The sequence below is a fragment of the Sarcophilus harrisii genome, chromosome 3 (genome assembly GCF_902635505.1).
Source record: "Sarcophilus harrisii chromosome 3, mSarHar1.11, whole genome shotgun sequence".
Lineage (NCBI taxonomy): Eukaryota > Metazoa > Chordata > Mammalia > Dasyuromorphia > Dasyuridae > Sarcophilus > Sarcophilus harrisii.
In genome coordinates, this window is record NC_045428.1 from 220,686,837 (window position 1) to 220,758,925 (window position 72,089).

The window sequence follows — 72,089 nt, forward strand, 5'->3', positions numbered from 1 at the left end:
TGGAAAAGGCATATGATTTATTCTGTATGCCTCTTGAGGGACAGTAGTAAAAGTAGTGCTGCAGAGAGTCAAGAGTAGGTTCAAAATAAGGAGAAAAAAACCAACACCCCATAATTGGAGTTGTTCAGAAGTGAAATGAGTTACCTTGGAGGATAATTCCTTTCTTTTGAGATTTTTACAATAAACCTTTTGAGAATTGCTACAATAAGTTTATAGAAAGCAACCATTCAACCCTTTTGCTCATGACTTTTGTTTTCTTGATAAGAGTTTTTAAAAAGACAATTTAAACTTGCATTGTCCTTCAAATAGCAAATAAATCAAGTGTTGACTAAATCAGTTTTTAGGCTCCTAATGGTAACTTATTTAGATCAGTTAAATTTCTGTATAATTGTAATTAATGTTTCTTTTTTCTTCAATTTTCATTTCTCATTATCTATAGCTAATTGTATTAGGTCACATTGGAGTAGTTTATATTGGATGATGCATTTTTGCTCTCATTTTTATTTCCTGGTCTAATTTCATATTAATTTTTATTTTTGCCTTAGCAAATGAGTGGACTATCAATACCCAAACATCTTATTTAGGAATAATTCTCACAATAGTGATGAATTGTTTCTCTCTTAAAGCAGAATAATTTTCATTGTTTATTTAATTTTCAGTGCCTTCCATTTTGGGGAAAATATTTATAAGTATCTTCACTGCTTTTAAACAATATATGAAAGAAACAGATTCCTTTGGCGAAAATTATGCAAATGACTAAAACTACATTAGTTTTGTGAATGGACTATATGGATCATTTTTCTGAAATGGGACTGTTCAAGCAATTTACTTCTTCCTCTGTTAGTCTGGGAAGTCTGCATTTTTGGAGGTAGTCATCCATTTCACTTAGGTTATCAAATTTATTGGCATAAAGTTGAGCAAAATAACTCCTTATTATTTCTCTAATTTCCTCTTCATTGGTGGAAAGTTCTCCCTTTTCATTTTTAAGACTACTAATTTCATTTTCCTCCCTCCTTTTTCTAATCAGATTTACCAAAGGCTTATCTATTTTATTGGCTTTTTCATAGAACCAACTCTTAGTTTTATTAATTAGTTCAATAGTTTTTTTACTTTCAATATTTTTAATTTCTCCTTTTAATTTTAGAATTTCCAATTTAGTATTTGATTGGGGGTTTTTAATTTGGTCTTTTTTTAGTTTTTTTAGTTGCAAGCCCAATTCATTAATCTTTTCTTTCTCTGTTTTATTCAAGTAAGCCTCTAAGGATATAAAATTCCCTCTTATTACCGCTTTGGCTGCATCCCACAAATTTTGGTATGATGTCTCTATATGGATCATTTAATTGTATCTTTTTGGTTTTTTTTTTTTATCATTTCAAACCTATTTGACAAGAGAGCCAAATAAGATGAGAATTTCTCTTTCAGCATATGAGAACCATCATGTGGTGGCCTTAAACAAAATTTTAAATGCTGTGACTGGTTAGAAATTCCAGCAGATTATAAGGTACTTATTGAAAACATGGGTCTTTATTTTGTTCTGGATGTTTCTTCTTTTATTGGATTCTAGAAATCCACCATCTATTATGTAGTACCTCAAATAGCACAGCATAGAATCCATGAAATAAATCAGGAACCAAGATTTTCTAACAGAAAACCATTTGCCATTGTTATGTGCATGGAAAAAGAAGTAAAGTGCTATCCAATAACTTATGCTTCAACTTGTAAAATGTAATACTAATTGAAATTTTAGCTCAAACTTAAAGAATTTTGATGGACCATTAATTTAATGCTAGTTTTAAATGTATTTACAAAACTAGAATTGGAAAAAAAAATTCAATATGGAAGACCAGGAGAATTCGAATATTTGTTTTATGTGGGTTTTCATTCACTTTTGAAATATCCAACTGAAGGTTATCTCTCAAGCATTTTTTAGCTTGTTTGTGAAACAAAATTACAGAATCTTAGATTTAGAGTTGGAAAGTTACATACAGGCCTAGTATAACTTTCATTTTATAGATGGAAAAAATGAAGATTAAATTACTTCCCCAAAATCATATAAGTATTAAAAATAGTAGAGTTATGGTCAAGTTTAATGTTGTGATCTGTTTGAAAATAAATGCATACTGACATAATTAAGTATTCTAATCAGAAATTCTTACACCATTATCTACTAGAATTTTTGAGGCTGCCACTTTGAACAAGGAAACATAAATCTATAGAAATTGAATGAATGCATATTTAAAATGGGATTTTAGTTCAAGATTTCTTCAAATGGGATAATGTATATTTTAAATGCCTATTATAGCTAATTCAATATTACATTTCCTACTTTTAAAAGCTTCTCATATGATTGATGCAAAAGATGCCAGTGTGTATAAAATTTAATATCTTAAATTTTGTAGGTAATGAGTAGGAAGGAAGATTCTAATATTTAAAAACAAAAACACAAGACTGAAACATGATTAAATAAGATATTGTTAGTATTAAATATTTACAAGAATCTTATTTAATTATTCTCTAGGAAGATTTTCAAATATATAGTATTTGAAATATACATGTTATATTCCCCTCTGGTACAGTGAATAGACCCCCCCAGGCCTAGAGATCTGAGTTCAAATTCGGCCTCAGACATTTAATAGTCGTATGACCCTGGGCACATCACTTAAACTCTATTTACCTTAGTTTCCTCATCTGTAAAATGGGAGTAATAGTAGCATCAACATTCTAGGGTTGTTGTGATGATTAAATGAGATAATATAGTAAAATACTTAGCATAGTACCAGGTACATAATAAGAATTATATAAATGTTAGCTGATGTGACGGGGATAATAAATATTTATTGTTGGTATTTGCCACACTTTTCAAAAAAATCATATTACCACTTCCTACTATCACCTCCAACTAAAATTTCACAAACCAAATCATTTTCTGCCCTTTGCTCTACTATCTTTGACTTGACAGTCTCTAGCATCTCATATATTCAGTATATGCTTTTAAATTTTCCTTCAAAATGTCTCAAAATATCCTTTTACATTCCATCTCATAACTTTTGTTATCGTTCAGTCATCAAACATTTCAATGTTTGATTCTTTGTGACCTCATTAGAGGTGTTCTTAGCAAAGATACTGGAGTGGTTTGCCATTATTTTCTTCAGCTTTGACACATAAAGAAGCTGAGGCAAACAGAGTTAACTTTCTTGCCCAGGTTCACTAATAAGTATCTGAGGCCAGTTTTGAACTCAGGAAGCTGTCTTCTAGACTCCAAGTCCAGTTTCCTATCCATTGTGTCACCTATTTCCCTTAGTAATTGTATAATTATGCAAAAAATGCTTGTATGAGTTCATCTTAATATGCATATTTTTATATTTAATAATTAGGAAAGAATTACCTAATATTAAAAAGAAACCAAGACTGAGACATGATCATTGAATGAATATAAAATAATATTTATTTGTATTTTTCAGCAATTCCTAATGACTTAAATAATTTCAACTGCCAATTCATCAAGCTGTTTTTATTTTTATTTTTTGCTGAGGCAATTGGAGATAAGTGACTTGCCCAGGATCACACATCTAGGATGTGTTAAGTATCTGAGAACAGATTTGAACTCAGGTCCTCCTGACTTCAGGGTTGGTGCATCAAGCTATTTTTATAACTTTCTTAAATATCTTCTAGTTATTCCTAGCTCTTAAAGATTTACATGGAATTTTTTTTATTTTGAAACTCCAAAACATTCAAGGTTTCATTGGTTTGAGTCATTTCTCCACTGCCTGGTGCAGACTCGATATTTTTATTCTTTCGATGAACTTCATGAATTGCCATAGCTAAACAAATTACCTGGAGTCAAACTTTCTGGTGATGATCCTTTCCAAATTGAGCGGGGTTTCTGTCCCTCAGCTCTTATAGTTGAAGCTTTTTTTAGTTTGGTGTGCCACTTTTTACTTTGTGTGTCCTTGGTACAAACTTCAAGAACCAATGAAGCATCAGAATTGAACTTTTCTTAAGCATTAGAGGAAAAAAATTTTCTTAAGCAATTAGGGGAATAAGAAATATAGGACTTTTAAGTATGCAAAATGCTTTATTGTTTGTAAAGCTCATTTTGATGAGGTTCTGGGTCATTAGGTGGGGTTGGCAGAAAAAGCCTGAAATACTGACAAAAATGACTCCATGAGTCAAATACTCATGGGAATCAGCTCAACCTTACTGAAAAGAAAGCTAAGTTATGTCAAATCCCTGAATTTAAATTTCCTCTATAAATCTGTCCCTGGTCCACACCATCTTTGCTGAATGTCTTTTGGGTTAGTGGCTCAAGAGTTCTCCTTGCTCCATCTCCCCCTTCCCTTGTACTTCAGATGTTTAACTCTATACCCTCCCAACTCTATTCCATATTTATCGTTCCTGATGTCTATTGTAGCTCTTCATTTCATCTGTAATCTCATAAAATTCAAATAATTCTCATAAAAGCCTGCCGTTTGTAAATTTTTCACGACTGAACCTAACCATTTGCTGCCAAACCCGCATATTTAGAGACAATTGATCTCCTAAAACATCAATTTCAGCCTCATAACAAACCCTCTAAATTAGCTACTATAGATATGCTTATTCCTATTTTACAGAAGATTAGACTTAAGTCCAGTGATAGGAGAAGCCCCCAGCAAGAGACATCAGAGAGGCAATTGCCCTGGGGAAAGAAGAGAATTTCTTTCTTTTTTTTCTCCTTTCCAATTTATGAACGTGAAAATTAATGGGAAGATAGTGACATCTCAGGAACAATAGTGAATGATGGAAATGTCTGTATCAGGAGCTGAGAGACACCTTAGGGTTAAACCAGACACAATGAGGAAGAAGCATGTTTGGGGCAATTGCACCTACCCAAACTGACTACTCAGGAGTCGTTCCAAATGATGCACAGAGAGAATTTATTAGAATCTTGAGAAGCGGACTGTCCTGGCCTGTGGGCCCGAAAGGACAGCAAGGATACCCACATGGAATGCAGTCCAGGTCTCATCTAAAATCATGTGACTGGGGCCTATAGGCCTGATCTACTTTAGTTAACCAGTTCTGATCAATATGTGCTTAATTTGTAAGTTCTTCACCTTTCCACACAAGCATACTTTCTGAAGAAAAATATAGATTACCAATGCTACAAAGGCATCCATCCACCCTTGAAGCCCCTCAGAGAGCCTTAACTAAGGGGAAACTTCATGAGGACTCCATGAAGAGAGAAAAGACTTTTCAGTAATCAGGGTAAGCATTTTCCCTTTACAGAGACATGCTAGAGCCGGCTCATTTGAGCACATGAGGTTCAATTGTTAAATCATCATTGTAAATATTTACATCCCAGAAATAAGCATATACTACAAATTAGGACTTGTTTTATTATTTTGTAGATTGTTTTTACTTACAATGATAGAGAAAATGTTGATAATGTGGATTAAACTTAAAAATGTGCAGTATTTGTGTCCCCACCCCAGCTAGTTATTAATATTTACTAGCTCATTTTTGCCCCTTTGTTACATTTCTATACATCTTTAAACTTATACAGTGCTTTACAAATATCCTAATTTGTCTTCACAACAATTCTAGAGTTCTATTATCTCTAGTTTATAGTGTGGGAACAAAGAGAGAATTTTAAGTTATTTTAAGTGAATATTAAGTAGGATCATACATCTAATAAGGGTTTGTGGTAGGGTCTGAATCCAGATCTTCTTGAATCCAAGCCCAGTACTCCATTTACTTTGTGATTGCATATGTGCCCTGCTGTCTTTGTGTTTTATATTTTGGACCTACCTCTCCAGAGACTTTTTGTGTGCAAAGGGCGAGTGTTCCTTCAGGTTGGAAAAGGGGAAATTGTTTCTATAACTGTTCTTGCGATATGTGCTTAGCAAATGTCTTTTAAAATTGCCCTAATTAAGTTTGGTTAATAATGAACAAGAAGTTCTTGAGAACTCATAAATATCAGAAAAACTCAGAACCTCAAGGTTACTTACTATTACTACTAAAACAATGACTTGTAGAAGTGAGGTGCCTTCTGTTGACCTGGCAAGTGAGATTTAGGCAAGGAATCCCAGAAAGTATAGTACACTCACTGTGAAGTTAAAGGACTGGATTTCAACTCACATCTTCCTGATTCCAAGTTTGCTACTAGATCCATTATACCATAATCTAAAGCTTTTTGGTTTAAAGGATGTGCAATAATGGATTTCTAAAACAACTGATCATGTTTATTAGCTTAATTTAATTTAGCAAACTATGTAAAGTAAGATTATTGTAATGTTAAAAACCTGCCATGCAATCTCCTTTTCTGTTGGTTCATTCAATTTTAAGTTGGTGATTTTCATTGTCTTTCTTTTTTCTCTTACTCATCTGTTGGGGAAAAAAAAATGAGGGAGATATATTTTAATTTTAAGCAATTTTAAATTCTTAAATTCTTTCACAAGATGTTAGTAAATATATGCCTGAAACAATGTGTAAAAAAATAGAAAATGAACATACATTATTAATATGTTCTTAATACCATAGAGTAAGGACAGTTTGAATTTCAATACAAGAAACATTGCACTACTATGAATTCAGTGCTGGTGCTATAAAGACAAAAATGAACCTATTAAGTTAAGGAACTTAAATTTGCCAAAAATAAAAAGTTTGAGGCAGAGAACTACACAAAAATATATTTCTAAATACTATATGTGTCATGGTATAACAGCAGTAACTGCAAGAATTTCTACCATATAAGCTTATTTTTTCCCTTGAAAACAGGGAAACTTAATTTTGAGACTTTATTGGTCCAGAGGTCTATGACAAATCCAATCACCTAGAATACATAAAAAGACCAGACTATGGGAAATTAGGGTTCCTTAGACTTGATGGATGTCTTGGTGAGAAAATTATCTGTGACCAGAATTATTATAGCCACAGGATGGTGTTTCTAACTATCAATTCTCAGAATTAACATTTTCTCATTTCAATTATGAGGTCAGTCATGAAGTCATTTTAATCTAATCCTGACACCTTTCAATGATGTAATCATTGTAGTTCATAGGCACATGCAAAATTAATTGACCTTCATTATTTGGCATCCATGTAACCAATCACTCACTTGTAATTCATAATTTTATAGTGTCCCCTGTAAACACCAGTCTTTTTATTAAATGTTCATGTTCACTTTTAAGACTTAGGAGGTAATAAAACTTTTGAGCCAAATGATCATATATATATAATCATATATAAGATTAAGGTGTTCAGCTGAATTTGGTTCACCTAAAGTAAAACTGGTTTGAACAGCCAAATTCATGAACAAAGTAGAGGAACTTTTGTCATATTTGACAAGTCTGGGGCAAAAAATACCCCAAAATATCTGAGGTGAAAATATTCTTCTGTGTCTTTCCTTTATTTCCCGCCCCCTCCAAAGTAATGAAGGTAGTATACCAGAAGCAGCTTTGACTGGAAAATAAAAATCTCCACTTCAGTGATCCAGGACTTCCCTATAGCTATTCCAAAACTAATCTCTGAAGAGAGAGGGGAAAAAGGGAGATAATCTGCAACCTATGGCCAAGTACATGAGTAACTAGCCTAAACAGAATTGAAAGCATCCCCAGTTAACACTATAATTGCTTAAAATGACTTTACAAGCTCTCCCTAAATGATTGAGATAATTGAGTGTTGTATTCTTCAGTATAATGTAGGGGTTTTGAGGAAAAAGGCTATTTCTTATTTTGTCTTTGTATTTGCAGTGCTCTGAAGAGTGCTTACATGTAGTTGGTGCTTAATAAGTGCTTGTTAATTGATTGAATATTTGGTGCCACTGTTTTCTATTACTAGGGTAGATAATTGAGACTTTAATGGAAAAGTAACTAATTCCCCTAAAAGGTCAATGATGACAGAAAGAAATTGGTTGTGAATGAGACATACTCAAAAGACATCTAATTTACTATTTGCCCTGATAAAACCCAAGGTAAAAGTTTGTAATAAAAGTAAGCTTCTCACTGCTGGGTTTTTTTTTTTTTTTTTTTTTTTTTTTAGCAACTTTGAAGAAAAAATTACATTTCTTTACAGAAATTTACATTTTGTGATCTAAGAAAAAAAATGCAGTATAATATCTGTCAGAATGATAGTATTTTCTTAGAATCCCCTTTCACTTCATAATATTAAGGTATTTGAATAACAACTAGCATTTACCTAGCATTTAATAACTAGTGATATCTAATTTTGCTGCTTCTTTTTAGTGCCTGGAGGATACATTGATCCATATCATAATTTTTAAAATTTCATTTCTACCTTTCTTACTGTCTTCATTATTAAGGGCTTCTTGATCTTCTCTCGCTTTATTTTCTTTAGTAGCTTTTCCTTCATTAGTAAGAGGAACATTTTCACTAGCTGAAATAGAATGACAGAAGAAGTGAATATAAAACAATATTATGCCACTTTTTCTACAACAAATTTCAGGATTTTAATGGATTTGTGAGAAGTCTAAAATTGTTTCTACAACTTTAATAATCTGGGCATAGTAAATACCTTCAGATGTTTGGGGTTCTGTTGGTAGTGGTACTTCATAAAGAGGTGGTATGTAGAAGGTTAATGGAGTAATGTTTTTAGCTTTCCACCGTGGATCAAGAGGTTTTGCAATTTCTTCGTCCTCTCCTTCTCCCACTTCTCCCTATTTTAATATAAAATATAGGCATAATTTTAACTATCAAAGTTTAAGTTTGGAAAAGACAATAATTCTCATTCTTTCCCCTCACCCAATAACACCAATAAATCATTATAAAAAAGTCAGCTTGTAGTTTATAAGTGAAATAAAACTAGTAATTTTAGGTGACTTATTTCATGACATTATTGAGTTATAAGGCGACAGAGTTTATATAATTCTGAGAAAAGAGGTGGAAAAAAAGGGAGAAATGTTACAAAGGAATTTTTTAAAAATCTTTTATAAACGCTTCTATTTTTATTTCTATAAAGTTCCACTTATCATGACACAAAATAATTTATTTTATGAAAGTAAAGTGGCATATGCTTTTTTTTGTTCTTTATTCTTTCCTTCAACATTATCCTCTATAAATTAGTGGAGAACTTGGAACATATTTCAAAAGGCAAAGGACCTAGGCTTACAACCAAGAATAACCTACCCAGCAAAATGGAGTTTAATCCTATAGAGGGAAAAATGGATATTTAATAAAAATAGAAGATGTCCAAAGATTTCTTATGAAAAGACCAAAACTGAGTAGAAATTTGACATACAAACTCAGGAGTCAAGTGAAGCAAAAAAAAAAAAAAAAATGATAATAATAAGATTGAGGAGCCATACCATAAGGGACTAAAGAAAAAGGTTAAAACACTTATATTCTTATATGAAGAGATGATACATGTAGTCCTTCAAAACTCTTATTATCATTTAGGGTTATAAAAAGAGACCGATTAGATGGAAGGCTTTTTAAAAATAAAGGCAGAGGGTTTATTTTATGTTTTGATGATTTCAAAAGAAGAGTGGAAAAGGTGAAGAAGAGGAAGCCATTGGGAGAGGGTGGAATGGTGAGGAATAACGAGGAGAATTATTTTACAAATGTGCAATGCTCAAGGAGAAATTTATACAATATAGAAGGAATACCAGGGAGAAGAAGGTGATACAAACTTGATTCTCATCTGAACTGGTCAAAGGAGGGAAAAATACACAGATGAACAAAGTTAGGTACAGAAATGCATTTTATTTAACAGGGAAATAGAGAAAGCAGTTAAAAGAAAGAGGCAGGGTAGAATAAGGAAGGTAGCAAGGAAAAAGAGAAGGAAAAATGAATAGCCAAATCAATTAGACACTAGAATCCAACAAAATGTTCTTTAAAGAAACATATTTGAAATAGAAAGATACATACAACTAGAGCAGAACCTAGAGCAGAACTGGAGCAGAACTAAAGCAAAAATACTTTAAGTGAAGTAAAAAAAAAGTAAAGATAGCATTCATGATCTCAGACAAAGCAAAAATCAGACATAATTGAAAATAATAAATAAGGAAAATACATTTTGCTAAAAGACAACACAGATAATAAATATCAATATTAAATGTATATGCCCAAATAACATAGTATCTAAATTATTAAAGGAAAAACTAAATGAGATAGAGGAGAAAAATTCAGTAAAGATATATCAGTGGGGGACCTCAGTTAACCCATTTTAGGCCTAGTTAAATCTGACCACAGAATTTCTCAACTATACAAGAAAACACAAAAATCGACCACAATTAGGGGATAAAACCTCACAAACAAATGCAAAAAACCAAAATTATTGAAAGTACATTCTATTTATCTTAATATAATAAAAATATATACCATAAAGTACCTCTGAAGTAGAGATTTTTAAAAATTAGGAAACAAAATAATGTAACTCCCAAAAAATGGGTCAAAGGGAAAATTATAGAAAAAAATATTATTTCATTAAAGAAGACATCAATGAGACAACATATCAAAATTTTTGAGATGCAAACAATGCAGAACTTAGGGGAAAATTTATATCTTTTGGGCATACAGCTAAAAATTATTAGAAAATCACACATTAGAAACCTCTAATTACACATCAGAATAGAAATCCTGAAAAATCAAAGGAGAGATGAACAAAATTAACAGTTAAAAAAGTTGAATTAATAAAAATAAATAGAAAAAAGATTTTTGAAAAAAAGATAAACCATTAGAAAATTTGATTTAAAATATATCAAATTACTAATATCAAAATTAAAAATGTAAATTTACAAACAATAAAGAAGAAATAAAAATAATTATTCTAAATTATTTCACCCAACAATATACCAATAAAACTGACAATTTAAATGAAATGGATGAATATTGACAAAAGTATAAATTGCCTAGATCAAAAGAAAAGGGAATGAATACTTCAGTAATTCTATCTTAGAGAAATTGAACAGGCCATAAATAAATTCCCAAACAAAAAACTCCCAGAACCAGATGGATTTACAAGTGAATTCTACCAGACATTAAAAAAAAAAAAACACAAATTCCATGACTACATAAACTGTTTGTAAAAAGAGGAAGAGGTCCTACCAAATTCCTTCTATGACATAAACATCTAAATATGACATCTAATCAGAAAGAGTCAAAAGAGAGAAAGAAAACTATAAATCAATATCCCTAATGAATGTTGATATAAAATATTAAATATCAGCAAAGGGACTACAGCAATACATCACGAAGATCATATGCTATGACTAGACTGGATTTATATAAAAAATGCAGGGCTGGTTTAACATTAGGAAAATTGCAAACAAAAGTGATCATAGTAATAACAAAAGAAAAATATTATTTTAACAGATACAGTTATTTTAAATTTCTTGCTGCTGGACTTTGTTGGTAACATAGAAATGTGGATGATTTATGTGAGTTTATTTTAGATCCTGCAACTTTGATAAAGTTGTTAATTTTTCTAGTTGTTTTTTAGTTGATTCTCTAAATATACCTTCATATCATCTGCAAAGAGTGATAGCTTTGTTTCATTGTTACCTATTCTAATTTAAATTTTTTTCTTTATTGCTAAAGCTAAATTTTTTAGTACAATATTGAATAATAGTAGTGATAATGGGCAATCTTGTTTCATTCGATCTTATTGGGAATGCTTCTAGCTTATCCCCCATTTTATGCACTTTAAAAACATGATTACAAGTTGTGGTATATGAATGTTATGGAATATTATTGTTCTATAAGAAACAATCAGCAGGATGATTTTAGAGACATCTGGAGAGACTTATATGAACTGATACTCAGTGAAATGAGAAGAACCAGAAGATCATTGTACACGGCAACAGCAAGATTATACCATGATCAATTCTGATGGACATGACTCTCTTCAACAATGTAGTGCTTCAGGGTAATTCCAATAGATTTGGGATGCAGAGAGCTATCTGTACCCAGACCCAGAGGACTGTGGGGACTGAATGTGTATCACAACATAGTATTTTTAGCTTTTTTGTTGTTGTTTGCTTTTTTTCTTTCTCATGTTTTCCCCTTTTTCATCTGATTTTTCTTATGCAGTATGATAAATGTGGAAATATGTATAGAAGAATTGCACATGTTTATCATATATTGGATTACTTGCTGTCCAGGGAACGGATTGGAGGGAAGAGAGGGAGAAAGATTTGGAACATTTTTAAGGGTGAATGTTGAAAACTATCTTTTCATATATTTTGAAAATAAAAAGCTATTTTTTTTTAAAAAAGGTTCCAGTGAGGGAGAACCTATTCCCTTCTTATAATCCCTTATAATTCCCATATTATATTATATTATATTATTTATTATAAATTTATATTATATTTGTATATATATTATATATAATATATATTTATATATAATTATTACATTATTATTATATTATATATTACATTATATGTATATTTATTATTATATATAATAATAAATACTATAATACTTATAGTACTATTAATAATACTATATAATTATACTTATATATTAATTAACTATATATAATATATTATATATAATCATAATATATAATATTATATTATATATAAATATATATTTATTATATTATAAATTATGTTATTTATGAATTATAAATATTAATTTTTATTTATTATTTATAATAAAAATTATAAATATAAATATATAATATTACATTATATATTTATTATTATATATTATATTATATATAATGTATTATATATATTATATTATATTATATATATTAATTAATTATATTATATATATAGTATAGTACTATATATAGTAACATAATAATTAATTAATATAATTAAATATATTATTATATATTATATATAATAAATACATAATGATATATATTTATATATTAATTATATATGATAATAATATATAATTATATAATAAAAATATAATAACAAATACAATAATATAATAATAAATAATTATAATATATAAATAATGTATATTATAATATATAATTATATATTATATATAATTAATAAATAAATATAAATATTATTTATAATAATAAATTAAATAAATTAATAAAATATAATTGTTAAATTATTAAATGAGCTTATATAAAAATAAGCTTATAATAATATAATATTATAAAAGCTTTCAAAAAGCTCCATAATGCTCTCCCCCCAAAAAGTTAAAAACCCCTTAACTATAAAACTTCTAGGTCTTCCTCAATGGTCACTTTATTGAGATTTTCATAGTAATCTTTATGAAAAAAGATATCCAAAACAAGGTAAAGACCACACAACAAAATCTGCAAAGCCATTGAAATAACAATGGAACATTTTGATGAGTCCACAAAATGGACCAGAAAAGTAAACAGAAATAAGAAAAGACACTAACAAAACAATATAAAAATTAAAGCACTTAAGAAATAAACCAGCAAGTATAACTAAAGTATAACTAAAAAAACAGAAAACATGACAAAAAATACTAATTCTCTATATTATTTTGTTTTTTTAAAAAAGATATGAAGAAGTAAAGCTGGAGAATTGGAAATCAAAACCAGAACCATAATGTGATACCTCAAGAAATCACTTTTAACTTGCTCAGAAATATTAGAAGCACATGGCAAAGTTCAGGGTGAAATTCTTCAGATCACCAACAGAAAAAAAAGAAAAGTCAAACCCCAAATTTAATTGACCAAGAAACTACATAATCAAATTTCAGTTGTAAGATATCAAAGGACATATTGTGTAGGAAACAAAGAAAAGAAGCATTCAAATTCCAAGGCAAAATGATTGGAATAATACAGAATTATTTTATGGCTATAAGAAATCAAAAGAACAATTGGAATATGTTATCTGAATAAGAAATAGGATAATAGCTCCTAAATAGCCCCTAAAACTTAAAAAGTTGAGCATGAGAAAAGTGGGGTCCCAGAGTGGAGACCTGGCATGACTGGCAGCAATATCTTTGGGAGCTCTCAGCCTAGAGACAATAAAGAGAATTTGTAAAAAAGAGATTATAGGGACCCTTTTGCTGGCACTAGCTATAACTAGTTCTGATTGGCAACTCTATTACCCATACCACTCTGAGTAACTACCCTGCTTACAATACCAAAGCAAGAAGTGCTAGTGCTTTCAGCTGCAAGGGACCATGGGCCCTTTTTGGGTAAAAATAAGAATACAGAAGAACAATGACTGTACCTCTCCCAGGATCACATAACCTTGGAAACACCAAAAACTTGCAGACCCCCAGAACTAGCTCTTAAAACAATACAATGAAAAAGCCTGAAGCTTGGGACAGTGCCTCCCCACACTCAGGTGAATAGACCCCAACTTTGGCATAATGTTTAAAATTAAGAAATAGACTGGAAAAAATTGACTATAAAAAGCTACTAACTCCAGCCCTGAAGTCAGGAGGACCTGAGTTCAAATCTGGTCTTAGGCACTTAATATGTCCTAGTTGTATGACTTTGGGCAAGTCATTTAACCCCAATTGCCTCAGCAATAAACAAGCAAACAATTAAATAAACAAATAAATAAATGTACTAAAAAGCTACTAAAGTGGCAGAGACCACTGGCAGAGACCACTAACACATAAACTCAGAAGATATTGTGAAAATACAGTAAGCAAAGTCTTAAAGAAAATTGCTAATTGGATCCAAGACCAATAAGAATTTCTAGAAGAATTCAAAAAAGAAATAAAGAGTGATAGGGGAAAAAGTGGAAAAAGAAATGAGAATTATGCAAGAAAATTATGAAAAAGAATTAATAGCGTGGTAAAAAGAGGCACAAAAAATACTCAAGAAAATACCTTAAAAAACAGTATTGTCCAAATAGTTAAAGCATAAAAATTCACTGAAGAGAACTCCTTAAAAAACAGAATACATGAAAAAAAGAGGTACAAAAACTCAATGAAGAAAATAATTCCTTAAAAAATTAGAACTGACGAAGTAAAAGCTAATGACTCCATGAGACATCAAGAAACAAAACAAAGTAAAAAGAATAAAAAAACAGAAAAAAGTGAAATACCTCACTGGAAAAACAGATTGAGGAAGATAATTTAAGAACTATTGGATTACTTGAAAATCATGATCAAAGAAAGAGCTTAGATATCATATTTCAAAAAATTAACAAGGAAAATTATCTTGATACTTTAGATCCAAAGGGCAAAATAAAATTTTAATACATTTTTTTTATTAAAAGCTTTTTATTTTTCCAAACACATTCAAATATGTTTTTCAACATTCACCTTTGCAAAACCTTATGTTCCAAGTTTTTCTCCCTCTCCTCTTCTCCCTCCCCTACTCATATTAATCCAATATAGGTTAAATATGTGTAATTCTTCCAAACATATTTCCATATTCATTATGCTGTGCAAGAAAAATCAGATCAAAAGGGAAAAAAAACAAGAAAGAAAGAAAAAAAGCAAGCAAACAAATAACAACCAAAAAAAGATGAAAATACTATTCTTTAATTCACATTCAGTTTCCATAGTTCTCTCTCTGGAGGCAGATGGTTCTTTCCATCACAAGCCTATTGGAACTGTCTTGAGTCACCTCATTGTTGAAAAGAATCAAATCCATCACAGTTGATCATTACACAATCTTCTTGTTGTTGTATACAGGGTTCTCTTGGTTCTCCTTACTTTACTTAGCATCAGTTCATGTTAATCTTTCCAGGCACACAATAAAAATTTAAAGAATTCATCAATCACCTCCTGAAAGAGATCTCTAAATGAAAACTTCCAAAAATATTATAACCAAATTTCAGAGCTCTCAGGACAAAAATAATAATAATAATAATAATAATTTAAACAGCCAGAAAGAAATAATTCAAAAATTGTGCAGCCAGGATCATGTAATATTTAGTGGCTTCCACATTAAAGTAGAAGGTTTGGAATGTGATATTCTGGAAAGCAAAAGAGCCAGAAAAGAATAAGCTACAAAGCAAAACTGAGGTAATCTATCTTTTTTTTGGAGGGGAGGGAGAAATGGATATTTAATGAGAGGACTTGCAAGCATACCTGATGAAAAGACCAGGGCTGAATAGAACATTTGATATTCAAACACAAGACTCAGGAGAAGCATAAATAGGTAAACATGAAAGAATAATTATAAGAGACTCAATAAAATTAAACTGTTTATATTTCCAAATAAAAAATAATATATGTAACTCCTAAGAACTCCATCATTATTAAAGCAGTTAAAAGGAGTTTACCTCGACAGAAAGCCTGGGTGTGAGTCAAATATGTTGGAATGATGCTCTCGAAAATTTAGGAGTGAAAAAGAAGGATGCTCTGGGAAAAGGGGAAAGGAAGAAGTAGAATGGAGAAAATTTTCTCACATAGACGTACTTAAGAAAGAGCTTTTATAATGGAGGGTAAATGAGGGAAGAATGGTGGGTTATTATTTTTATTTAAACCTCACTCTCATAAGATTGGTTCAAAGAAGCAAGAATCACTATTGGTTAAAAAAATGAAAATTAAAACAACTCTGAAGTACTACCTCACACCTATCAGAAATGATAATTGCTGGAGGACATAAGGAAAAAATAGGTAGACTAATGAAGTACTGGTGGAGCAGTGAATAGGTCCAACCATTATGGAAAAAAACTTAGAACTATGTTCAAAGACCTATAAAAATTGTGTATATCTCTTAAGTCCAACACCATCACTAGATCTGTATCCCAAAAAGATCAAAGAAAAAGGAAAAAAAGGACCTATATGTTTAAAATATTTATGGCATATATTATATATGTGTTTATGAATATATATGTATATATATTTACATATGCACATATATATATATATATTTGCGGTAGAAAAGAGTTGGAAATCAAGGGGATGCTCATCAGAGAATGGCTGAACAAAGTGTGGCATATGAGATGAAGTACTATTGTACTTATAAGAAATGAAGAGAGGTCTGGATTCAGGAAAACACAGTAAGACCTACATGAACTGATGCAAAGTCTAAGGAGAAAAACTGGGAGATCATTGTGCACAGTAACAGCAATGTTGTAATGATAAACTCTGAAGACATGGCTATTCTGATCAATGCAATGATCAAAGATAATTCCAAAAAAATCATGATGAAAAGATGCTATCTACTATCCCAGAGAAAGAATTGATGATCTCTGAGTACAAAGAGAAGCATAATTTTCTCCCTTTATTTTTCTTGCTTCTTTTGGAATATGACTAATACGAAAAATAAATTTTGTATGATTTCACATGTACAGTTGGTATCATATTACTTGTCTTCTCAGTGGGTAGGAAGAAGGGGGAGAATTTGGTACTCAAAATTTAAAAAGAAAGGAATGTGAAAAATAAATTAATAAATTAAAATGTTAAATATTTAAAGATCTAAGGAATAAAAGTCTATAATGGAAAAAATTTTTAAAAATTAGTTTAAATTTTAGCTAAAATTTAAAATTTTAAAAATTAACTAAAATTTAAATTTTTAAAATTAAAAAAAAAATTAGTTAACTAAAAAGAAATAGTGGAAGTTAACTAATATTTTTGGGAGAAATTTCATGTCCCCATTAAAAAAATCAATATTATAAAGCCATTCTCCAATTGATAAATGGTCAAAGAATATGAATAGGTAGTTTTCAGATAAAGAACTCAAAGCTATCTATAGTCATATGAAAAATGCTCTAAATTTCTACTGATTAGAGAAATGCCAATTAAAACAAATGAAAATTAAAATAACTCACACTTTATCAGATTGGCTAAGATGGCAAAAAAATTAATACTGGAGGGGATATGGGAAAATCGGGACACTAATGCACTATTGAATTATGAATTGATCTAGCCATTACAGAGAGTAATTTGGAATTATTCCCAAAGGGCTATAAAACTGTATATAACCTTTGGGCCAACAATATCCCTGCTAGATTAAAAAAAAAAAAAAACAGGCAACAGGGCCTATTTGTACAAAAATATTTATAACATCTCTTTTTGTGGTAGCTAAAAATTGGAAATGGAAGGGCTATCTTTCATTTGGGGGATGCCTGAACAAGTTGTGCTATATGATCGTAATGGAATATTATTGAGCTATAATAAATGACAAGCAGGATGACTTCAGAAAAATCTGAAAAGATGTATTTGAAATGATACAAATTGAAGTAAGCAGAACCAGGGAACCATTGTATATAGTAACAGCAATATTGTATAATGAACTCTGAATGACTTGGCTATTCTCAGTAATACAATGATCCAAAAACTCGTGATTAAAAAAATGATGTTCTTCTCCAGAGAAAGAATTGATGTTGTCCTAATACACACTGAAACTTACTATTTTTCCCTCCCTCCCTCCTTCTTTGTTTTTCTTTCTTCCTCCCTCCGTCCCTTTTGTCCTTCCTTCCTTTTTTAAAGTTTTCTTGTACAAAATGATTAATATGGAAATGTTTTACATGATTGCATTTATGTAATCTAAATCAAATTGCTTACCGATTTGATTGGGGAGGGAAGGGAGCAAGAAATAAAATTCGAAACTCAAAATTTACCTGAAAAAGCATTAAGAATTCTTTTTTTTTAACATATAATTGGGGAGGAAATGAGATATTATTTTTAAAAAATCAATATTATATTGAGAGGAAGGCAATATAGAGAACACCTGCTTCTAAGATGGTGAGAGAAAGTCAAATAGGGGATGAGATAAAAATTGTTCAGAATGTGAAAGGAGAAGTGGACAAGAAGCTTTTCAGTTTCTTTCTCTGCTTCTGGGGTGGCAGAAAAGTGGGGAAAGAATATTAAGGGAGTAGAATACAGATGGAAGATTGAGAATAGGAATAATCAATAGAGGGGGAATAATCATTTAGCAATATAACATAAGTGCTTTAATAATACTATTTCATTTTTGTGTATTTTCTTTGTAAACCCAGAACTAACTAGTACACATTGGGTACATTTGTTGAGTAAATGAGTATTATCTCTCTCAACTAAACTATAAATTCCTTGAGGACAGGAACAGTATCTTGTTTATTTTAATATTTATCCTAGTACTTAGCAAAGTGTATTACCTGTCATCCAAAATTTTCATTGATGGAAGGAGCCCCAAATATTCACTCTCTCTCCTTTGATAAAAATCAAGAGTTTGGCTATAACATATATTCTTAGAATGATGGTTATTAGCCCAAGATCTGTGAAATTGTTTTTTGAATATTCTGTTCACTGTTTTTCAATATAATTTATTTTCTTTGTAATACTATGCATTTTATTTAATGCACTTAAAAATATTCTAAGAAGAAAGCTGTGGTCTTTACCAGACTGCCAAAGGGATCCATTTCACAGAAACAGTGAGGGACCCAAAGTCTTAAGTCCCACTCTAGCTGCAGTGGGAATAAATGACTTATTCTTGGTCACTCAATAAGTGTCAAAGATGATCTTGATCCAGGTCTTCCTGATGTTAAAGCTGAATATCTCTGTATTATATTAATTCTTTCTTGATGTATTATACTATTGGTTGTTTTATAAATGTTTGTTGAATGAATAGAATGGTTATCACTTCAAAAATCAAAAACCTCCAAAAAATATTAACCCAGAAATATTTATTAATTTTCTAATCTTTGACAGCCATGAACCAATTAGACATTAGATATAGTACACAAGTGACACATCACACACACACACATACACACACACACACACACATACATCATAGGGGAAATTTAATTCTGAATAGTATAACATTAGTTGAATAATTTAATGTTAATTATTAATAGTTAAATTTATATTTATTATACATTATAAAAATAAATAAATGCAATTAATAATAATTTAATTATAATAATTCAGTCTGGCTAAAATTTAATGTTATAAAAAATAAAAGAAAACATTTTTAACATGTCATCACCCACATCTTTGAAATGAATAGTATTAATTACAGGGTAATCATGAAGAGTAAAATTAAAAATTTCAATTGAATCTTCAAAGACAATATACAAAATTTTCTTGCTAAATACTAATTGCTTATTTTTGATGTGCAAGACAGTTTAGACTTTAACAATAAGCACTGTGATAGAATCGAATTTGCAAATCAATGTTTTAATTTTATAATTACAAAAATAAAACAAAAAAGACTTTCCCAGTTGTCTAAGTTTTTAAATAAAATATACTACTTCTAACTTTATAGTAGCAATAAAAGTAGTTAAGCCAAATTACTTACAAATATGCTAATTATACTCTCCTATATAACTTACCTTTGGTTTAAATTCATATTCACCATGCTGCTCACATCCAATATCAAAAATATACTTTCCAGGGCCCACTGGCTATGCATAAAGGAAACAAAACGTTACCTCAAAGTATGATGGTTCAACTTACAATACAGATGATGTGTGATTTATAATAATTTTGCCCCCCAGACTTGTGATTTAATTAGTGCTGAAAATTCTTTCATCATGGAGATCAATATCTTGTCTGTAACAAAGAAATGTCTGGTACACCAAGAGGCTAAATGACTTCTTACGACCAGTTTGAGTAAAGGTAAAACTTCAGCTTAGGTCATTCCAATTACAAGGCAGACTATTTATTCATTATATCACAGTGCCTCTCCTAGAACATAACACAGAACCGCCTATACAAAACAGAAAAATTAAGAGAGGAACAGTAACGAATAGATTATTTATGTGAATTAATGATCATTACAAAGTAAAATTTCTTAGTTAAGCCTAATTTACATTGATTTTAAGAGCATCTCAAAACATGACTTTATCAAGGAAGCTAAGTATTTCCTAAATAATCTTGACACCATTAATTTTCTTAACAAATTCTTTTTTATAATTAATGTAATATAAAGTTTCAATTCATCCCTTGATCAAACTAGCATGATTTTCAGACTAAGAAGTTGTTATGAATTAAGTTTTTTTGTATCACATTAAAGTACAACATGATACCTAAAGAAAAAGGAAAAACTTGCAAAATACTAAATCTGAATTTTAAGATACATGAAGTGCCTAGGCAAATAAATGATACAATATATTATACAATATAAAAATAATAATAGCACTTAACTCCCAAGATTGCTAGGAGAATAAAATGAAATATTTGTCTGAGGAATAACTATTATAAAGCATACTCTACTTGTATTTGTTAAAATGCTATATTATATTTAACATCTACTGGTCATCCTGCCATCTGGGGGAGGGGGTGGAGGGTAAGAGGTAAAAAATTGGGACAAGAGGTTTGGCAATTGTTAATGCTGTAAAGTTACCCATGCATATAACCTGTAAATAAAAGGCTATTAAATAAAAAAAATAAAAAATAAAATGCTATATTAATAACTCAATATACTTAATTTTCTTTACTTATTCTTTAAAGAACTTGACAAAATTGTCTGAAAAAATATTAACTGAGTTTTCATGAGATCCAATTAAGCTATATCACACCAAGAGTTTTTAAAAATGAAACTAAACAGAAAAAAGCATAAAAAGTCTGTCAACATTTTTTCTCTCAGAAACAATGGAGATTAAACTTTAAACTTTAACATCACAGTCTTGATGTGATCAAATAAGTTAAAAAATGTAAAGTACTTTGCAAACTTTAAAGCACTATACAGATGTTAGCTATGATATTATTTGAGACAGTACCAATGATACTAACAAAAATAAAGATGATGTAATAACTAGACCAGATCAAGTATTTATAGAAGAGATCTATGCTTGAACTAAATTTTAAGGAAGCTAAAGAATAAAAGAGAGAACAATAGCAAATGAGTAGGGAAAAACATCTCAGATGATATTATGATTTATTAGAAAGTGATCACAAAAAATTATTGATTCATACCTGCTTATCTTTACAAAATCTTGATGCAAATGATCTGCACATAAGCATGTGTATATATGTTTACACACACACATATATCTATATCTATCTACATATACATACAGAAATACATATATCATACTAGATGACAATACAAGAAGAAAACAGGCTTTCACAATAATATTCTATAACAAATCACATTTATAGAGTGACAAATTATTGAAAGGTACATAAGGACCCAAGAACAAGCTGTATTTATTGTTTATTAACTATTTTTGAAAAGTGTTTGATTGGAACAAAATGCTCACTTAAAGACCTTTCCCTTAACACAGTGTTTCTCACTTACATGTTAGGATCACACATTTCACAAAAACAAAACAAAAAACTTTGTTCAATGATCTTCTGTTTATTGTCAAGTGGGGCCTTAAACAAGGAATCCCAGTGATGGAGGATACTTACACTAGATCTAAATGAGAGATTACCTTTATATAGTGAAGAACTACAGATGATCCCATTTATAGATAAGATGTAATTGATTAAATTAAGATTCAGAATATTGTCAAGCTTTTTAATGGAGAATTCACAACCATTCAAAATAGGTTGACCTAATAATCTATATGGGATAAATGAAATGGATACAAAATTTCTAGATTATGTTACACATTTGTATGGACAGAGTATTGAGATGATCTTTTTTTTTTTTTTTTACATATATTGGAAAGCATGCAGTTACGACCAGAACTTAACAGTGAGAGAGAGCAAACTCCAAACCTCTCTCTCCTTTAAACACCAATATTCTTGATATCACTTTACCTACTATAATCTCTACAATAATAATCAAAATTACCCAATTTACATAGAAAGATATATTAATTACTCATGTTGGGCTGTGTCAACATAATAAATACAATATTGATTTACTTATTTTCCTTTCCATTTTGGAATATCATATCAGAATATTTTTTTAATTTCATAAACATGGAGAAATTCTGGATTTTTCTAGTTGATTTCCATGATAGCTGAAAACCTATGTCTTTGCTTTCTAAAATCTTTACTGTGTAACACTGAAATTCTAACATTTAATTAGTACAGTCCTTGAGATGCAATCCTGTATTTTGCTCTTTTAGTAAACTACGGATCATTGATCTGTACTTGCCCCCTATCTCTAATACTTTTGAGCAATTTCCATGAATTATTTCCTGTAGTATAATTTTGTGTTTTATCTGAAAGGTCTATAATCTATAATATAATGTAATATAATCTACAATACACTATTTACAAAATATCTCTATTCATCCTACTTTCAAAGTCGGTTTTTATGGCTATTTATGGAAATCACATTTTTTTCTTAATGTCTTTTTATTTCATTCAATTCCCCCTCCCCCCATTCTGTAGTTTTGAATTTCAAATCTGCCATTCCTCTTTTCAGAGTCTACATATACTTTTGAAGAGATTTCCTGTGATGTGTAACAAATTATTTACTTTTTTAAAAAAATTGATTATTAGAACAAAAGATCATGGAATTCTAGGGAAATACTAGTGAGAAAAAATGTTTTGCATGTTATCTTTATTATGTCTAATGCATTTTATGGATTTATGGTTTATTTCATTAACATTATTGTGTTAGGAAAAATGCATATTATTAGAATAAATGTTTTGTTATAGACAATTGTATTCAGAAATTTCTAGTGAAACGTTATAGTTTTTAGTGGTCAGGAAAATCTAATCTCCTATTTCTCAGGTTCAATTTATCAACACTTGTATTTTTTACTTTTGTATTGCTTTCTAGGAATATTAATCCTGTGAAAGTTGAAACCCATTGAAGATTTTCATCCTTCACTGCATATTGATTGTATCATGACCTCTTCCAGATTGCTTGACCATTTTTCTTTGTAAATTTTATTGGTGGTTTAGCTGAATGGAGCTGGATTTATTATACATCTTACTCTTTTTAATTTGTGCCTTTTCTGTTTCATGCAGCAATGAATCCGACCCCTTTGTTTTTTGGTGCTTTCTACACTTACTATTCATTTTCTCCTGTTCAGACTAGTTTGGACATTTTAAGTTGCCTTATACTGAAATTTATCAGTACAACATATTGGATCTTCAGACAGGGGGAAGAAATCATACATTCCTTTATTATTTCCTTTATACATTTCATTTTCTATCTGGTTTTGTACTGCTGAGTCTCTTCTACAACCATAAGTGGATTCTTTCTCCATACTAGGGATGGGCAAGTCACTGTCCTTCCTTCACTAAGAATTAAACATGGGATCACTGTCAGGGGTAGACAAGATTGTAGCCACTCCAGCCAAATTTAAAAAGGAAGTATGAATTGGAATAATAAGGGGAAATGAGATTATCATTTAGTACTCCATTGCTACTTCAGAAAGCCTTTACATTGTGTGGGATGTTTCTTTTTTTGTGATTGATTACTTTATTAGATGCATTTTTTATTGTTCTGAGGTGGAAATGGTAGGAATTTTACTTTTAAGAAGCTACTCAGTCTGCCATGTGACTAGGATTATCACTGATAGATACTAAAGATTATATACAATTATACGATGATAGAAATGGAAATGGTTATTAATAACTAATGATTTGGGGAGGTCCAAAGTTCCCCCTTTTTTCTGAAGTCCTCATTTCACACCTCAATGTCTGAAAGACATTGCTGATAATGAAATTGAATTAATTTTCTTCTCAATCTTGATCAGAGCCCATCAAGTTGAAGAAGCCCATTGTGTTCTATAAAGTTATGAGTAAGGATAAATTCTTCGATTATATTGACCAAGGCTAGGCAATTTAAAAGCAAATGACATAAAATAGGTCCACAATTCATTGTAATATTCATTCTCTCTCTTTTTAACCAATTAATGGTTAAAAGCAATTAATAGCTTCTTCTGCCAAATAACAGTCCTCTTCCAAGGGCATATAAAAACTGTGAGCTCACTGCCATAATTTCTCTTTGGCATTCAAGAGTATCCACTGACCCATGTTATTGGTAATATGCTAGCATTATTAATAAAATGCTAATTACAGGGGCAGCTAGGTGGTACAGTGGATAGAGCACCAGCCCTGAAGTCAGGAGGACCTGAGTTCAAATCTAACCTCAGATAATTTAACATTTCCTATCTGTGTGACCCTGAGCAAGTCACTTAATCCCAGTTGCCTCAGGGGAAAAAAAGCTAATTACCCAGAAACTCTGTCTTTTGAACTTTTCAAACATTACAATGATAAATGATCAGATCTTTTCTGAAGAATAAACATTTGATTTCCCAATTTTTGAGGAGAGAACATATTTATAAAAAAGCAATTAAAAGATTTGACAAATATTGTTAGAGAGGTACAATAAAGAAACAGGAAAAATTATGTGAGAAAAATATTATTGAGACATTCATAGACAAAATCTCACTCCACCTAAATCTTGTTCTTCTGTTGATAATAAAAGCAGAAATAGAAAATTTAATGATTCATAAAGTAAGGCAGAGGATTTTAATGCATTCATATATCACACCACACTATCCTTTCTTAGGATGCCACCATATTTTTTTTTAAATTTGAATTTTAGTACTTTTATATTATAATTTTTACATATTGTCAGATATTTACAATAATATTTTGATACATTTATTAGAAAGTTGAACTTTTATAATTACTTACATTTTTTCCCATGAACTTGCCCTGGTATCTGTGCTTTTGGTGAATGAGTTCTCCTGTTCCCTGTTGTTGTCCATATATCCAAGTACCAACATACTTTGAGCCAGTCTCAGCATAGTAGTAAGTTCCTCTCCCATGCCTGTTTTAGGAAGGAATACTTTAAACTTTTCTTAGATTAAAATTAAAGAGTTTAATTGATTGAGAAATGAAGTTTCACAGGTGAAAAAAATGAAAAAGAAGGTAAAGACATTTTGCTGGATATAGAGGAAAAAGCAGGGGATTAGGAGTCAAATGATGTGAGTTCACTTCCCTGACTTCTACTTACTGTGTGACTTTAGGCAAATCATTGTAGGTTTAAAGGTTCAAAAGGATTGGGGAGATCATCATTCTGTATTTGAGCTACATTTGGGAGATAGCTTATAGGCCTCAATTATCTCATCTATTATTGGGCTAAATAATGTCTAAAGTTCCTTTTGTCCCTAAATAAAAAGCAAAACTATAAAATATATTATAGTTTTCCTCTTTGGTGGATGGTTATGATCTCTTAGAATCTCAGAGTGGAAGGGACCCCCAACTCACCTTTCTAGGTCTAGTTCAATTTATAGCTAAACAAGAATACAATCTATAAAATCCCCAAGTGGGTCTCTTGTTCCCTCTAGGTAACTCTAATTTTTAGGAAGCTTATCCTTATATCAGGACTTGAATCTGTTTTTGCAGCATTTACTTATTGTTCTGAGTTGTGCCTTTTAGGACCAAGAAGACATATCTGATTTCTCTTGTACATGACAATACTATGTATGCTTGAGGACAGTTCAACTTTTCTGTTATATAGTATTTTAACCCTAATTCTTTTAAATGGTCTTCAAATATAGCATGATCTCAGATCATTTTAGCATCCTGGTCACATAGTTCTTTGATCATCTTTCCAACATATCAATGTTCATTCTAAAATGTGACAACTAGAATTTAATGCTATAATTTAAATATAGTCTGATAAGAACAGAATGCAATGGAACACTTCCCTAGTGTTCCCTATGAGCATATAGCTAATAAATGTGTTAGAATTTGAATCCATGTTTTCCTGACAGCAAATCTTACATACAATATTACTCATATAATGAAATTTAATTGGGTTGAATGTAAGATCTTATAGCTTGTAAACCTGCCCTAATAGATGGATTGTCCTTGTTGTTTCTGCAGTAAGGAAGGTAGCAGACAGGCTGAAATTGTAAAACAGAGTCAGTGACAAGATAGAGAAACTGCCAACAAAAAATATAATTTGATTTCGCTTTCTTAGTTGTCTTAGCAAGAGACTTCACCTTAATTTATAGTAATTGTTTTCCAGATCTTCTATAACTATATATATAAATATATATAAAACTATAATTATATATAACTATATATATCAAACTAGCTAAAACTAGGCAATGGCCATTTGACCAATAATAATCAAACAACTTTGGGGTTCAAGGTTTCTCAGTTTTTCTAAGTGTTAAAGTTCTCTTATTGGGCTATGCGAAAGAATGGCATGGGAAAGGATAAAGAAACAGTCTATGCCCAAGAAGAAATATCATTTTCTCTGCCATCTTTTTCATCTGCAAATGAATTACTCAAAGCCTCAAATTCATTAAGAGGCATAGAATTACAAGGTATAGGGCAGCTAGGTGGCTAGATTAGATTGATTAGAGTGGAGGAGCCAAGTTCAAATCTGATCTCAGATATATGACTCAGGGTAAGTTACTTCACTATTTGCCTCGGTTCTTTCATTTGTAAATGAGATATATAAAGAAATGGCAAACTATTCTAGTATCTGCGCCAAGAAAATCCCAGATGGGATCCTGAAGAGTCAAAACAACAAAACAGTATTTACTGAAATCATCCTCTTACATTTCATTGACTTACAGACTTGTTCCTTATGACTTAAAAATTAGCTTGGTTCTAAAAGAGGCACAATATTACACAAACTGCTTATTAGGAGAAAAAGAACACATGTCCAACTCAATGGGCAAGACTGCTAAAAATAAGGCTGAAAGCTGACAAAGGAAAGCAGGCTGCCCCAGGATCCTTTTTTATTCATGTGGATGGATGGGAAGAACTTAGGAATTTAAAGTAGAGGAACTGACCCTGTTAACAAACGAACTGTACTCAATAAATAAGAGAGCCAGTCATGCAATAAACCAGATGTTTTTATTTGTCCTTTTTTTTTGTCCTTTTTATATGTCCTTTTATTTGATTCTCTCAAGAGCTGCAGCAAAAGGTAAAACTTCTCCTAGCTCCCCTGTTCACTGTAGCAATGAATGAATGGGCATTTTTAAAGCACTTAATCTGTGCCAAGCTCTGCACTAAGTGCTACAGATATAAACATTATATTTTATTTTATTTCGCTAAGGCAAATTTGGGGTTGTGTCACACAGCTAGGAAATGTTAAGTGTTTGAGATCAGATTTGAACTCAGGTCCTCCTGACTTCAGGGCTGGTGCTCTATTCACTGCACCACCTAGCTGCCCAAAACATTACATTTTAATAAAAGAATACTAAACAGTCATAATTCAGAGATATTGATGCTTGGCTTCTAGACCACCTTAACAAAGTGAATATTTTATTAAAGTGAGCCATATGAATTTTTTTGTTTCCAAGTGCATATAAAAGTTATGTTCACACTATACAGCAATCTATTAAAGTATACAATAGTATTTTTTTTTAAATGTACACATTAGGGGCAGCTGGGTGGCGCAGAGGATAGAGCACCAGCCCTGAAGTCAGGAAAACGTGAGTTTAAATCTGGCCTCAGACACTTAACACTTTCTAGCTGTGTGACCTTGGGCAAGTCACTTAACCCCAATTACCTCAAAAAAACCCCCCAAAAATGTACACATCTTAATTAAAAATACTTTTTGCTAACTATGTTAATTATCATCTTAGCCTTCAGTGAGTTTTAATCTTTTTACTAGTAGAGGGTATTACCTCAGTGTTGATGGCAGCTGACTGATCAGAGTAGTAGTTGCTAAAGGTTGAGATGACTGCGGCACTTTTAAAAATTATGACAAAAACAACAAAAAGATAACAATTAAGTTTGCCACATTGCAAAAAAGCAACAGGCAAAAAAGAGCAGGTTTTGTGGAGTGCTTAAAGCTTGGTGAAACATTAAGATACATCATCTATTGCATACTGGATCATAGTCATCCTGGTTTTGTCTTACCACTGGACTCGAGATGAGAAAGTGAGGCTGACTTGCATATCTACTTGCATATATGTGCATATATATGTGTGTGTGTGTTCCTTTTCAATACTATTTCAAAGAATAGCATAAAACTTTTAACTTTAGTTTTTCTAGCAGTATATTCAATTCCATAATTCCCCTTTTGTCTATGTTTCTTTTATATTTGCCCAAAACTTAGAGGGAAATAAAACTTTCCTATTATTATTATATACACTTTGCAATTCATTTTTTCTTTATAAATTTAGATCCTAAAGCATTTAGAGCATATGAATTTGCTGCTGGTTTGATATCTATGGTTTCTCTTGGTATTATGTTGATTATTTGTTTATTATTTATATGCTAGGAATTTTTAGTTTTGCTTTGTCTGATTACATTATTGCAGCTCCACACAGGAAACTCAAGTTAAAGGAGTTTCATCTGACTTAAGAGATGGAGGGGAAAGGCAGAGGCTAAGGGGTTTGCTAAATAAGATTTTCAGAGAAGCAAAAAAATGAATGAGTAGATCCCAGAACATCCCAGTTCATATTGTGCATCCCTTCCTGGTTGTGAACTGGTTGTGGAGAGGTATTAAATGATGAGCACATTATGGGTTTTGAACCTGCTTCGGCTACCTATTTAGCTTTTGGAACAAAATGTTCTCATCTGTTCTACTGGCAAAGTCTTCACATGCTGGGGTTAGACACCTCCCTAACTCATCTAAAAAAATTGTCACCTGGTTTAGCCCATCTACTGAGGTTTACTGGAGTGTGACTGCTCCATATGGTAAAGTTTCTTGGAGGACAATTAGCCATGAAAAAAGACTCAGCAAACCGTCAAACCAGAGGTACTAGGGTTTTTTTTTTAAATGTACTTGTAAAGAATATATAACCTTCCTAGATATTCATATTCTCCTATGTAAGTGTCTCTCTACTTTTGACCTCTATGTGAATATCACATATTGATGATGTTTTGTGTTCTTATAGCATAGGATAATTTAGGCTTATGGAGATGTTTTATTACCATACTTTTCTTTACTTCCTTACTAAGCAAAAGAAATGCCTTTACTTTTAGTCAACTGTATCCTCTGGCTGAATATTGTGGGTAAACTTAACTAATGTGATTTCATGAAGTACAGCTTTAACAGTGTGGAAGTACAGAATATCTTGAATCTGGTATAGTCATTCCTCTGGGGACTCAATCTGCCAGAGTGACTTGGGTTGGAATCTCAGGCAGGAACTTACATAGTTATATAACAGGAAATTTTTTTTCCCCAGTTCTATCACACACATTGGTCAAAAAGCGGGGAGATCCTTAGACAGAGGAGGCAATCATGGAACTAAATTTGGCTTTCTAAACATTGGTGGTTGGTTATAGTAATTTTGTATATTATTTTAAAAGGCACACAAAACTGGTATATATTTCCTAGAAATGAGTATGGGATTATAATTCTTCTGTGGGATTTAATAAAACCCCTTTTATGGCAGTAGCTAATTATTTATATAGCACATTAAAGTGAACTAAGTAATTTATGTACATTATTTCATTTGAGGCTCACAACAACACTGTAAGATAGGCATTTCATATATTGATATTTCCATTGTACAGATAAGAAAACAAAGTTTGAAAGAGATTAAATGATTCAATTCTGGCCAAATGAATTAAGTATCAGAGGAGAAATTAGAATTAAGGTCCACTCAGAGCTGTTACACTTGAAGAAAGTTTTACAAAATGCAAAACAAAGTAATACTGCTCTACGTCATTTAAGGATTGAAGGAAAGCTCATCTGGTATACATCAACTGGGAAACATTTCATGTCATAGTTTCCTATGTTACCTCATTATTTTTTGCTACCAAGATTCTAAATTCAGTTTTTTATACATTGATGAAGGTTAATGCTATGAGCACTCTTCAAATTTCAGCACCTTGAGGTAAAGCACCGATCACCATAACCTGATTCACAGAATCCAAGTGTACTATATCCTATGTTATTTTATGCTCTATTGATAATGAGAGCAGAGGCAAAAGCTGCCTTCTTTAGTTGTAGGATGAAAACTTTTCCTACATCAGCATGTGGAGGGCTATCTTAGTAAGTTATTATGAACCTGGTTTTCTGACATAGATGCTATAGAATCATACTGAGCAGATATATTCCAGAATGCTTCCTTCCTAATTCACATAAGAATCTGTTAGTTGTAGTATATGAATTTTCTATAATAAATCTAAAGACACATCAGAGTCTTTTTGCTTACTTAAAGAAACAGTAAAATAACAAACAAAAAACAAACCTTTGGCCAGCAAACCACTGTCCTTTATATGTATCCTGATTTGCATACTTATATACTCCAAAGCCTTGCCTTTCATCGTTTACCCAGTTTCCTGAAATTGATAATGCAAACAAACAAAACATGCCAGTATAAGAAATCCAATTTGGGCTGTCTTTGAAATTTTATAATTTACTATGGTATAATACACACATATCTAAAGAGAAATATTAATTGTTTGAATAATAAAAAGCATTTATCTAGAGGAAGTCATAACTTTCAGAAGGGTCAATCAAAGTATTTATTGAGTACATAATGTATATTAGGCACTTATACAAATAGAAGACACAATTTCTTCCCTAAAGAAGTTTACATGAACTGAACCAGCTATGCCCAGAGAAAGAACTCTGGGAGATGACTAAAAACCATTACATTGAATTCCCAATCCCTATATTTATGCCCACCTGCATTTTTGATTTCCTTCACAAGCTAATTGTACAATATTTCAGAGTCTGATTCTTTTTGTACAGCAAAATAACGTTTTGGTCATGTATACTTATTGTGTATCTAATTTATATTTTAATGTACTTAACATCTACTGGTCATCCTGCCATCTGGGGGAGGGAGTGGGGGGTAAGAGGTGAAAAATTGGAACAAGAGGTTTGGCAATTGTTAATGATGTAAAGTTACCCATGCATATATCCTGTAAATAAAAGGCTATTAAATAAAAAAAAATTCTTCATCTGAAAAAAAAAAGTTTACTAGGCTGTCACACATGAATTAATCAAAGAAAAAATATGAGAAATATGAGAAAATATAAAATATGATCTTGCTAAATTGTATAGTATAGAATATATTTCCAGCTTTTCAGAAAATTATAAGGACAATGGAGGGCTAGAGTAGGAAGGCTTTATATGGGGTGATAGGATCAGAGCCAAGAAAAAAAAATGTTAGAACATTAGAATTACAATTCACTTTTCAGATGAGCTAATGTGCTTCATTGTTTTTTTATACTATGGATGAGAAAACTGACATACAAGATGGTGATACGGTTTGCCCTCACAACCAATTTGAGTGGAGCTAACAAAAGAATCTAGCTTTATTTTAACGTTCGGTCCAGTTTTCTTTCCCTATACCATGATATTTTTTCCTCCAGTTTTTAAGAGAGCTCTTGTTAATTTCCTAAATTAGAATATGTGTATCTAGGCCTGAAATCCAGCTTTTTCTTTCTTTCTTTTTTAAAATAAAACAATAGCTTTGTTTTTTTTCAAAATACAGGCAAAGATAGTTTTCAATATTCATCCTTGCAAAACCTTGTGTTCCAAATTTTTCTCCATCCCTCCTCTCTCTTCCCTCCTCTAGATAGCAATCAATTCAATATAGGTTAAACATGTTCAATTCTTCTAAACATACTTCCATACTTATCATTCTGCACAAGAAAAATCTGATCAAAAAGGGTAAAAAATGAGCAAGAAAAAAACAAGCAAACAATAACAATAAAAAAGTGAAAATATAATGTTATGATCCACATTCAGTCCCCACATGCTCTTTTTGGATGCAGATGAATCTCTCCATTACAAGTCTATTGGAATTGACCTAAATCATCTCATTGTTGAAAAAAGCTAAGTCCATCACTGTTGATCATCACTTGTTCTTGTTATTGCTGTTATACCATGATGCCTTGAAGAGTGATAAAGATATTGATGGATGTATATTTTACCATATTTAACATATATTACATTACTGGCCATCTGGGGGAAAAGATGGGAGGAAGGGAGAGGGAAATTGAAAGAAAAGGTTTTGCAAGGATCAATGGTGAAAAATTATCCTTGAATATATTTTGAAAATAAAAATCTTCAATTTAAAAAAGTAAAAAAAAATACTACCTGTAAAAAATAAATAGATAGATAAATAGATAGATAGAATGGAATAGAGGAGTACAAGGGGATGGAAACAATTATGGTGTGTGAGTACAATGAAAAACATTGTCTTGTCTAAAGCAGGAGTTTTGACTTGGAAAGTGGTGAGCTTTCAAAACAAAACAACAACAAAGATTACTTAGCTAGGATGTAGGCCCTTGAAAAATGGTTTTAGAAATCCAGTATATATTTTTGGACTTGATAGCTACAGTAGCTGCTTCAGCAATAGAGAGATATGGGATAACACATAGTATCTATCATCTTATAGATCTGGAAAATTAAAGCTGTTTATTTACTCTTGGGCATTTGTGATTCAGTTCACTGAGAGTTGGTTTAAAAAAAAATGGTACCTAATTCAAAGGTTTAAGATTCCCAAAGATATAGTTAAGCCATATATTTTCCCAGTATATGGACCAATATTACATAATAATAAACTCCCTAAATCAAGGCACCTCCCCCACCTGAAGGTTACAGTAGTTCTTGAATTGTTTGTGTTATGGAGAAAATAATTCCTACTAATTTAATGTGATAGATAATTACCATCAAATAACTATCACAACACAGATTCCAGATGGTTTTATTTTGCTTATAATACATGTTCAGAGCTCAAAAAAATAACTCTTGTTTGATGATTAGGGTTCTGATATAACTTTTATTTCTTTTTAATATTCTTTTATTTTTAAAATTTTAGTTCTAATTCTCTCCATTGCCACTCCATTCCCTATATCCATTGAGAAGGCAAGCAACATGATATTAGTTATCTATGTGAAATTAAGATATATTTTCATATTAACCATATTTAAAAGAAAACAAGAAAAAGAAAGTAAGAAAATTATACATCAGTTCTCTCTCTGGTGGTGGATGGTATTTTTCATCATAAGTCCTTTGGAAATGCCTTGCATCACTATATTGATTGCAGTAGACAATCATTACAGTATCATCATTACAACATTGTTACTACTGTGCACAATGATCTCCCAGTTTTTCTCCCTTGACTTTGTATCAGTTCATAAAACTCTTGCCATATTTTCCTGAAACTACCCCCTATCCCCATCCCTATTATGCAGGGCTAAGGAGAAGGATCCCTTTCTCTTGCTTTTAACATTTTATTTGTGAAATTATGGCAATCCTTGACTAAAATTTTACTCTGATATATCATGGTAAGGAGATAACCCTAGGCGATACCAATTAATTATTAATTCAGAGAAGTCCTACTAAATTGAAAAGACTTTGAATATAATTTTGTAACAGACTAGTTTGAAGTCAATCCTACCATGGTGTCAATAGACTCATTAACAGATGAGTTCACTCACAGAAAATTCTACCTTATGATTTTTTTTCCTCAAAGGCAATCTATGTTTTGGCACAAAGGAGCTACAAATTGCCTTACTGAAGGAAGTACCCTCAAAAGATGAAATAATAGTCCTTCAAAAATGTCTTATTGATGTTTGTTTTTATACTGTTTTCTATTTACTATCAACAAATTCTCCTTTTAATTGTAATAGTTCTCTGGCAAAAAATCTTTGAGGAAGGACATGGCCAAGGAACAGACAGTGGGTGAGTGACCTTGACTCCCAAACCTAACCCTCTTACTTTTGGGAAAAGAATATTTAAATAGAAGATGGAGAAAACAACAGACACGTAAGCTATATAAAGAGACTCAAAAACAATGAGAAAGAAGAGATGTGAGCACAGAAATGTACAGCTTCTAAAGGGATCCTGTTAAAGAGTGGAGATTTATGTTTCAGATATTCAGTAATGGAAATTCTCAGCTCCTGGATAATGAGAGCAAACCAAGGAACAGAATTGATCTTGTGATCCTATTAAGTGCTAAGCACTGTGCTACATGCTTCACAAATATTGACTCATTTAGTCTTCATAAGAACTCTGGGAAGAAGTCTGTATACCAATAAAATCAAAGATCTGTTTCAGAGAAAAAAAGTTTTGCACTAACTTTTATGGCCCAATGGTTTTCATTAAATATAGAAAAACCACTAGATATCTTTTAAAGTATATATTATGTTGTTTAAATACATTTTAGACATTCCAGGAAAAATAGTATTTTATTATATATCTATATGTAATTCTTGATACCTAGACCAGAGAGAGACAAAGCAGAGAAAAGAAAATATAAACTAATATCCCTATTAAACAGCAATGCAAAATGTTAAACAGAATTTAAATTTAGACAAATATTAAATTTTAAATAAAAATTTTAGCAAATAAATTACAACTAAATATAAAGATATATAGTATGACAAGCTTGAATTTATACTAATGCAGAGTTGATTCAACATAAGAAAGAACATCTTTGGGGGGCATTTATTAGCAAGGTGCTTTATGTTCCTTCCTTCCCTACTTCCTTCTCTTCCCTCTTCTCTCCCTCCCTCTCTCCCTCCCTTCCCTTCTTCCTTCCCCTTTCCTTCCCTCTCTTTCTTTCCTCCTTCCTTTTTTCTCTCCTCCTCCCTTCCCTTCCTTCCTTCCCTTCCTCCCTTCCCTTCCTTCCTTCTCTTCCTCCCTTCCTTTCTCTTCCTTCCTTTCCTCTTTCCTTTCCTTCCTCCCTTCTTCCCTCCCTTCCTTCCTTTCTTCCTTCCTTCTTTGCTTCCTTCCTTCCTCCCTTGCTTCCTTCCTTTCTCCTTCCCTCTCTTCCCTCCTTCCTTTTGTTCCTTCTCTCTCTCCCTCCCTCCTTTCTTTCTCCCTCCTTCCCTTCTCTCCTTCCATTCCTTCCTCCTTCCCTCCTTTCCTTCTTCCCTCCCTCTCTTCCTCCCTCCCTTCCTTCCTTCCTTTTCTTCCTTCTCCCTTCCTTTCCTCCCTTTCTTCTTCTCTCTCTCCCTTTTCCTTCATCCCTCCTTCCCTTTCTCTCTTTCTTCCTCCCTCTCTCCCTTCCTTTCCTTCCCTCCTTTTTTCTCTCCCTTCTTCATTCCTCCCTTCTCTCCCTCCAGTTCTCCTTTCCCTCCCTTCCTTCTTTCCTTCCTTCCCTCCGTCCACCTCTCCCTTTTCTCCTTCCTTTCCCTTTCCTTCCCTTCCTTTCCCTTCCCTTCCCTTCTCTTCCCTTTCTCCCACTTTCTCCTTTCCTCTCTCCCTCCCCACCCTCTCTGTCTTTCAATATTTATAGATTTTGTCTTACTGGCTAGATTTTAAAGTCCTTTGAAGGAAGGGACTATATTTATATTTATCTAGCATTTCCCACAATGGATAGTATAACGGTATAATGTCTATAATAGGTACTCAATAAATGGCTGCCGACTGATTGAACCAAAGAATTTGGAGCTTCCCTCATGAACTTTAATATTCATCAATAAGCTCAGTCAGCAAAAGAAAAAACAAACTAGTTTTATTTTGTTGAATATTTAATTTATGGTACAATTTTACCTTCATATTTTGATCCATCTGCATAGAAAAAAACGCCATGACCATGTTTTTTATTTTCTTGATATTGTCCAATGTATTGACAACCATTCTTAAATTTGTAGATCCCCTGAAACATAATTTTTTCTTATTATTCGTAAGTTAAAATGTACCCTGAAAAAAATCTAGATATAATTTTATTTAATTTTTTGTGTAGATGAAACTTTTATTTACACAGTATATCTAGAAATTGATACATAAGCTCTTATACAATTATTTTCCAAAAATGTACAAGAAATTACTATAATTTTGTTTACAAACCAAAACACATATTAAAATGAACGGACTTTGGATAATTCTCATTCTGTGATGTGCTCAGTACATACGGTACACACCTGTTTTGAAACATATAAAAAAGTGTAAGCTACAGTATAGATGTAATTTTTAGAAGAAAAATTCACTTAACACATTTATTCTTACCTGACCATGTCTTTTGCCATATTCATATTGTCCTTCATACTTATCCCCATTGGGCAATATTGCTTTCCCAAATCCATGTCGTTCACCTGCCTCATTGCGTTCTCCTTCATACTCCTGAAGAAATTAGATAAAGTGAACTGATTTATTAAACATATAAATCTGTGAAAATCAAGATATTAAAAGGAATTTTAACAAATATCAAACATATGAGATATTGACAGAGCTGGCCTTATGAGTAATGTATAATTTCAGGGACTCTCAGAAAGCTCCCCTGTTCCCCTAAATATCTTTTCCACATGCTCATTGATGGCTGAAATTCCTTTTATTTTAAATAAAGTTCTTCATTTCTTAGACTCTTCATTTATAGTTAGAAACGAAGACCAAGTTTTTACCCAGACAGGAGATAATGTGTTGAACGCACAATAAAACTTAAGAGAGTTGATATCAGTTTCTTTTCTGAGAGCAGTTGTACAATTGAAGTATAGTGAATTTATAAGCTCTTCCTATGTCTATTATTTACTGTTTTCATGAAAGCGTCTGACTTAATCAAACTGTAATGCTGGAGAAACTGAGGCAAGCTAGAGATTAGAGTTTTTTATTTAATTAAATTTAATATTTAATTATTTTATTTGGATTTCTGAGAGGGAGAGATTTTCTGGGACCAAAGTATTCATTTGGTCCCAGGGCTGACGTCTCAAAGCATTCAGCAAGGAATATGAATTTCCAATAGTTTTTATATCTGTGGCTCTTAGGCCATCAGGGCAGGGGTGGAGTCAGAACACTGAGGGGGGGGCGGAATTTCCATCAATCTGGTTCTGACAGATTAGGGGGTAAGACCATAAATTCTGATAAACTGGGAGAAAGGATATGTCTAACTAGAGCCAGGAAGTCTGGAGAGATAGATGTAGAAGATACCAATTAGGTATCTGAAATAGAACATCTGGAGTTTTATGACTCTTTTGGAATGTCAGAGTAGCCAGCTATAGCCCTAATTATCTCAGTCCTAATGAACAGAAAAGGGGGGGTTGCAACTAGGGGGATTGAGACAAAACAATTCAAAAAACTGAGGCAGAACAAATTAGAGAAACTGAGGCAAAACAATTTAGGGAAACTGAGGCAGGGCAATTTAGGGAAATGAGTCAGGACAATTAAAGGGAACTGTGGCACAAGAAAACAAAAGGCAGAACTGAATACTTTCTGCAGTGGAGTTTCCCATATGCTCATAAAAATTTTACAAGACTTCATGTATAAAATGAATTATAAAAAAATTATATGATATGCACAACCACATAGATAATTTGTTCAATTACTCATTTAATATTGACTTTAAATAAGATACAGAACAGAGAGATCTAGGTTCATTTAAGGTGCTGGCTAACATCATAGAATTTAAGAGATATAGTGAAGGAAAGTACACTGGGTATGGAGTTATAGAACCTGGATGTGACTATTAGTTCTGCTACTTCCTCTAGAACAAAAAGATAAAATTACTCCATTAAAAGATACTATTGTACTAATCACAGTGGGACAAGGTAGCACAGTGGAAAGATCCCCAGGTCTGGAGTCTCACACACTCATCTTCCTGAATTTAAATGACCTCCTATACTTACTACCCATGTGAACCTGACCAAGTCCCTTAATCTTATTTGCCTCAGATGGAGAAGGAAATGGCAAACCACTCCATCATCTTTTCTAAGAAAACTGCAAATGGAATCATGAAGTGTTGGACAAAACTGAAATGACTGAACAAAACAACAAGCACAATAATCCTTGGAACATTATAAAACATGGTTAGTGAAATCCATTACTTTGTGAAAGAGATAAGACTATACCCAACACATAATCAAAGTACAATCAGTGAGGTGTGAAACAGTAGCAATCACTAAAACAATCAGAAGTCCGAGTATGAGTGTAGGAAAAAGTTTCTTTTTTTTTTCTTATGAGAAAAAAGTGCTCAGTCTCTGACACAAAAAGAGTATTTTTAGAAAGACACACACACACACACACACACACACACACACACACACACACAGAGGCAAAGGGCATTCTCTTTTTTATTCCAATAAAAACTCCTCTTCCCAATCCCCTGGCTCCTTTCCCCATTGGCTGGGGTTTTTAAAGTACAGTTTCTTTAAAGAAAATGAGGTAAGAAAGCCTAGTTTATCAAATACTTAAGTAGGGTGCTTCTCACTAAATACAGTCCCTGCCCTCAAGGAACTTCCATTCTAGAAAGGGAAGGTAGCAGTGGAAAGCTAGGGGCAAAGAATATAAAAGATTCTTTTCAACACCAGCTCTAATTACCTAAGGAGCTTACATTCTTACATTCTTTTGGGCCAGATAACCTCCATCCCTAAATTTCATTTCTCCACTTTAATTTTTATAGTGTAGACCTGCATATACTTCTAAACATTTTGCACTCTTTAGTGCATAGTATAAGATTTTATACACCACTGACATACCTTTTAATCCTTAAGGTCAGGCAATAGTAGAGAGGAGAAACAGAGACATCTTGATGCTCCTCCAAAAACAAAAGAAAGGGGGAGTCACAGGTAACCCTAGAGAACTTCTAAATTTAGCTCTCTATAACATTAATTTTTAAATTTTTGATAAAGATGCATTAGCTCCAGCTAACGGGTTTTATAACCCACCGGAAAGGGCAGTGTCCAGTGTGAACAGCTCCACTATTTTTAGATAATCATCAGGTGATGTGAAGAGATCCAGAAAGTGGTGAATGGAAGGGACCAGATAGGTTCACTGCTTGGGGGAGAGAGTTTGCTTGTATCTCTACAGATGGAGAAGGAATCAGATGGGTGCCAACGAGCACCTGGAGAGAGACAGAAAAAGAGAAAAAAATCTCAAAACAAAGGAGAAGACCTAAGAAACATCTGACAGTGAAAGAGCATGGCTGATAATGAGATAATGAGTTATAGAACTTCAAAACCAACAGGAATCACTGGATTCCCTGAAATGAAAAACTGTTGATAAGACTGATAAAGAACTTGAAAACCCACAAGAATCATTGGATTCCTTGAGATAAAAAATTGTTGATAAGACTGTTGCAGAACTTCAAAACCCGCAGGAATCATTGGATTCCCTGATACATGAAGTAATGGACAACAGATTGGTTTTGGACTATTTCTAGGACTTATTGACATGTATAATTCCTCATGCTGATGTAATATCTCCCATGTTGATGGATTTATGTATACCTGTTTCAAGTGAGACCCTTCAGAAACCCACTAATCTGGTTTGATTCCCCATTTCCTTTGGTGCTTTCATTTCCCTTCCTGAGACATCAGGGAGGATGTGATCACCTCCTCTTTTGGTGTTTTCACCCCTTTTTTGAGGAGTCAGGGAAGGCACTATCACCTCCTTTTTGGGGTTCTCACCTCCTTGAGAAGTCAGGGAGGGCATGACCATCTATGTTCTAAAACAAAAGAAAGCGGGGGATGTTGTGGGCCAAAACTCTGAAACAAGGGCTCTTACAAGGTATTAAGTCAGTGGAATTGATGAGACAATGGTTATCTAGTTTACATGGTGATTAATAGTTCTTTAAATTCAGTATGATTGATTTAATCTTACAACAAATAATGGTTTCCTAGTGATATAATAATTGGTTTATACTCAGAATAGAACATATAAACTGGGACAAACTCAGCCAGGGTGGGACTCAGACTCAGAGCCAGATTCATTCACTTCACCTCAGATCACCATGGGGGCTGGTCTCCTGCTCCCCACACCGAGACCAAGGGGTGGGTGTCTGAAAGGCTCTCCAGAAAGCTGCCCAGCCCCAGGCAAGGAGATAATAAAGAATTTGGACTTTGGACTTTAATATCTGGCTATTCTTATGATTAATCTGCTGAAAAGAAGGCTTCCCCCGAGACCTCCAGAAAAACCAAGGAGAATACTACAGTGTGGAAACTAAATACATCCATTTCTTACAGTGAGGAAACCCAAAGAATAAAGTAAAAGAAGCAGGATAGCATAATGGATTGTGTATTGAAATTATAATCAGGAAAACCTGGGTCTAAAATCTTCCTCTGACATTTAATATTCCTGTGGCAAAATATATATAGCACTAGACCTGTAGATAAGTAGAAATGAATTCAAATCTAGCCTCAAACATTCATTAGCTGTGGGACCATGGGCAAATCATTTAATCTCTCTTTGACTCAGTTGTCTCAATTATAAAATAGGGATAACAACATCATCTATCTCACAGAAGTGTTGTGAGACTCAAATAAGAAAATATTTGTAAAGCATAGTTCCTGGCACATAGTAGAAGGTTGATTTTTTTTCCCTCTGCCCCTTCTCTTCTTCCTCTCATTAATCATGGATAAGTCATTTAACCTCTGAGCCTCATATGGTCATTCGGCTCTCTTTCTCTTAGACAAAGATAATCATGGTAGCAGATTCATGGCTTATATGCCCACTGGAAGAGGAGTATTCCTGAAGAAAGCAATTAACACTATTTGGTTAACAATTAATGAGAGAATGAATTTTACATTGAGGGGCTGACCTATTCAAATGAACTTTGATTATGTCATTTACTTCTAAGTTACCTCCAGCCTTGGGCAATCCATCCAAAGAAATCATTCCCACCCAAACCTGAGTAGGGCACAATGGCTTCCCTACCTCGATGGGATATCCAACCAATCCAGTGGTGATTAGTCCAACCTCATTATTTGTAATGTCCTTCAGGAGTCCTTTGTAAAGACTGAACTTTTGAAATCCAGACTTTAGAGAAAGGGATGAACTCCACAAATCGTTGGTTATTAATAATCATTTTTCTCAACTTTTTGAATGTATCAAATCTGAATTTTTTTCATGACTAAATAAAAAGAACTTTAATACTAAAGGCATCAGATTCAAATCCTTAAACTGTACTTGTACTCTCTTCCAATAGTCTAGCTTGTTTGTAATTTTTCAAACTATAAATTGAAATGTAAGTAATTTTAAACCTTCATTAAGGGTTTGACCAAAAAAACATAGAGGGATTTCCTCCCAACTGAAAAGTCCCTGGAATTACTGATGCTGACCTTTAGATTACAAAAATACTAACAGAAAGGATTCTTCCCTCTTTAGAATAATCCAATTTTACTTTTGAAGAGACTGAAAAAGTAACAAGGCCTGAGAAACCCTAAGACTAGCTGACCTTGGGAGTTCTACCAGCAATGCTGGCCAATAGCAGTAATTCAATACTGATTTCTTTGGTCAGTAAGCTGGAGAACTCAATGTTGGGAACTACCCCATCCCTACTTATAGAGTACAATTTCTAGGGGAAATATAGCAGTAATCCTGAGGTGCCCTGACCTTAGAGTACTATTGTTCTAATAATCTGTCAATGATTCTAAAGTCTCTTGGCCTTAAGAATATAATAATATACTTAGAATCTGTTGGTCAGTGATAACCAAGTTCCTGAAACAATAATGAATAGACCACCCCTCAAACCTACCTATAAGCCATAAAATTAGCAAATAAGTAACATAACCCTCTGGTCTCTCTAACTTTTCCTATAGATTTATCTTTTTGTCCCTGATTTTTTGCTAAATTTCCCCTTTCTGCTTCCCCCATGCCATGTGGCATCTCCCCTAACTCCACTAAGCTTCCCAACCCCACTTCTCTTCCTTATAGCTTTTAGGATGCTAAGTGCCTTCAGGATTTAGCCTGCCAGCAAAGGGTATGCCCTAACCTCAGGAGATGCTTCTTTTCTACTGGGTAATTGTGATTTTCACTGAGGAACTTGTCTTTCATATGTTTACCAAAGTTTGGTAATTGTATGGAAGGACACAGACAGGGGTCACTTCCAGAATGGGCAGACTAGAGAGAACATTACCAAAGGAGACCTGCCTTTTGTGGTGAGAGGTGTTTATCAACAGGTGTTTTGCTTGATTTTGAAAGAATACCAGTAGAGCACAAGAACTTTCCATTTCTCAATTTCTCCTTGGGACCACTGCTCTTGCTACTTGTCTACTGTATCCCTTACACCCTTAAATAACTTACTCCCTTAAATAAATTTATCTTTTGCCAAAGAAAATGGCCATGGTGAATTCATCACATGCCAGAACCCCAACTTTTGGTGCCCTGCCATCATTTAGTGACAAACATCACATTACTACCCCTCCACAATCATATCTCTAAATCATAATATTAGCATATCAACCTGATCTTTGTTTTTCTTTCCCTTAAAGTTATCTTCTTGATTCTGACTCTTTGCTAGATTCCCTTGAAACTTTAGGTTGCTATAGTTGCATCACACTTATCTCCTTGCTTCTGCCTCTTGTTAAAAACTCCTTTAGAACTTTAACCCACTGTCAGGCAATGTAATAAATCTTTGCCCCTTAACTTGGAGACTGAATGTGTGAATTCTTTTACCAAACCCATAACATCGATCAAGGGAACTCTAATCTTGTTGGGTTGTCTTGTATCAAGACATAATATGTATCAAGAAATCATAATTTTTAAGTTGAAAGTGTTTAGGCAGGAAGGTTGGTTTATAGGGATACTTAATTTTGCCCATTTTGTATAGATGTGGAGGCTAAAAACCTAACATTTGAATTTGTCAGCTTCTAGTTTAGCAAACCTTTTGAATGTTATGAATATCTTTCTCTTAAAGATTATTCCAGATCTATGGCTTAGTATCCATGATCCCACCATTTTCTGGAGCTTCATCTTTTCCATTCATGTTCTTGTTACTCCAAGGATCTGCAAATTTAGAAGGAACTTCCAAAATTGATCAGATTAGACATACTTTTGAGTAGAAAATGCTTATTGGGGAAGCACAATACAGTTAACAAATTAGATTTATAGATGAACACAAACGTGTTCATGTACAGGTTTGACTACAGGTCTAATTATGTATTAAGCATGAGAATTTCTGTATTATAATTTGAAAGAAGTATGCAAAACAAGCCCTATTTTTCTTCCCTCATATTCATCTTACATACAACTGAAAGATCATTCAAATACTCAAAAGGAGAAGCAATCACATTAATGTAGATGTTCTCTCTAGTCTGCCCATTCTGGAAATGATCCCTGTCTGTGTCCTTCCATACAATTACCAAAGGAGACCTGCCTTTTGTGATGAGAGCCTTCACCTGTTTTGCTTGATTTTGAAAGAATACCAGTAGAGCACAAGAACTTTCCATTTCTCAATTTCTCCTTGGGACCACTGCTCTTGCTATCACATACATTCTTTACTCTGGTACTTCTTTCAGAGTTTTTTGTTATATGTTATACCTTATGCACATCAATCACATCTCTATTGCCCTTTGAGTGACTTTCTTTAGAGAATGGAGACTCGTACAACATTTGTAAAATATTGGTATTTATTATACAGACCCTCGTTTTAGGATAAATTAAGAATCACTAAAATGCTTTACAGGGAGAAGAATAGCATAAAAAAGTACAATGAGCTCACCCCCCCAAAAAACCCAATAATTCCTCTAATCTAGAAATTGCATTAGTTTGAATCCTGATGGGAAAATCCAAGAAAATCTCATAGTGAATCACTTGTCTATCCCAGATTGAAATAAGTAGACAAGAGACAATGGGGAAAGGATTATGTGTAGGAGTCTGGAACAATGTTCATTTCATTCTGAAACCTGTAGAGGAATTACCACAGAAATCCTATATCAATAGTTCTGTCACTTTGAACCAGATCACTGATAGTGGCTAAGTCTAGCAGTAGTCTATTTGCTTAGGTTGGGAATTTGCAGAGGTCAGATTAGGGGACATCACTTAGATTTTGCCCTAGATTAGACTGTTTTGGAAGCATTGAAACTTTCAGGTCACCAGACTGAGCTGGCCTTAAGATACTGAAATAATACAACGCTCAATATCCCAAGAAAGAAGCAACAGGGCAGAGGGGGGGTGGGGAGGGGGAGAGGCAGGTAGGTGGTGCAGTGAATAGAACACCAACTCTGAAGTCAGGAGGACTTGAGTTCAAATCTGACCTCAGATACTTAACTCTTCCTAGCTGTGTGACCCTGGGCAAATCACTTAATCCCAATTATCTCAGAAAAAAAAAAAAAGAAGCAACTAGACCAGATATTTCCTCCAGAAGTACCCAAAGCCTGGATCTAACATTAAGTCTGAAGGCAGAAAATAGGCCAGAAAAATAAATTCCATTCTACAAAGCTATGGTGGGAACAAGGATGCTCAAGACACAAGCTCAAAAGAAGAAAATTATTTAACAAGCAAAACTTCCAAGAAAAACACAGACTAGCAATTAAATTCAACTTGTTATTCGATCTTCTTCTTCTTCTTCTTCTTCTTGCTGAGGCAATTGGAATTAAGTGACTTGTCTAGGGTCACACATCTAAAAAGTGTTAAGTTCAACCTTCATTTTTGAAGAAGACCAGTGGCATCATTAGGTTAAGTCTTGACATGTATGAATTGCATTTAAGGGAACAAATTCAATTAGAACTTCTTGAGAAGATGAAGCAAGAATTAATTTTTTAAAAAATGAAGTAAGAGAATGCTAGAGAGAAAAAATGTAAAGAAATGAAAGTTATAGAATAAAGAATTGGAAAGGGAATTAACATGATGGCGCAAACAAAACTTTGCCCAAGCAACCTGCTCCCTGAAAATTAAAAGTGACCAAATAGAAGCCAATGATGATGTGAGAAAAAAACAAATAATAAAAGAATGTCAAAAGAATAAAGGAAAAAGAAAGAAAGAAAATATAAAATATCAGTAAAAATGAAAGGCAAAATGGCGGATAGTACATAGGACTTTGAGCTCTTCCTGGCTTCCCTCAGATCAACACCAGTTCAAGCCTCTGAAGGTGACTTGGAGTGACAGAACCCACAAATATTTGGAGTGTAACAAATTTCCAACAGAAGATATTTGAAGGTCTGTATCAGACAGGGAGCCCAACACAGCAGTGTAGGGACCCAGGGAAGAGAAGCCTCTGTGCACTGGGGAAATCTACTAGGGAAGTTCTTAGCCAAAATATAGTGGTGTTGGCTATTCTGTCCTGGTTCAGAAGCCAGGGGATCAGCAAGCTAGTTGTGAGCCTATCAATGTAACTACAGAAGGCAAATAGTGAACCCCTTAGCCCCACATAACTCAGAACTTGGTGTCTACCCAGCAGAAAAAGGAAGCAGCAGCCTCAGCCCCAGGACAGTATGAAGCTGCTGTCACCTATAGAGGAAGCTTGGGACAATCTACCATTTGCCCAGATCTCAACCTTTGAAAACAAGCAAAAAAGCCAAAAAGAGCTCTGACCATAGATAATCATTCTGGAGATAAAGAACAAACCTCAAACCCTGAGGATCCTAAAGGCAAAACATCTCCAGATGAAGCAGCAAAAGGTGGTATGAGTTGGTCTCTAATTCAAAAGGCTCTCTTGGAAAAATTCAAAAAGGACTTTAAAAGAGAGTTAGAAGAAAAAGGGGAAAGGAAACAAAAACTTTGCAGGAGAGTTCAGAAGAGAAAACAAATCATCTGAAGAAAACTCCTTAAAAAATAGATTTGATGATATGGAAAAAAGAATACAACTTCTTGGAAAACAGAATTGGCAAAATGGAAAAAGAGAACAACTTCCCAAAAAATAGAATTGGAGAAATGGAAAAAAAAATCCAATGAACAAAACAATTCATTTAAAAGTTCAGTTGGCCAAATGCAAAAGGGGATAAAAAAGCTAACTGAAGAAAATTATTCACTAAAAATTATAATTGAACAAATGGAAGTGAATGACTCAAAGAGATATCAAGAATCAGTCAAACAAAACTCCAAAGAATGAAAAAATAGAAGAGAATGTAAAATACCTCGTCATAAAAACAACTGATCTGGAATATAGACCAGCAGAAACAATCTAAGAATTATTGGATTACCTGAAAACCATGATGAAAAAAACAACAACTTAGATAACATCTTTCAAGAAATCATCAAAGAAAACAGACCTGATATCCTAGATATATATATATATATATCTGAATCCTAAAATAGCCATTGAAAGAATCCATCAGTCACCATCTGAAAGACCCCAAAATGAATATTTCAAGGAATATTGGAGCTAAATTTAAAAATTATCAGATCAAGAAGAAAATACTGCAAGAATCAGAAAGAAACAATTCCAATATTGAGGGGTCACAATCAGGTTTGCCTAGGACCTAGCAGCTGAAAACTTGAAAGGATTGAAGGAACTGGGATATGATATTCCAAAGGGCAAAGGAGCTTGAACTGCAGCCAAGAATCAATTATTCAGCAAAATTAAGCTTTATTTTTCAGGAGGGGAGATGGATATCCAATGAAATAGGTGAATTTCATTTACTTTTGATGAAAAGACCAGAGCTGAGCAGAAAATTTGATCTTCAAATACAGAACTCTTGAGAAACATAAAAAAGGAAAAGAAAAAACTATGGAAGAAGAGGAAAGGGGGGGGGGGTAAAATGTGGTAAATTACATCACATGAAGAGGCAAAAAAGATTTATTACAATTGAGGGAAAAAAGGGAGAGGGATGAGCATTGTATGAACTTTAATTACATTGGATTTGTCTCAAAGGGAGGATATCAGAAATATTTAGTTTGATAAAGAAATTTGTCTTACTTGATAGGGAAATAGGAGGGGAAAGGGGAAAGGAAAGAGAAAAGTACAACTTGGGAAAAATAAGATGGTGGGAAATACAGAGTTAATAATTTTAATTGTGAATGGAAATGGTATGAACTCTCCCATAAAATGGAAGTGGATACCAAGCCTGAATTAAAAGTCAGAATCCTACAATATGTTGTTTACAAGAAATTCAGAATAAAGGTAAAAGACTACAGCAAAATCTACTATGTTTTGGCTGAAGTAAAAAAAAAAGCAGGGGTAGTGATCCTGATATTAGATCAAGAAAAAACAAAAATAGAACTAATTAAAAGACATAAGGAAGAAAAGGTAGGGTTAAAACAAAGAAAATTACTGACCAATTTCCCTGATGAATATTAATGCAAAAATCTTAAATATTAGCAAAGAGATTACAGAAAATCATCTCCAGAATAACACACTATGACCAAGTAGAATTTATAGCAGGAATGCAAGGCTGCATATTATGAAAACCATTAGCATAATTGACTATATCAATAACCAAACTAACAAAAATCATATGATTATCTCAATAGATGCAGAAATTTTTTTTATAAAATCCAACACCTATTCCTATTAAAAACACCAGAGAGCATAGGAATAAGTGGAATTTTCCTTAAAATTATAAGTAGCATCTATTTAAAGCCATCAGTAATCATCATATGAAAAGGGGTTGAACTAGAACTATTCCCAATAAGATCAGGAGTGAAACAAAGGTTACCTACTATCACTATTACTATTACTATTCAATATTGTATTAGAAATATAAGCTTTAGCAATAAGAGAAGAAAAAAGTTAAGGGAATTAAGTAGGTAATGAGGAACCAAATTATCACTCTTTGCAGATGATATGATAGAGAATGCTAGAAAATCAACTAAAAATTACTAGCAACAATTAACTTTAGCAAAATTGCAAGATACAAAATAAATCATCCACATAAATCATCAGCATTTCTATATATTGCCAACCTTGCAGCAAGAGATATAAAAAGAAATTCCATTTAAAATAAATGTAGATAATATAAAATATTTGGGAATCTACTTGTCAAGACAAAGTCAGGAATTATATGAACACAGCTACAAAACACTTTCCACACAAATAAAATCAGATCTAATAAAATGGGAGAATATCCTGTGCTCATGAATAGGCTGAACCAATATAATAAAACTGACAATTCTATCTAAATTAACCTACTTATCCAATGCCATTCTAATCAAACTCTCATGAAATTGTTTTACAAAGCTAAAAAAAAAAAGTAACAAAATTCATCCGGAAGAACAAAAGGTCAAGAATTTCAAGGAAATTAATGGAAAAAAAAATGAAAATGAAAGTGGCTTAGCTGTACCAGACCTAAAATTATATTATAAACAGCAGTTATCAAAACCATTTGCCTTGGAATTTGAATGCTTATTTTCTTTGCTTCCTACATATGTCCTTTGATATTTTACATCTATTTTGTGTAATAGATGTTCTTTTTTGGTCACAAATTCCTTCCTTCTCCACAGATCTGAGAGGTAAACTATTGAATGTTCTTCTAATTTGCTTAAAATATCACTATGTTTAAATCATGAACCCATTTTGATCTTATCTTGGTATAAGGTGTTAGATGTGGGTCAGTGTCTAGTTTCTGCATATTAACTTCCAGTTTACCAGCAATTTTTGTCAAATAATGAATTCTTATCCAAAAAGCTGGGATCTTTGGATTTATCATACACTAGATTACTATAGTTATTGACGTGACTCTAATCTATTTCACTGATCAACTACTCTTTTTTTTTTTTTTTGCTGAGGCAATTGGGGTTAAATGACTTGCCCAGGGTCACACAGCTAGGAGGTATTGAGTGTCTGAAACCAGATTTGAACTCAGGTCCACCTGACTTCAGGGCTGGTGCTCTATCCACTGTGCTACTTAGCTGCCACCTAGCTGCCTCTAACTACTCTAATTTTTTCAGTGAGGCAATATGGAACTAAGCCCAAAGAGTTATCAAACTGTGTATATACTTTGACCCAGAAGTGTTTTTACTGGGCTTATATCCCAGAGAGATCTTAAAGGAGGAAAAGGGACCTATATATGCAAAAATGTTTGTGACAGCCCTTTTTGTAGTATCAAGAAACTGGAAACTGAATGGATGCCCATTAGTTGGAGAATGACTGAATAAGTTATGATATATGAATGTTATGGAATATTATTGTTTTGTAAGAAATGATCAGCAGGTTGATTTCAGAGAAACCTGGAGAGACTTACATGAATTGATGCTGAGTGAAGTAAGCGGAATCAGGTGATCGTTGTACATGGCAACGACAATATTATGAAATGATTAATTCTGATTGACATGGTTCTTTTCAGCAATGAAGTGATTCAGGCCAATTCTCATAGACTTGTGATGGAGAGAGCAATCTGCATCCAGAGAGAGGACTATGGGAACTAAGTGTGGATCACATCATAGTATTTTTTCCTTTTTTGTTGTTGTTTGCTTGCTTTTTGTTTCTTTCTCATCCCCCCCACCCCTTTGAGCTGATTTTTCTTCTGTAGCATGATAATTATGGAAATATGTATAGAAGAATTGCAAATATTTAACCTATGTTGGATTATTTCTGTCTAAAGGAGGGGGTGCAAGGAAGGGAGGGAAAAAATTTGGAACACAAGGTTTTGCAAGGGTGAATTTTGAGAATTATGCATATATTTTGAAAATAAAAATTTTTAAAAATTAAAAATTAAACTTCTCATATGTACCAAAAAATCATTGGATTAATATGACTTAGACATTATATTTCAAGGAATATTCTAAAAAGTAAAAAAAAATTGCTCATATTTCTTAGAATCAGATGGAAAAATGGAAATAGGTAAGCATTTATCTTTCACCTATAGGAAGCTAAATGGCACAATAGATAGACCCTAGTCCCCATCTCCATCCTGGACCTGGGTCAGAAAGACTCATTTTCCTAAGTTCAAATCTAGCCTTCAACAGTTACTAGCTGGGTGCCCCTGGAAAAGTCACTCATTACCTCAGTTTTCTCATCTGTCAAATGAGCTAGAGAAAGAAATAGCAAACTACTTCAATATTCTTGGCAAAAAAATCCAAAATGAGATCATGAAGAGTTAGATGCTATTGAAACTACTGAATATCCTTAATCTCCTGAAAAAAATCCCAAAAAAGAAAATTTCTAAAACCTTTATGGTCAAAATCCAGAGGTCAAAGAAGAAAATACTACAAGCAGTCAAAAAGAAAGAATTCAATTACCAAAGAGCCACAGTCAGAATTACAAAATTTATCAACCACCACAGTGATGTAATGGTGAAATATGATAATCTAGATGATTACAGATATATTGATTTATAGTCAAGAATAATTTATCCAACAAAATTTGAGTATAATCCTTCAGACAGAAAAAAATGGATCCTTAATGAAAAAGATTTCTAAGCATTTCTGATGAAAAGATAAGATGCTTCATAAAACCATAGAAGTTCAAAAATTAAATTTAAGAGAAACAAAAAAGTAAATACACATTACAATGAAAAAGGATTAAAAAAGGATAAACTATTTGCTTTCTTATATGGGGAAGATGATACATATGAACGTTCTCCTTGAATCCTATCAGAATTCATAATCATAAAATGTAAGTAGAAAGAAGTCTGGAAATGGCTTAGTTTTATCTAAAATCCCATTTTCAACAAGAAACTTTTCCTGATTCTCTTTAATGCTAACATGTTCCCTAGTTAATTATTTTCAATCCATTTTATATATATCTTGTTTCTAAATAGTTGTTTGTATATTGTTTCCTTTATTAATAAAACTCTAAGTTTCTTGAGAACAGGAATCCTCTCTGCCTTTCTTTTTATCTAGTGCTTAATATAATGCCTAGCACATAGTAAGCAATTAATAAGTGCTTATTTACTGACTATACAAGGTCCTCTTGAATGGTCTTTGCCTAGTAGTAAAGGAGGCAAGGAATGCATTTATAATTCTCATACAAAAAAAATAACATTCATATAGTGCTTTAATGTTTGAGGTTAAATGGTGAGAGAATTGCTCCTCTTTTATAAATTAGGGAAAAGAAGCTGTAATTGAACCTATTTTCTGTGTGAGAGAAATGATTCATTGAAGATGCCTTTTAATCAGTATTAGTCAGTTCATTATGATTTTATAAGAGATAATCAATGTTAGTTATTATTTTAATATAATCATATAGTAATACATATCTAAATCACCTAATAGTAGATACAAGAATAAGGAGTGTATTAATCCATATTTTGTATAAGTCACCTAAGAATATAGATTCTTTTTTTTTTTTTTTTTTGCTAAGGCAATTGGGGGTAAGTGACTTGCCCAGGGTCACATAACTAGGAAGTGTTTAGTGTCTGAGGTCAGATTTGAACTTAGGTCCTCCTGACTTCAAGAATATAGATTCTAATAGATATAATAGGCCTCAAACTTTAATATAATGTTCTTTGCTTGGTTACCAGAGATTACTTGTGCAAGAATGTCAACCAAGATACCTCCATCCCTTTTTGCTCAAATTTCATGACCAAACCAAACATGGGTAGGGCAGTATCCTGGTATGGAAAGTCTTTCTCCTCTTCCTTCCTAATATGTTCTTGGAGTATAGGTATAGCTTGTAAAATATCCTCCTATCTAATCTAAAGAGGAACCCAATTCATCTTAGAACCCTTAGTCAGTGGAGATATTCCTTGCTTCACCCAATTCAGGACCTGCTGACATATAATTTTTGCTTATTTTACCTCATGGGTTATATGTTAAGCAATGAGATTCTGTATTTTTAAAATATCCAGGTTAATAAACTAGTGCCCTAGAAAGAGGGGACATCTTAGATGATAAAAGAAGATCTGAGGTTCACTTCATTAGAGGGAACTATGGACCCTTTAATAAAGTACCATTGGCTCTGAGTTCTGCCTCAGTCTTTTTAATTATAGGTTGGACAATTTTAATTTTCACCGTGTCCATGTCCAATATGCTTTCAACTTAAAGCATAATTTGTGAAGGGGAAGAGCTTTAAGTAGTGGTCTTCAGTTTGGGATTTAGGAAAAGTGGGGTTAAACCATACCTCTGACATGTCTTAATTTGTGAATTCAAGTCAACAAGAATTTAGAAAGTACCAGACAGCATCAGTAAAGAAGCTGCCAGATAATAGCATTGTGCTAAACCCTAGAACAGATAGGGCAAATCACTTAACCTTCAGTATCAGTTTGCTCATCTCTAAAATATCATGATATTTGGAGTGTTATAAAAAGAGTGCTTCATAAACGTTAAAGCACTAAAAAAGGGAGGAGGAAATATTATTGGAAAAGTATAATGAAAAACGTTGAATGACAAATATTGCTTGTATAATGGAAAGACTATGATGGCATGACCATTTTAATAAGAGGGAAGAGGTTGTCTTGACATATAATTGGGAAAAAAATAAAATGCTATTTTAAAAACAATAGAATTACAAGAAAGTATCTGGAAGATGAATCGACAGTGATATATAGCTTTTTTCTGGAGATTTGTTAGGGGGCAGGAGATCAATGAGAAAGAATGAAGAGAGAAAGGAAGATGAATATTTAAAATGATAAGTATTTAGAAGAAATAGGAAGGAGGGATTGGAAAGCAATTAGAGAAAAGACAAAAAGAGGAAATGAATGGGCTAGTAATCACTGTAATTTCGGAGAAATCAAAAGTCAAAAGGGATTCTAAAAGCTGAATCTTGTACATTATACCACTCATCAGTCACAAAGTCCTGGCATTTGTTTCTACTGCAGTTATGGATGTGTCGACAAACTAGATCCCTTGGGATTTTAGCTGGGATAGGTAGAGAGGAAAGGGAAATATTTGCAAAATGTGTTCCTATGACAGACTTAGGAAAACACTTTTCCTAACCTTTGGCTCTTCTCCATCCTACAGCTATCCCTTTCCAGAATCCACCTCCTCTGCTCCCCTCCCCTCAAATTTTCCCCTCTAAGGAGGGTACAAGACAAAAGCCCTGACCCAAGCAAAATCAATCAAGAACCTACTAAGTTCAAAGCATAGTGTGTGTTACTGAGAGACAGATGAAAGCATAAATTGTGCCTGCCTTTCAAAGACTTTATGGAAATAAAGCACTTAAATAAGTAAATATAACAGCAAATACCACAACCAGCACACACACACTTAGAGCTATCAGAAGTTTCCCATTGAGATGATACCTAAGACTATGAAAATTAATAAAAAATTGGGAGGGAATGTGTTCTAGGATTAGGGGACAGTGCAGAAACGCTAAGATAAGAGACTATGTTCAAGAGTTTTGGAAACAATGAGTAAGTCATTTTGGCTAGAAAGGAGAATTCAAAAGTAGACTGGAACCAGATAGTGAAAAGTTTTAAATACTGGGATGAGTTTGTTTTTTTATACAAGGGGCAAAAAAAAAAAAAAAAATCTCCACTGAAGGTTTTGAGCAGAGTCCTAGAAGAGATAGAGGGGAATAGACCAGTTGGGAGTCATTTACAACACCTTGAGGAGAAGGGGACTGATCTGAGGGTTATTGAGATAGAATGCCAGATTCAGCAAATGATTGAACATGGAAGTAATTTAAAATGAAGAATGGAGACTGGGGAGTGCAAACCTGAGTGAAAAGGATAATAGTCTCAACAGACATAGGGAAGAAATTAATAAGGGGGGTGAGGAGAGTATAATGAGCTTAAAATGCCAGATGTAGATATCTAGGAGGGAGTTGGAAATGTGGGACTGAAGCTCAGGAGAGGGAAAAGAAGCATGGGATAAAGAAATGACTTCAAAACCTGGAAAATCTGGTTCCAAGTTCTACCGCTAACATACTAGATGACCTTTGGCTAGTAACAGCCTCACAGTGCTCTAGGCAACCTCTAAGACTATTAAACTGCAGAAAAGGTGTCCACCTTTATTGATAGAATGTAGTCAATCATAGATCCAGTCTGTATTCCTATTTATTTATGTATATGTATGACTATCCGGCATAGAGTCAGAGTCGCACAGATCCAGATCTTAAAGGAATCTCAGACGTCATCTATGGAGAAACTCATGGTTAAATGGATGTTATAGACACTATTATTTATTTGCCTTTCACTGAGAGGACTAGAAAGGTTCAGTCTCAAGGGGCTGATTCAGTTTCTAACCTTTCCCCCTCGTTTCTCTAGACTTTCAACTCAGCGGGAAAATTCAACACTTGCCCCACTGCACTACACCATCAATTGAACCCATTGAGATCCATAATAGATCAAGAAAGAGGGAGGAGGGAATGAAGGCTAGACAGATATAGAGAGAATAAAAAAAGATCCTTGACCCACACACAGGGAGGTGGGCAAAGTATGATGTTCTACTAAAGAAAACGGTAATTTTCGGAAAGGTTGAAAGTAAGTAAACCAGAACAGAACTCTTTGAACCTTATTATTCACACTGTTAATAAACCAAGCAAAGAGAGAGAGAGCATCCCGGAGGAGAAGGTTGTCGATACTGTCCATGGCTGAAGTCACCCTCTCCTTCTCTGCCCTTCAGCCGCTTCCCGCACCCCGAATCCACAATCTTCATCCTCACCCCGAGACGAAACAAGTTCTCCTCCTCCTCAAGTTCATCAGAATCGTCATCAGACATTTCTTCACCACCACCACAAGCACGTCTGGAGGGGTTTAGTCACTTCGGACAGCAGTTTTTCCATCAACAAGCACCAAGAAGAGATGCGCTAGTGCACACCTTCCCCTTCTCCAGCCCTCAAGTAGTCACCCCCAACCTTAGGATCTCCTTTCCCAGGGGAGAAAGAAGAGTAGAGGTGGAGGGGGAGTGGAGGAAGGGGAAGGGGGGAGTGTGACTTTAGTTGAGAATCTGAAGAAGAACAAAGGATACAAAGGGGGGTGGGGAGGGAGAATGTTTGCTTGGGAGGAAGCAATGCTGAGCGTGCAGCGGTTGGTATAGCAACCCATAGCAACGGAGACCAGGTCTTGTTTTTCTGCCAGTCCCGGAGGAAGCTAAATAGAGAACTGGAATGCGCAGAGGAGTCGGGAACGTGTATAATCATAGAATTCGGCAATAAAACAGATTCTTAGAGTGGACACAGGTTCTTTTTGACACTCCCCCCTTCCCCCCCCCCCCGTCAGAAGTGATTGTGAATTCAGTGTCTCCCAAAGCAACCCCTTCCACTTTGAAATAGATCTAAGCTATGAAATTGTTCTTAAGTGGCACCTAAATCTGTCTTTTGTAACTTCCAACCATTTTTCTTAGTTTGCTGGAATCAAGCAAAACAAATTTAATCCATCTTCCCCATAACATAGCTCTTCAAAATATTTCAAGACAGTTATCTTGATCTATTTTTCTGCTATTCCCAGAACCTTCATTCGGTTCATCATCCATGGCAGAGTCTCCAGTTATGTCACTTGTTTGCTCTACTTTTGGACGTTCTCATTTGTTAATGTCCATACTAAAACTTGATATCCTGAACTAAAAACTTTCTCTAGATGTGGGTCAGAGTACTCCACCCAGAGTAGGGAGTTCTTGATTCTGAACATTATTTTATATGTAGTTAACATGACATAAGTAGAGTCCCCAAAATAGCTACCTAGATTCTGTACCTACCTACTCTGTAGGTCGGTAACTTCTCAAAACAATAGTTCACAAACCCCTGCTGATGTAATTATGTTTTTCCTCATTTGGAAAACACAATTATTTCAAATATTTGGTGTAGTAAAAAGATTTGCAATAGAATACTCCTTTCATAAACCTAGGGCACACAAATATACAAAGCATCAATAGGGGGAATGAATTTGCATAAGGATAATATTGATATATGTCTGATATATGTGGAAGGGCAGATTATAGTGTAATAATACTTCTTGCTGCCTTTAAGTCTAGTCTTTGCTGATCAAACCATCTCTATTGGGTCCACTGGACCCTTTTTTGGATCTGGCATTTCTGTTCTAAAGTAGTCCATTATTTTCACCAAATAGTTTCTACCTTATAATCTTGGCTGCTGTTTGTTGTGGATTCTTTGTTTTTGAAGAGTACCAATGACATCATGAGGCTGATGTCCTGACCTTTGTGTGAATTCTATTTAAGTGAGGTAGTTTGCACAAAATGAGCTGGTATAGTGCTCTGTGGATCCAAATCCCTTATTGAAAGATGTTGCTTCTTGCTAATGTCTATTGAGCTTATTTCATCTGAATCAGTCAAACCATCTTGAGGTCCTGAGTAACTGGGTACAGTTGGTAAAGAGAGACTGGAGCCTGGAAAAGATAGAGAAGGGCACTGATAGACATCAGTTTAGCTTCACAGTCCCATTCTCTGTGGAGGTCACCTTGTTATGTATGGTCAGAAATTTAAGTTATGTCAAATACCTGCGGTTAAATTTCCCCTATAAACCTGCCCATGACACATGCCATCTTTTCCTTGCTAATTATATGCTCTATCATCTCTATTTAATATTTGCCACTCCTGGCATCTATTGTATCTCTTCATTTTGTTTGTATCCTCTTCTCCTAAATAAATATGCTTTTTGCCAAAGAGGATGATCATTGTGAATTCTTCACATCACCAAACCCCAAAATTTGGTGCCTATAATCCAGGGGTCCTCAAACTATGGCCCGCGGGCCAGATGCAGCAGCTGAGGATGCTTATCCGCCTCACCCAGGGCTATGAAGTTTCTTTATTTAAAGGCCCACAAAACAAAGTTTTTGTTTTTATTATAGTTTGGCCCTCCAACAGTCTGAGGGACAGTGAACTGGCTCCCTATTTAAAAAGTTTGAGGACCCCTGCTATAATCTCATTATTTGGTAATTAGGAATTGCTCTCCTAGATCATATCTAGGAAATGATCTCCTAATACAAATCATTCTCAGTTAGGGTATGGTTCTGTGAATATCTAACTGGGCTTTAGTTAAAGCTATCACATTCAGCTAACAAAAGCCAGCTATAAAATAATAAGTCAATTTTTTTTGAGAGGAATAATAACGTTACACTTAATTGGGATTTAAAATTAGTGTTCCCTATAAGAAGGATCATCCATATAATGGACTATTAAAGGCTTTTATTATAGAACTAGAAAAAATTTTTTTAAAAAATTCACCTAGAAGTGAAGATTGAGAATCTTAAGAAAAATAACTCATAAGTATAAGAGGATGGCTGGAAAACAATTCATGAGAAAAATGATGTAGAACTTTTAGTAGAATGAAATTCCAATATGAACTATCAAATTGTTATGGCAACCAAGATTATTTATTATTTTTCAGTGGTTTCAATGGTTTCTGAGTCTTTGTGACTCTATATGGGATTTTCTTGGCAAAGATATGGGAGTGATTTGCCATTTCCTTCTTCAGTTCATTTTAGAGATGAGGAAACTGAGATAAATAGGCTTAAAGGACTTGTCTAGGGTCACAAAACTAAATATCAGGGTTGGATTTGAACTCAGAAAGATTTCAGGTCAGAAGGTCTATCCACTGTGTCATCTAGCTGCCCTAGCCTAATATGATTTAGGTTATTTTAGTATATGAAGGAATAGAGAGGTTTTAGAATTCCAAAGGGCTTAGGCATTATTGCTGCCAGGTTTGCACCATACAGACAGGAATTTGGACAGTTCCTAAGTGGGTCTTCTTAGCCTGTCTTTTGTTCTGGCTTAAATTTCCTCTCAGCAAAATCCAATGAGGATTTTATAAATATGTGAAATTGTCAAAACACCAAGTTAAATCGTTACTTCTATGATGGAAAGAAGAATATTGTTTATAATAACCTTATCAGGTCTGGGTCATTTCATAGGTATGTTGTGACAAAATTCTTTCAGCTCTGTTTAATTCCTGAGGAATGTCAGGGAAATTTCATGTTCTAGGGGTAAAACAACTAGTCCAATGGCCAAACGATTGGGAAATTTTCTTATTCAAAAGAAAAAGATGGAAAATGAATTGGGAATATCTTAGCAATTCCTTCATAAGACTATCTTCCCAGGTAGGAATATGTTTAAAGTATTAAAGTGTTACTCAGAGCATTCCAGTAGATGGCCCAATAGCATTTTCTTCTTGCATGTTAGATTTCTAATTCATTTGCATTAAAAACCTTCTTTAGGTAACAAGTGAACATAAACAAATCACATCTACAGTCTCAAGGTGGTTAATAAAAGTTCCATCTCATACAACAATTTCCATAGTTCAGGTATTCTCAAGTGTAAACATCACCATATATCCTCCTCATATAGCTATAGCAAAGTCCATTACAATCATTCAAAATATTGATATTTTATGCCCATTGAGCTAAGACGTGTTTTCTAAAAGTTCATAGAGCTTTTTGTCTTAATTCCAGTCAAAAAGCATTTATTAAGTTCCTACCTCTAAGGTTAAGGGTGATTGAGAAAAGTATCTTTTGAAAGGTAAGATTTTTGACAGAGACTTGAAGGAAGTCAGGAAATCCAGAAAGCGGAGATAAGAAGGGAGAATATTGTAGGCATGGGGTACTGCCAGTGAAAATGTATGAAATCTTGAGATAGAATTGAGAAGATTTGAATGCTTTTGGATTACTTGACTTTAAGCAGATTTCAGTGGATTAATGACACCATCATAAAGCTAATGTAGTATTCACATTTCTTTTGATTATACATATATAATCCTAAATTCCTGTTCTGAGGAAGTCAACTCAGGCCTGGGATCCATGGCTAGAGAGAGATATGGGTAGATTTAGCAAACGACTACTTAAGTAATTCTTTGATTTGCTAATCAGTACCTTGTTGTCACCAGTCCCCAGTCTAATAAAATTGTTCAAATATGGTCCATCATTTTTTATTATACCTGGGAAGTGAGAAGAACAGGTTAGTTATAATAGGCTGAAACATAATGCTACAATCCTACTAATCTTCATCCTCTCTCCCCTCATCCTCTTCACCCCTAGGTTATCAGGACTTTATTCTCCTAGGTCACTGTCCCTAACAGCCCCTTCTTGTACAAAAGGCTTCATTCTGCTGAATTTATACTGAGTTCATAAGATTCTCAAAGCCCTTAGAGTTTTCAAAATACTAGTAAGTAACAGAAATACACAGTGTGTGGAATATTCAAAAAGTAAGAATTGAGAACTGGGACCTGCTGGGTTGTAGGATTCAATCTATAAAGGTTCAGGTGGTGAAGGGTTTCTTGGTATTGAAGGTCCATATGTAGTTTTATTTGCCTGAGAAGCACTGGTCAGTCTGGGAGTGAGTCTGAGATCCCAGTTTACTATTGATGGCCATTATGGTCAACTTTATCAACATCAAGACCAAGTTCTTTCTGTGGCCCATTTGTTTCTGGAACATAGTCTGGGTTCAATTCTCTTGCTTCTGACTATATAGTCCAGAATAACAAAAATTTTTTTGTTTCATTTTGTTAAGTTTTGAAGATTGAGATGAGATTGGCTAGTCAACTCTGGGAGATGACTAAAAACCATTACATTGAATTCCCAGTCCCTATATTTATGCACACCTGCATCTTTGATTTCCTTCACAAGCTAATTGTACAATAATTCAGAGTCTGATTCTTTTTTGTACAGCAAAATAATGTTTTGGTCATGTATACTTATTGTGTATCTAAGTTATATTTTAATATATTTAACATCTACTGGTCATCCTGCCATTTAGGGGAGGGGGTGGGGGGGGTAAGAGGTGAAAAATTGGAACAAGAGGTTTGGCAATTGTTAATGCTGTAAAGTTACCCATGTATATATCCTGTAAATTAAAGGCTAAAATAAAAAAAAAAAAAATTAAAAAAAAAAAAAAAACAAACAAACAAAAAAAAAGAGATTGGCTAGTCAGGGCAATAACCAACTGTGTGTTTTTCTGAGGTCAAAGTTTGAAATCTGTGACATAGATTAAAATGAAACTATCATGTATGCCCATGCTATCTTCTTGCCTCCTCTACCTAGGGCTTCTTCTTCTTCTTCTTCTTCTTCTTTTTTTTTTTTTAATTCTTATTATGTTTTTTTAAAGCTTGCTTTGGTTTTTTTGTTTTGTTTTGGAGCTTCTTAAACTTTTTCCACTCACAACCCCTTTTCATCTGAGAAATTTTTATGTGACCCTGGGCATATAGGTAAATAAAATAGATATACAAATCAGACATTTATTGATAACTCTTAATTTTGCAACCTTTAGTTACAAGACACCATTGGGGTGGAGAACTGCAGTTTAAAAAAGTGGGCTGTACTCCACCTACCCCCATTTAAGTGATCTTTATCAAAACAATAGCAAAAACCACCTAGAAGCTCAGAGATTCACAGTTAGATATGGGACACAACTATTTTGGAATTTTTCACAGCTCAAACCTAGCTGGCATGTATTTTTTAGAGGGAAGGCAAGGTTGTAGGACCCAGTTCTATCATGTTGCCCTATCTCTCAGATAGAGCTAAGGGTATAACTGTCTCCTCTCCTCTGTTTTCTCTGGCACCTGCTAGTTTACTTATTCAATCACTCTCTCTTATAATCATGAAATCTAATTGATTAACTCGCTAGGATCAGGAGAACCCAAGTTCAAATCCAGTCATAGACACAATTTAGCTGTGTGATCCTGGGCAAGTCATTTAACCCCTGAGTGGCTCTTTCTTCTACTGTAAAATGGTAATAATAATAGCATCTATCTCCTAAAGTTGTTGTGAAAGATTGAATGAGATAATATTTGTAAAGTATATAACACAGTGTCTGACACATAAGAGGCATGTAATAACTGCTTGTTCCCTTCCCTGAATCACCACTTTTGCACTATTAAATACTCCAAATTGTTAACTCTTTTCAAGCCTTATCCATTAACCTATCTTCCCAGTGGTAAATCTGACTGGATTCTTTTTCTTTTACTATCTCCAGGCCAATTTCTTTCCATCTGCGTGATCAACACCAGTCGATTTCCTAATGAATAAATGAAAAAACATTTATTAAGCACTGACTATATTCCAGGCACTGTGGTAAATTCTGGGAATACAAATGCGAGGCAGTCCTTGCCCTGAAGGAGCTTATATTCTAATATTGGAAGGAACAAAGTAAGGAGTTATGGAGTCACAGGGATGATGAATTGGTATGTACAACAGCCAGTTCTAAAAAATTAGTAACATTGCTTTGTAATTGTGCATATAATCCAGCAGTATCTCTACTAGGTCTGTATCCCAAAGAGATCATAAAAAAGGGAAAAGTGTCCACATGTGCAAAAATGTTTGTGGCAGCCCTTTTTGTAGTGGCAAGGAACTGGATGCCCATCAACTGGGGACTGGCTGAAAAAGTTATGGTATATGAAAGCTATGGGATATTATTGTTCTGTAAGAAACTATCAGCAGGATGATTTCAGAGAGGCCTGGAGAGACTTACATGAACTGATGCTGGGTGAAGTGAGCAGAGCCAGGAGAAGTTTGTACACAGTAACAGTAAGATTAATGTGATGATCAACTGTGATGACAGGACTCTTTTCAGCTGTGATGATTCAAGATAGTTCCAATAGAGTGGGAGGGAAAATGCCATCTGCATCCAAGGGAGAAGTAGGGAGCCTGTTTGTTTGTTTGCTTTTTCTGTCTCATGTTTTTTTTCCCCTTTTGGTCTGATTTTTCTTGTACAGAATGACAAATATGGAAATATGTTTAAAAGGATTGCATATATTTAACCTATATCTAATTGTTTGCTGTCTTGGGAAAGGTAAGAAAGGGAGGGAGAAAAATTTGGAACAAAAAATCTTATAAAAATGAATGTTGAAAACTATCTTTACCTGTATTTGGAAAAATAAAATGCAATTTTAAGAAAGAAAGAAAGAGTTAAAAGTTGAGATAATAGCAGTCTTTTGCTCCCCCATAATGGCAAATGGGAAAAGAAGGCTATATCAGAGAGGATTGACTACTGAGTCAGGAAGAACTAATTTTAAAGGAAGGACTTTGGTCTCTGGATTCTTTCTTCCTTTTTTTAAAAGATGTGAGGCTCATTTTGTTTTTAATATGCTCTTTTTTCTCTCTCCCTCTCAAAGGCTATTGCTCAAATGTAGTAGTTAGAACAAGAACTTAGCTCTGATAATGAACTGATTTCTTTTAAAGAAAAACGAGACTCTTCCTACTTTACAATTGTTTAAAGAAAATGTGTTATAGTTTTTAGGCAACTTAAAGGATTTTCAAATTAGTCTTTTGCTGACTATATACATTTTTTCCCTTACACAAACTTTAAAACTGCAACCTCACACCATCCATATATAGATGATGTTACTTGACAATATTTCACATACTTGGTGACTGTTGATATGTTTAAATTTAATAATAGATTTTTATTTTCAAAATACATGCAAAGATAGTTTTCAACATTCATCAATGATAAGATTTGGCTGTTTGATTTTCTCAATACTACTTCTCCATAGTGACTTCCAAACTTATACTTGTTCCATAATCCAATATCTGGTTCATTGGTTTTTCTTGACTTAGTCAGATTCTCCTCCCTTCAGAGTCTCTGAATCCCGTTTTATCTCTCATCCCAGCCAATATTCCACAGCTTTAAATAATTACCACACAGGCTGCATGACAAGGTTCCTGCTCCCTTGGTTGGATCAGGACTTTCCTGCCTTCATTTGACCCTTTCAAACTATGTATAGCTGAGAGCTCCTTACATTAGAGATGTACTAAAGCCAGCTCAAATCTTTTAGGATGATCAGTTATACCTTGGATATCAACAAATGGATATAAATCTGGGCTCGATTTATTGTTTCTTCGATTGCCTAACTTAAGAAAGTGATGGAGAAAATGTTAAAAATGCAGATTAAACTAGTATGTTGTATGTACATTTTTCCACCACAGAGCTGACTGTTAAACCTTTGCTAAAATGCTTGTGGCCACTTAAATTCAACCTCTTAAGTGATGATTTTCTACTTAAGTGATGATTATTTGGAGCGTGGCATTTTAAGTATTCAGGAAAGAACTATGGCATGAATTGGGGCCGAAATTTATATGTGATATATCCATTACTAACTAGATGTGGAAGAGTTTAATTGAATCAAAAAAGGAGACACTAGCTATTTTTTGTGTTGGAGGGAGCATGTTGGACTTCTGGCTTTGACATCAAAATAGGTTCAGGAGGTGAAAATGGAATTCTAAGGAAAGAGTTTCTAGTAGTAAGTGGAACTATCTCGAGGTTTCTTTGTTGTTTTGCTTCATGTTACTCTCTTAGTTTATTGGGTAAACTTTTTAATATATACTTGTCTCAGTTAAATTAAAAGAAGAATAATTTTTCTACACCTTGCTTAGAGAATTATAGATAATAGGATTTTTTAGAATTCAATGTTTATCTTGTGGCAGGGGTAGGAAATAAATGAAGATATCTACCCTTTGGTCCTAAATGATTTCACTTTTCAGTGACAGAACCTGTTGCCTGCCTCCCTGCCTTCCGTGCCCTTTTATAGTCATGTATTCCATGTGTTCACTTATACTAGCACATTATTCATTCACACCAGAACAGGGACATCAAGATCAAATGGCTTATTTGCTTTAAAATTATATCAATAAACATTAAGTACTTATTATGTACCCAGACACTTTATTAAGCACTCTTGTGAATTAATTTGTATTACTACTGCCTTTTATACAGGTGACACCAGTTTAAAATTAATCCCAATGAACCTATATATAGAAGAGATTATGGGATAGGTGGTCCCAGCTTTAATTTGGGAGAGCTTATTGTGTAAGAGGCAGAGACATCTGCTGACCAAACCTCTCCTTTCTCTACTAATAACAATTTCCATGGTTTCTTGCCAAATAAAAGCTGGCTCAGTGCCTGGGGGTGATACCTTACAGAGAGTTGTGATAGCTTTTAGAGCTATTTTTGTCCTTCTCCTAAAACTTGTCACCTTCTCAGTCACAGAGCTGAGGTCAGTCTAAAACTGACTTCTTCTTAGTAGTAGTTCCTACTAGAATTACTAGGATAACCTTCAATCAAACCCACAAGCTGAAACAGCTAAGGGTTTTCAGAACTAATAAGAGTAGGATGTGGCAACTATGAGGCTAGGATATGGGAAGTGATACTGTACCCCTTCAGATTTCATTGTTATCATCCTGCATTTTCTGACTCATTTCTGCAAAAAATGTGGAAATGTAGATTTTCTGTCAGAAAACTGCAAACCTACCCTAATGGGGGAAAAGGATATACCTGTATTGCATATAATACCTGTTGGCTTGAGTTTTTTGTTTGGAAATTTAACAAAGGCAAAAAGATACATTAACTACAATTATACTGATTTTTACAATTACTGAATAACAGAAATCACTTTATTCTTGTAGGTTTCGAAGTTCCCACTAATGGGAGCGTTTGGATAATCTCTGAAGTTCTTTAAAGGGCAATAATTCCCAGAGCTCTTCTAATTTAACTCCTTCATGTTATAGATGAGGAAATGAAGTTTAATAAAATAGTCAATTGCCTAGTTTTTCATATACCTAATGAATATTGAGGCTTTACTATGTGCAAGTCACTCTAAAGTGTTGTAGAGCATGGAAAAAAATGACAATTCCCTAGCAACAATATCCTTCCCCTTCATTTTCCATCATGGAGCACATCTACTCACTATTCCTGATTCCAAGAGATCTTGTGGAAACTTCAAGGAGCTCTTTTTGTAAACTTGTGAATAACCTTAGAGTGTCTCATTTGGTTCTATTATTGAACCTAAAATACCAAGGGAATGGACTGAGTCAGATACTATCCAAAATAGCAGTGAGTGGAGTATTGGAACAGTGAAAGAAGGAGGTGAAATGTAAATAGGGTAATTATCAGTTTTGCAAACTATATTATAACCTAATGGGGCTTGATAATAACTTTCCAACTAACTAGTAATTATAAGTCAAGTTATTGAATTTCTTCTAAACTATTCTATTGATGAGCTCTATTTCCTTAATGATTATTGAATGGTGATGTTTAAAATAAACTGTCTTTTACCAGATTCACACAGTGTTTTGAAATATTCATTTCCTATTTCTCCCTTTTTAGAGATACCCTAGACTTGAGGCAAAAAGTAAGATAAGGTGGTGAGTTTAAGGAACCAATGAAAAAGGGGAGCATAATCTCCCTAACTAGAGGTAAGGTTTTCTCAGAATTGAACCTGGACAAACTACAATATATGGGTATGACAGGGTGTAAATGCTTAAATAAGCATTACTGAAAAAAAAAATGTGACAGTGACCAGAAGCTGAGAATCTCAGAGAAATGTTCATTCAACCTTAGCATGAAGATCTTTAGGGAAGGGTAATTTATAATTTCCCAGGCAACACATTAGAATTTTGGTTAGTAATGACAACTGGACTTGATCCAGTCTCTAATATGTGGGTGACTGCAGCTGAACAAAGTGAGTTAGAGACAGGAGAGTCAGGAGTCAAACAGAATTTTAATTTCAGAGTGAGGAAAACGGGTTTGCAAATTGAAATCCTTGTGCCAGGAATAGGATTTTTAAGTCTGAAAACCACAAAAAAGGTGGGACCCAACATTGTCATTCTTAGGTCTTGAGTAAATGGTTCCCACAGCAGGCCCATGGAACAATACAGGTGTTCTTGGGTCCTATGGGAATAGTCTCCAAATTATTAGAATCAATTGCCTCAAGCCTTAAAGGTCATTGAACCTTATGATTATTCAGTGGGGTGAGAACCAGAGTTAGCATGGCAGGAAGAGGAGTGCAGTATCTGGTTCAGTTATAAGCACAGAAATTGTTAGAATGTGAGCAGATGTGATTGATCATTTTCTGCTGCAGCATGTCAGCTGTAACTCCAGCTGTGAGGCCCAGGATCTACTGGAAAGTAGGGTTAAATAATTAAAATAATAAATCCTAATTCTGGGGTTTTGCCATAGCTAAGATCAGCCAGTGCAAAGGACTGTTGATATATCAAGCTCAGGGTACAGTTAGCTTGATGGGCTTTAGGTTGGGAAAACAGGGTATCTCCTAATATCTTGACAATAATAATAGTATTGATTTGATAACTATGTGCAAATATTTGAGAATGGTTATTATGTCCTTTTACTATGTCTTTATTATGTCTTCTCTTCTGACAGGCTAAAAACCCTTATTTTCTTCAGTTACTCCTCAAGGGCATGATCTCAAAGTCCTTCACTGTACTGGTTGAGTTTCTCTGGATACTCTCCAACTCATCAATGTCCTTCCTAAAATATGACATTCTGAGGTGGACAGATAGGGTCAGACCAGGACGAAGTATAACAGGACTATCACCTCCCTAGCCCTGGATATTGCATTTCATAATGTAGCTTATAATCATATTAGCTGTTTTGGCCGTCATATCACCCTGCTGACAGATTGAGCTTATAGTACATGAAGAAGTAAGATTTTTTTTTAAGATTATCTACTATCTAGCCATGCCTACATTTTGTAGTTTTAAATCTGATTTTTTAAAATACAAGTTTTTAATACTTTATATTTGTCCCTTCTGAGTTACTGAGTTTCATTTTTATTAAATTCAAACTCAAAATTCTAGCCTATAAAGAACTTTTAAAATCTTGAGGACATCAAACAATATGTTAACTATTACTCCAAGATTTTTGTCATTTCAATGGGGACCCTTTCAGATTACGGTCCAAACCATAAGACGTTTAATAGTAATTTAATATGAAATTCATACGAAACCATTAAGTTAAGAAAATGGGAACATCTGACTTCAATTCACATATACACAATCAATTCATCATCATGCTAATGAAGCTAGTTGAAGAACAGAAGTGAAAAAGCAAAATATTTAATTCAGAGAGAATTTTAAAAAAAGTAATAGAAAACTCCATTTGCATTCTTAAATGAGTACAATGTCTTTCCACTTACCTTCAGGGTTTTTGGGGAAATGAGCTCTTTCAAGAGACAGTTGTTATGTTTAGAAGAATTGCACATGTTTAATCTGTATTGGATTACTTCCTGTCTAAGGGAGGGGTGAGATAGGGTTGGAAGGATAAAAAATTGAAATACAAGGTTTTACAAGGGTGAATGTTGAAAATTATCTTTGCATGTATTTTGAAAAAATAAAAAGTTAACTGAGTGCATGCCCATCAGTTGTAGAATGGCTGAATAAGTTATGTTTTGTGAATGTTATGGAATATTGTTGTTGTATAAGAAATGATCAGCAGGATGAATACAGAGAAGCCTGAAGAGACTTACATGAACTGATGCTGAGTGTAGTGAGTAGAACCAAGAGAATATTGTACATAGTAACAAGATTATATAATGATCAATTCTAATTATCTTTTCAACAGTAAGGTGATTTAGGTCACTTACATTGTACTAGAGATGGAGAGAGCCATCTGTACCCAGAGGGAGGACTGTGAGGACTGCATGGGGATCACAACATAATACCTTTTTTGTTATTGTTTGCAGGTTTTTTTGTTCTTTCTTATTCTTTTTCCTTTTTGATCTGATTTTTCTTGTGCAGCATGATAATTGTGGAAATATATATATAGAAGAATTGTACATGTTTAACATATTGTATTACTTGCTATCTAAGGGAGGAAGGGAGGGAGAAAAAAATTTGGAACACAAGTTTTGCAAGGGTGAATGTTGAAAACTATCTATGCATATATTTTTGAAAATAAAAAGTTCTAAAAATAAAAAAATAAACCCTCTTGGAAAAATAGACAAACAAGTAAATAAATTCTCATAAAAAAAAGAAAGAAGAATAATAGACTTCTCTGTTGAGTTTTGAGCACATGGAAAAGAGTCAATCTAAAAACTCTATTTTAGATTGGTTGCCATGAATAGTGCTTGATGCCAGCTAATCTAGGACTTGTATGAAGAAAGTGTGATCAGAAGGGAAAGCACATGGAAGGAAAAAGTTAAAAACCATGCACACCTGAAATGAGAAGAGAGAAGCAGACAGTACTAGACATAGTCTCAAGAACAGCCTGGCTATATATATGTGTGTGTGCATGTGCCCACTGCTGTGTATGTTCTTTCTTATAAAAAAAGATGGAAGGGAAGATATATCTCTATATATTTATATATATAAAATAGACATATATTATATATATATATATGATAAAAATGTCATCTATACCGCTGTCTAAGTCATTAATAAAAATGTAAAACTAATGATAGCTCAGTAACTCTTTTTTTCTAAGGAGCTTTTGGTAAAGTTGGGAAGGTAAGATGTATCCAAAAAACTCTAGTGCAAGGTAGAATATGAAAGTGAAATAGAATAAGTTATAGAAGCTTAGAGTTGGGAAGAACCATAATGGTCATCTAGTTCAATAGGAATCTTCCAAATGTCATCAGTAAGCCTCTACTTGGAGACCTCCAGTGATGAGGACTCCACCATTAGAAGATCTTATTTTACTTTTAGACAAATCTGTTACAATTTTTCCTCTACATTAAGCACAAACTGTTTATTTTGAAGTTTTCATTACTCTCTTTTACTTCTGTCCTCTGGGGTTAAGTAGAACAAATATAAAATATTATGTTCCTTCAGAAGAGATCCCTTATTGAAAGGCTATAATTTAAAAAAAAAAAAACCTACAAATATTCTGAACAGCTAGGGATTCAGTGGATAGAGCAACAGCCTTGAAATTGGGTGGACTTGATTCAGCCTCAGACACTTACAGGGTGACCTTAAACAGTCACTTAACTTTAATTGCCGCCTCCCCAAAGAGAAAAAAAATTATATATGTTCTTTAGGTTAAGGTTAAGATGAAGTCTTTCCCCCCCTTTTTTCTTTTCTTTGTATCGTCAGCATTTAACATAATAGTTGGCACATAGTAGGTATTTATTAAGTGCTTATTAATTTTTTTCTTTCAGAAATTGATAGTTTAATTTTGAATTGGGCATTTTTGGCATCTGGGAGGAACTGGTAGTATTGCATTGAAATTGCTAAGGTAAGAAAATGTATGAAATGTAAATGAAACTATGAAATTCCAAGGACTTCAAGGGAATGGTAATTATGCATTTTGGAAGTTGGATCACAAGTTATAGGAAGTGGAAAAATCATTTTTGAAATGTAGTTTGATTACTATCTGGAAGGAATATTGGTCTCTCAAACGTTATGCCAATAGAGTAAAAGCTCTTAATGTCTCACCAAGCTGAAAAGATTCTGAGTATCAGTCTATGTGTATAAATATATAGTAGGTCAGAATATTGTTGGAGCCAGGTTGGTATCAAGATGGTGAACATTTTTTTTTAACTATAATAGTTTTCAAAGACCATGTATTAAGTTGTAGAGTAGTTGAAATATCTTTTCAGACATGGATAAAAAATTATAGATTCTTGAAGAGCTAAAGTTTGAAATATAGTATATTATATTTATTAAACTACGCATTTAATAGATTACTAGTCTTAAAATTGGGAAGATTTGAGTCCAAATGTTCCCTCAGACACTTATTAGCTGTGTGATCCTGGTCAAGTTACCTAAAATCTGTCAGCCTTTGTTTCTTCAACAATAAAATGGGGATAATAATAATATCTACCTGCCAGGCTGTTGTGAGGATTAATGGCTTAATTTGTAAATGAATTATTGTAAAATACTTAGCATAGTGCCTGGCACATAGTTGACACTTAATGAAGACCTTTTCCCTTTTCTTTGCTCCTCCTCCCTATATTTGTATGCTTGTACTTTTTATATATCCCTTTCCTAAATTGTATTTCCTTAGAGATAGAATTTGCTTTAAACATTATTCTATTGGGGAAGCATCAGTGTGCTAATATCAACAAAGCAGTCTTATAAATCATCATAGAAAAGTGACTAGACATAGTCTAAAGGCTTATATAAGCTTATAAACTCATAGTTATAGATCATAAATCACATATTCAAAGCTAGAAGGGACCTTAAGAGGTAATTTAGTCCATCCTTGTTATTCCATCTGGAGTAATGTTTTCACATTAACTACAGCAAAATCTTCCACAAAGATCAATATAAAAGCAAAAATTTTCTATTCAAATGTTAGCTTGAATATAATAATAAATGTTGAGGTCAGGAACCGAATGTTGAGGTGTAGACCACATGTGTTGAGGTCTACATTTGGGGTACATAAATGAAATTAGGGTTTAGTTAAGGTCTAGTGGCAGGTTTGGGGTACAGGGAGTCAAAACAGAGTTCCCCTGTAACCCCCTTAGATTCGGCGCAAGGATACGGCGGTATATGAGGTCTAGTAGCGGCGCAGATTCCCAATAAAAGCATTTATTAGCCCAGAGAGCTAGATTAATAAGAGGACAGAGGGTCATCACATGGAGACCATGTTTGGAATCTCTGCAAAGAGGGGTTCCCAGTGTGGTCCTTTTAAGTCGGAGACTTAGCTCGAGGGGCTTTGGGGTGTAGCCCCAAAGTTGGCTCAGATCCGGGTGGGGCTGGGACAGGTCCGGACCTTCTATTGAAATTCAAAGGGACCAGGATTTGTGAGTCAAAGGGTAATTTACATTAGCTAGGGGGGTTGGGAATCAAAGATTGGAATCTTTCCCGCATCATTCCCCCCTCAAGCAGTTGGAACTTAAATTCATTTAAGGAAAGACATGGGGCAAAGTCAGTTATTGAGACAGAATTGAAGATTTTCTCCTTCCAGGATTTTCCAAGTTCAGGGGTCCCCTCTTCATCCCCCCCTCAAGCAGTCACCTCCAAAGGCATGTGGGAAAAAAGGCGCTGATCTCCTCTTAACTGCTTCGAGCTGGCAAGGGTCGTAGAGATTTGGGGTTCATGCCAGGAGGTGAGGTGTGAGGTATGGGATTTGGGGATAGCAGCAGGGCATTTAAGGGGTGCTTGTCCCGGTCAGTTGTTCCCAGTCAGTTGTCCCATGTTCTCCAGGCTGAAGGGCAGCTGCGAGTCCAAAGATTGAAGCCCAGATCTCAGGAGCAGGTTAAAACCGGGGTGTCATCCAGGGTGGAGATGCAGCAGGAAATGCATCAGGCTGCCTGTAAGAACCCATCTAACAAGGAGAAGTAGGAGAAAATGCTGGGAGCAAAAGATTATTTGTCTATAGTAAAAGTGTTAAGTAGCCTAGAGTTTCGCCCTTTCATTCTTAATTTCCAGGAAAGCTAATTTCTCCTGGGGTTGGTATTAAAGGGTGTGGACTAAGAAGTCAGGGTAGGCAAGAGGCCTATCTCTCTAGTCAAGATAAAAATACAATTTAAGCTCTTAGAAATCTTTTAACTGTGCTGCCTTTCTTTTAAAAGAGTTGGTTCCTTAATAAGCAAAGACCTTGAGCCTTCCCCCCACTTTCCCCACTCTTATGGGGGAGGGGTAGAAGGGGTCAGGGGGAGTGTTAGAAGTATCTCAGCACTGCCAACCCAGCTTACCGGCCCCTGAGGTGTTGGGATTGTCCTGGGATAAAAGGGGAAACAGGGCCAGACCCCAATTCCCTACCGGGGAGCAGGACGCCGGAGACCAATTCAGCCCCTGTGGTGTGACGCAGTTTCTCCAGTGTTCCTCCTGCTGGAACTCAGGACAGGGACTGGGGTCTCCTCGGACAGTTTCCGGGACACCTACAGGCCTAAGTCTGGGAGAGATTTGTATTAAAAGGCGCTTCTGCTCCAATGAGGCAGAAGTTGCCCTGAGAAGAAAAGAGCTGAGAGTCTCAGGTTGGAGGTAAAGGGAAACCAACAAACAGGTTTTAGCAGCAGAGTGGAAGAAACATGAATTTTGGACCCCGAAAAAGTTGAGGTGGTGGGTGGGTCCTAGGTTTCATTAGGTTCAGTTTTTCAGCTTTAAAAGAGACAAGTGTGCTGGCTGTGTTTTGGCTCGCTGCTTTTGCCTGGGGGCACAAGTGTTAATAAATCCCAGGATTAGAAAGAAAAAAAAAAAGCACTTTAAAGGATGGACTGGTCCCGAGAGAGATTGGAATTCAGCTAATCTATTCAGAATTCAGGTGTTGAGATTAAGGCATTTTTCTCAAGCCCAGTGCATTGACACAGCTTAAAATCTCCAAGGATGAGGGAGGGAAGCCAATTCATTGCAAACCCAAAGACTTTCCCATTCTATAACGTAACCTTCATAGACGTCTCTAGAAGGTGTCACAAAGGGCCTCCTAGAAGGCCGTTTGCCAAAGAAAAACCAGGATTTCGTCCC

The 72,089-nt window shown here is 33.8% G+C and overlaps 1 protein-coding gene across 1 annotated transcript; it reads right to left on the reverse strand.

Moving 5' to 3' along the window:
- Positions 1-5,406: 5,406 nt before the first annotated feature.
- Positions 5,407-54,994, reverse strand: LOC100914901 (radial spoke head 1 homolog). The gene is made up of 9 exons (XM_031959086.1): positions 54,667-54,994; positions 36,547-36,660; positions 36,091-36,196; positions 30,824-30,914; positions 25,344-25,479; positions 20,120-20,191; positions 8,512-8,653; positions 8,275-8,373; positions 5,407-6,363 (listed from the first exon to the last, which is right to left on the reverse strand). Exons 1-9 carry the CDS (start codon positions 54,721-54,723, stop codon positions 6,356-6,358), a joined length of 825 nt encoding a protein of 274 aa, XP_031814946.1. The 5' UTR covers positions 54,724-54,994; the 3' UTR covers positions 5,407-6,355.
- Positions 54,995-72,089: the final 17,095 nt, after the last annotated feature.

Bases quoted from the DNA above. Each gene is read 5' to 3' on its own strand.
- LOC100914901 (XM_031959086.1), bottom strand. From the start codon at position 54,723: ATGTCTGATGACGATTCTGATGAACTTGAGGAGGAGGAGAACTTGTTT. The intron at 30,915-36,090 runs GTAAAATTGTAC...TATCAATTTCAG, and splicing joins AGATGGATCAAAATATGAAG to GAAACTGGGTAAACGATGAA. The intron at 20,192-25,343 runs GTAAGTAATTAT...CTTTATGCATAG, and splicing joins GCAAGTTCATGGGAAAAAAT to CCAGTGGGCCCTGGAAAGTA.